General features: G+C 41.3%; 2 protein-coding genes and 4 long non-coding RNA genes across 9 annotated transcripts; 3 read left to right on the top strand and 3 right to left on the bottom strand.

Annotated features, from left to right (window-relative positions):
* The first annotated feature begins 9,786 nt into the window (after positions 1–9,786).
* LOC127001203 (uncharacterized) lies at positions 9,787–19,048 on the top strand. Its single transcript, XM_050865425.1, has 3 exons — positions 9,787–9,943; positions 16,217–16,326; positions 16,782–19,048. Exons 1-3 carry the CDS (start codon positions 9,941–9,943, stop codon positions 17,269–17,271), a joined length of 603 nt encoding a protein of 200 aa, XP_050721382.1. The 5' UTR covers positions 9,787–9,940; the 3' UTR covers positions 17,272–19,048.
* LOC127001204 (uncharacterized) lies at positions 14,350–14,821 on the bottom strand. The gene is made up of 2 exons (XR_007754893.1): positions 14,697–14,821; positions 14,350–14,583 (listed from the first exon to the last, which is right to left on the bottom strand). It is a non-coding gene; the product is annotated as an uncharacterized LOC127001204 (long non-coding RNA).
* On the bottom strand, positions 16,351–16,838 carry LOC127001205 (uncharacterized). Its single transcript, XR_007754894.1, has 2 exons — positions 16,699–16,838; positions 16,351–16,658 (listed from the first exon to the last, which is right to left on the bottom strand). It is a non-coding gene; the product is annotated as an uncharacterized LOC127001205 (long non-coding RNA).
* A 4,234-nt stretch (positions 19,049–23,282) lies between the features above and the next one.
* Positions 23,283–63,963, top strand: LOC127001200 (ADP-ribosylation factor GTPase-activating protein 2-like). Of its 4 annotated transcripts, XM_050865421.1 has the most exons (15): positions 23,283–23,445; positions 25,929–26,120; positions 28,741–28,872; positions 30,656–30,751; positions 33,578–33,712; positions 34,952–35,095; positions 37,591–37,617; positions 41,618–41,755; positions 42,677–42,807; positions 44,563–44,727; positions 51,177–51,364; positions 51,887–52,116; positions 55,667–55,768; positions 60,169–60,193; positions 62,584–63,963. In XM_050865421.1, exons 1-14 carry the CDS (start codon positions 23,371–23,373, stop codon positions 60,175–60,177), a joined length of 1,764 nt encoding a protein of 587 aa, XP_050721378.1. In that variant the 5' UTR covers positions 23,283–23,370; the 3' UTR covers positions 60,178–60,193; positions 62,584–63,963. The 4 variants fall into 4 exon arrangements, with proteins under 4 accessions (XP_050721378.1, XP_050721377.1, XP_050721380.1 ...); XM_050865420.1 differs by lacking the exon at positions 60,169–60,193; XM_050865423.1 differs by lacking the exons at positions 30,656–30,751; positions 60,169–60,193.
* LOC127001201 (uncharacterized) lies at positions 44,918–45,806 on the bottom strand. Its single transcript, XR_007754891.1, has 3 exons — positions 45,665–45,806; positions 45,619–45,632; positions 44,918–45,586 (listed from the first exon to the last, which is right to left on the bottom strand). It is a non-coding gene; the product is annotated as an uncharacterized LOC127001201 (long non-coding RNA).
* Positions 45,690–46,531, top strand: LOC127001202 (uncharacterized). The gene is made up of 2 exons (XR_007754892.1): positions 45,690–45,826; positions 45,890–46,531. It is a non-coding gene; the product is annotated as an uncharacterized LOC127001202 (long non-coding RNA).
* Positions 63,964–64,538: the final 575 nt, after the last annotated feature.

Here is a 64,538-nt window from a genome sequence, read left to right as displayed (position 1 = left end):
ACACTCAAACACATACGACAAAACACTTAACGCTTCACACACTTGGCCTCTCCTCACATAAACGTCTACACTTCTTAACTGAACTTTCTCCTCCATACATTATACTTTTTATCACACAACTCACGCATCCGGAAACGTGTCAGAGGCCAGAGGAGGAATGCAAAAAACGTCAACAGCGCTCTTAATGCCGTTGTTCATTGAGATAACGAGAGGTTGGTGGGGGAAAAAGGTTAAAGTTTGCTTCCTGTGGCCACCTGATACTTCCGTTCGCTGGAGGGTTTTCTGGTTACGTGATTTTGTGTTTATTGTTGTTTTGTTATTTAAAGAGACGAGGCAGGTAGAGAGGGAGGAGTACACATATTTGACAAGGCTTTCTTAGGAGTTTGGGGCATTTCCTCGGGTAGTTTCATGGCCCTGGTGGTAGTTTGACCCTTCCTCTGTACCATGAACCTAAAGGAGGGTTTTCTGGTTACGTGATTTTGTGTTTATTGTTGTTTTGTTATTTAAAGAGACGAAGCAGGTAGAGAGGGAGAAGTACACATATATGACAATGCTTTTGTAGGAGTTTGGGGCATTTCCTCGGGTAGTTTCATGGCCCTGGTGGTAGTTTGACCCTTCTTCTGTACCATGAACCTAAAGGAGGGTTTTCTGGTTACGTGATTTTGTGTTTATTGTTGTTTTGTTATTTAAAGAGACGAGGCATGTAGAGAGGGAGAAGTACACGTATTTGACAAGGTTTTCGTAGGAGTTTGGGTCATTTCCTACGGTAGTTTCATGGCCTTGGTGGTAGTTTGACCCTTCTTCTGTACCATGAACCTAAAGGAACATATATACTCCACTACCATTCGTGGACTTCACTACTACCATTCTTTCTACCATTTCTACTACCATTCTCATTAGAACTCGATTGATCTCCTTTTTAACCTTTAGAAATTGTTGATGTGAGAGTCGGAAGCGGCTACCAAACCGACCTATAAGCCATCCTTTCAGCAGCCCCAAAACACCTTACGAAGAGAGATCAGCAAAGAAATATAAACAGAAAGTCCAGTGTCTCCTTATATAAGTTAGGGAAAGAAAATGTGTTGTTATGACAAAGATGTGTAAAGAAAACAGTCCCAGGGTTTCTCAAACGAATTAGGGGGAAATGAAAATATGTTTATGCTAAAGAAATAAAAAGAGAGAACTGTTTAATGTCCTCTCAAACTAATTAGGGAGAGAAGAATTGTATGGAGATGACAAGTAAATATAAATGAACAATACAAGGATGTGAAAAAAAAAACAGTTCAAGAGGTTTTCACATAAATTATAGGAATAGAAATTTGTTATGTTAACCCGGTAGCAGCGAGGGGCCAAATTTGTGCCATGATATAAACCCCCCAAAATATATGATGCATAAACTGATCACTAATGCGTTGATATATATTATGAAACGGTTTGCGTGAGTGATGATTTTTTCTCATTTTTCTCGCTTAGGGGAAGGAGCCTTTAAGAAACATGATCCCCGCAGCTACCGGGTTAAAGAAATGTGAAGAAAAACAGCTCAAGAGGTTTTCAAATAAATGAGGGGAAGGGAAATTTGTTTATGTTAATGATATGTGAAGAAAAAACAGTCCAGGAGGTTTTCAAATAAATGAGGGGAAGGGAAATTTGTTTATGCTAATGATATGTGAAGAAAAAAAACAGTCCAGGAGCTTTTCAAATAAATCAGGGGAAGGAAAACTTTTTAATGTTAATGAAATGTGAAAAAAAAGTCTAAAAGGTTTTCTAGTAAATGATGGAATGAAAATTTGTTTGTGTCAAAGAAATGTGAAGAAAAACAGTTCAGGAGGTTTTCAAATAAGTTAGGGGAAGGAAATTTGTTTATATTAAAGAAATGTGAAGAAAAACAGTCCAATGGCTTTTCAGACAAATAAAAGAAAGAAAGTTAGTGTTTATGGCAAAGATATATAAAGATAAAATCAGTCTAAAACCTTTTCAAACAAATAATAATAGAAAGAAATTGTGTGTATATGTTAAAGAAATATAAAGAAAAACAGTCCAAGAGTTTTCAGACAATTCGTGAAAGAAAGTGTGTGTTCATGACGAGTATATTTATAAAGTGAAGCTTCAATGGCTTTTCACACAAATAAGAGAAAGAGAATTTGTGTTTAAGGGAAAGAAATATAAAGAGAAACTGTCCAGGAGCTTTTCAAACAAATCAGACGACGAGAAAATGTGTTTGTGACCAAGAAATAAAGAAAAATAGTTGGAGTCCAAGAATAGTGGTTGTGTATATATAAAGAATGGTAGTAAGAATGGTAGAGTGAATGGTAGTGGTGGAGCCCAAGAATGGTAGTGGAGTATATATAAAGAATGGTAGTAAGAATGGTAGAGTGAATGGTAGTGGTGGAGTCCAAGAATGGTATTGGAGTATATATAAAGAATGGTAGAGAGAATGGTAGAGTGAATGGTAGTGGTGGAGTCCAAGAATGGTAGTGGAGTATATATAAAGAATGGTAGAGTGACTGGTAGTAGTGGAGTCCAAGAATGGTAGTGGAGTATATATAAAGAATGGTAGAGTGACTGGTAGTAGTGGAGTCCAAGAATGGTAGTGGAGTATATATAAAGAATGGTAGAAAGAATGGTAGAGTGAATGGTAGTGGTAGAGTTCAAGAATGGTAGTGGAGTATATATAAAGAATGGTAGAAAGAATGGTAGAGTGAATGGTAGTGGTGGAGCCCAAGAATGGTAGTGGAGTATATATAAAGAATGGTAGTAAGAATGGTAGAGTGAATGGTAGTGGTGGAGTCCAAGAATGGTAGTGGAGTATATATAAAGAATGGTAGAGAGAATGGTAGAGTGAATGGTAGTGGTGGCGTCCAAGAATGGTAGTGGAGTATATATAAAGAATGATAGAGAGAATGGTAGAGTGAATGGTAGTAGTGGAGTCCAAGAATGGTAATGGAGTATATATAAAGAATGGTAGAGAGAATGGTAGAGAGAATGGTGGTAGTGAAGTCCAAGAATGGTAGTGGAGTATATATAAAGAATGGTAGAAAGAATGGTAGAGTGAATGGTAGTGGTGGAGCCCAAGAATGGTAGTGGAGTATATATAAAGAATGGTAGAGAGAATGGTAGAGAGAATGGTAGAGGTGGCGTCCAAGAATGCTAGTGGAGTATATATAATGAATGGTAGTAAGAATGGTAGAGAGAATGGTAGAGGTGGCGTTCAAGAATGGTAGAGGAGTATATATAAAGAATGGTAGAGAGAATGGTAGAGAGAATGGTAGAGGTGGCGTTCAAGAATGGTAGAGGAGTATATATAAAGAATGGTAGAGAGAATGGTAGAGAGAATGGTAGAGGTGGCGTTCAAGAATGGTAGAGGAGTATATATAAAGAATGGTAGAGAGAATGGTAGAGTGAATGGTAGTGGTGGAGCCCAAGAATGGTAGTGGAGTATATATAAAGAATGGTAGAGAGAATGGTAGAGTGAATGGTAGTGGTGGAGCCAAAGAATGGTAGTGGAGTATATATAAAGAATGGTAGAGAGAATGGTAGAGAGAATGGTAGTGGTGGAGCCCAAGAATGGTAGTGGAGTATATATAAAGAATGGTAGAGAGAATGGTAGAAAGAATGGTAGTGGTGGAGCCAAAGAATGGTAGTGGAGTATATATAAAGAATGGTAGAGAGAATGGTAGAGAGAATGGTAGTGGTGGAGACCAAGAATGGTAGTGGAGTTTATATACAGAATGGTAGAGTGAATGGTAGTGGTGGAGCCCAAGAATGGTAGTGGAGTATATATAAAGAATGGTAGAGAGAATGGTAGAGAGAATGGTAGTAGTGAAGTCCAAGAATTGTAGTGGAGTATATATAAAGAATGGTCGTAAGAATGGTAGAAAGAATGGTAGTGGTGGCGTCCAAGAATGGTAGTGGAGTATCTGTAAAGAATGGTAGAGAGAATGGTAGTAGTGAAGTCCAAGAATTGTAGTGGAATATATATAAAGAATGGTCGTAAGAATGGTAGAAAGAATGGTAGTGGTGGCGCCCAAGAATGGTAGTGGAGTATCTGTAAAGAATGATAGAGAGAATGGTAGAGAGAATGGTAGTAGTGAAGTCCAAGAATGGTAGTGGAATATATATAAAGAATGGTAGAGAGAATGGTAGAGTGAATGGTAGTAGTGAAGTCCATGAATGGTAGTGGAGTATATATAAAGAATGGTAGAGAGAATGGTAGAGTGAATGGTAGTAGTGAAGTCCAAGAATGGTAGTGGAGTATATATAAAGAATGGTAGAGAGAATGGTAGAGTGAATGGTAGTAGTGAAGTCCAAGAATGGTAGTGGAGTATATATAAAGAATGGTAGAGAGAATGGTAGAGTGAATGGTAGCAGTTACGTCCAAGAATGGCAGTGGAGTATATATTAAGAATGGTCGTAAGAATGGTAGTGAAAATGGTAGTGGTGAAGTCCAAGAATGGTAGTGGAGTATATATTAAGAATGGTCGTAAGAATGGTAGAGAAAATGGTAGTGGTGAAGTCCAAGAATGGTAGTGGAGTATATATTAAGAATGGTCGTAAGAATGGTAGTGAAAATGGTAGTGGTGAAGTCCAAGAATGGTAGTGGAGTATATATTAAGAATGGTCGTAAGAATGGTAGAGAAAATGGTAGCAGTTACGTCCAAGAATGGCAGTGGAGTATATATTAAGAATGGTCGTAAGAATGGTAGAAAGAATGGTAGTGGTGGCGTCCAAAAATGGTAGAGGAGTATATATAAAGAATGGTAGAGAGAATGGTAGAAAGAATGGTAGTGGTGGCGTCCAAGAATGGTAGGTGAGTCCAAAATCTTTCCAAACAAATCTGACAACGAGAAAATGTGTTGATGACCAAGAAATAAAAAAAACAATGGTAGAGTTCAAGGCCTTCTCAAATCTCAAGGAAAATATGATGCCCACACTTAGCGCTATAAAAAGGGCTGATAATTCCCTCGTCCAAAGGTTAATTACTCAGGTGAGGGGGCCAGAAAGGTGTTTACAGGTGTACTTACATAGGCCTATAACTTTTTTTTATCTCTTCCTTATTTGATCCCTAGGCCTCTGTAACCTCGCCCTCGTTGCTGTAGAAAAAAAGAATGCCGTGGCCCACTTTTCTTAGCTAAATGAGAGGGTGAGAGAGCTTACTGTAATTTGTTTCAAGGATAATTAGAGAGGAAAAGATATGTATAGGCTGACTTGTTGAGACTTTTATGCAAGATGAATAAAAAAAGAATCGAAGGAAGAGTTGGAAAAAGAGGAATTGGAAGAAGAATTGAGAAGAACAGAAGAAGCAAAAGAAGAATGGAAAGAAGAGTCGAAAGAAGAAGAATCAAAAAGAAGGAAGGAAGAATCGAAAGAAGAAGAATTAAGAAGAATGAAGGAAGAATCGAAAGAAGAAGAAACAAGAAGAATGGAAAGAAGAGTCGAAAAAAGAAGAATTAAGAAGAATGAAGGAAGAATCGAAAGAAGAAGAATGAAGAAGAATGAAGGAAGAAACGAAAGAAGAAGAATGAAGAAGAATGAAGGAAGAATCGAAAGAAGAAGAATTAAGAAGAATGAAGGAAGAATCAAAAGAAGAAGAATTAAGAAGAATGAAAGAAGAATCAAAAGAAGAAGAATTAAGAAGAATGAAGGAAGAATCGAAAGAAGAAGAATTAAGAAGAATGAAGGAAGAATCGAAAGAAGAAGAATTAAGAAGAATGGAAAGAAGAATGAAGAAGAATAGAAGCATAATTGAAAAGAATAACATACTAAGCTAACATGCCGAAACGGTTAAGCAGCTTATTAATATCTTCTTTCAAGGAATATCGAAAATTATAATAAGGCCAACTTGCTGAGAGGACCAAAAAGTTTACTAGTCTGATTAATGAAGGAGATAAATCGAAGAAACATATATCAAAGAGAATCGCAAAGAGAAGAGTAATACAACTTTCTGAGGATTGTACAAGAAAAAAATGGAATAGAATAAATAAATAGATAAAAAAGATTCACATAAGCTAACTTACAGAGTATCAGTAGTCTTCTTTACATCAGTGGCAACAGCTAAAGGAAACAATAAACAGAAAATAAAAGTCCGTCTAGCGCTGCTCCAGTAAAAGAGTAAAGATTTTGAGGACAGAAGAGAGATCAATTTCGGGTGGAGAGAAAGAGGTCAGGTCGTAGGCAGGAGGAAATACAGACGAAGGGAGGCTGTTCTAGAGTATACCGGCGAAAGGGATGAAAGATTGAAGATGCTGGTTAACTCTTGCATACGGGATTTGGACGGTAGAAGAAATACAGACGAAGGGGAAAGGGATGAAAGACTGAAGATGCTGGTTAACTCTTGCATACGGGATTTGGACGGTACAGGAAATACAGACGAAGGGAGGCTGTTCTAGAGTATACCGGGGAAAGGGATGAAAGACTGAAGATGCTGGTTAACTCTTGCATACGGGATTTGGACGGTACAGGAAATACAGACGAAGGGAGGCTGTTATAGAGATTACCGGCGGAAGCGATGAAAGACTGAAGATGCTGGTTAACTCTTGCATACGGGATTTGGACAGTACAGGGATGCCCAAGAGTAGGGGGGAGGCATGCAGTTAACAAGTTCAGAAGAGCAGTCAGCATGAAAATATCGGTAGAAGATAGACTCGGTTAGATTAAAGGATAATAACAAAAAGATCAAACATATATAACCTAACTAGCTGGGAGAACCTTTAGTCGCTATAAGGTATCAGGACACCTCTTCTCACGTAAATGACTGCTATTTCGGCCACCTCTTCGGATTCTTTACAGGAGCAGCGAGTAGCGGGCTTTTTTCTTTATTGTTTCCTTTTTTGTGTGTGCCCTTGTGCTGTCTCCTTTGCTGTAAAAAAAAAAAAATAATGAAATAAATTAATCTCCTCACTTCGGCGGCGCACAGGTAGCGAGGGCGTGACCAGAGTTCGGGCAGGTATAGGTATCCCTCAGCCGTGTACAGGTGAGCAAAAAGGGCCATAAAACACCCTTATGAGCCGGGTCTGCCCACGCGGCCACTCTTGTGCAATCCCAGGCTCTTGAATAATTACTTTGGATGTTCGAGATGTTAAGGAGCGATGTTTTAATGTTTACACAGATTACCTTGTGCGTTTCCTGTTCCGCTTTGCTTCGCTTCTGAATGTCTGTCTGTCTGTATTTGTGTGTATGTATGTATGTATGTCACTGGTTAACTGACTGACTGATTGGTTGACTGGTTGACTCACACACTTTTTCATTCACTCACTCAGTCACTCACTAAATTAGTCAGTCAGTCAGTCAGTCAATCAGTCAGTCAGTCAGTATTTGTTCCTTTATTCCTCTACTTACCCACCCATTCACTGACTCACTCACTCACTCACTCACTCACTCACCAAATTAATCAGTCAGTCAGTCAGTCAGTCAGTATTTATTCCTTTATTCCTCTACTTACCCACCCATTCACTCACTCACTCACTCACTCACGCACACGCTGACTAACTGAGGGACTGACTAATTGACTGACTGACTGAGTGACTGAGTGACTGAGTGACTGACTGACTGGCTGACTGACTGGCCTACTAACTAACTGACTGACTTACTGAGCGACTGACTTACTAGTTGACTGACTAACTGACTGACTAACTGACTTTAAGTATTTGTATCATGTTTCATTTTCTATTGATTTTTGTTCTTTCCATATTAACTTCTGTCCATCTATCTATCTATCTATCTATCTATCTATCTATCTATCTATCTATCTATCTATATGTCTATCTATCTATCTATCTATCTATCTATCTATCTATCTATCTATATGTCTATCTATCTATCTATTCCTCTATCTTTCTATCCATATATATTTGTCTGTTTGCCTATATGCCACTAAACACACACACACACACACACACACACACACACACACACACATATATTTCTCCCCCTTCGTCTGTATCCATCAATCAGCTCTTAACTTTATCCCTGCTAATTCTTTCCATATAAGTCTTTCCCATTCACTCGCGTCTCTAAACATCATCTTCAAGACACACACACACACACACACACACGCACACACACCATCTCCGTAAACACACTGACATGCACCTCGAATTCCTTCCTCTTTTTTTCAGCTTATTTTTCTCTCCCTCCCAAACAGCTCATTCATTTTCTCACACCGCTAATCCTGTCACACCCTCTTGACCACCCACTGCAAGAGCCTCAGCAAACAGTGGTTACGTGGGGTGTTACGTGGAGGGGGTGAGGGGGGGGGGTGGAGGAGGGGAGCATGTGGGTACGTCCGTGGAAGAAGAAGAAGAAGAAGAAAAAAAAATGAAAGTTACGAGTTCTCACAAATATCAACACTGTTTTTCCGCATTGCTCAACGGAAGACATGGGAAGGAAGTGTGTGTGTGTGTGTGTGTGTGTGTGTGTGTGTGTGTGTGTGTGTGTGTGTGTGTGTGTGTGTGTGTGTGTGTGTGCGTGTGTTATCCCAGGATACACCGAGGCCCTGGGAGCTCTGTACGCCGCGGTCAGATCCAATATTGACAGACAGACGGAAGATGTGTGAACAGGAGGAGAAAGAGGAGGAGGAGGAGGCGGCAGCGAAGTATGAGGCGGTCCAATCTGGCAACACTGAATCGACCTTGAGAGTGTGTGTCAGTGAAAGTGGAGTAAGAATGATGAAGAGAAGAAGCAGAAGAAGCCGTCGGTGTATCTGTAAACTAACTCTTTATTAAACTCTTCCAGGTTATCCTCAAAGGCTTTAGTCTAGTAGAAGTTGTCGTAGAGATGTCCAAGGGTGGTTTCCTGAGCCTGGCGGTAGTTTGACAAGACTTCCGCGCTGTGAACGAGGAAAACACTCATGACAAACCGACGTAGCTATTCTCTGACCTTGAAAAACGTTCGTAACAGGACCCACAAACGTTTACAACTCCCATATTAAGCCTGGCGGTGGTTTGGCAAATCTTCCGCGCTGTGAACGAGGAAAAACATTCATGATAAACCGATGTAGCTCCTCTTTGACCTTGAAAAACGTTCGTATCTAGAGCCAGGAACGTTTGCTTACACGAATACAACTCCCATACATCCTCAAATCACCCACAACACTGATTACGCCTGGCGGTGGTTTGGCAAGACTTCCGCGCTGTGAACGAGGAAAAACACTCATGACAAACGACGTAGCTATTCTCTGACCTTGAAAAACGTTCGTAAGAGGACCCACAAACGTTTACTAATACGAATACAACTCCCATATTAAGCCTGGCGGTGGTTTGGCAAATCTTCCGCGCTGTGAACGAGGAAAACACTCATGAAAAACCGATGTAGCTCCTCTTTGACCTCGAAAAACGTTCGTATCTAGAGCCAGGAACGTTTACTAATACGAATACAACTCCCATATTAAGCCTGGCGGTGGTTTGGCAAATCTTCCGCGCTGTGAACGAGGAAAAACACTCATGACAAACGACGTAGCTATTCTCTGACCTTGAAAAACGTTCGTAACAGGTGCCACAAACGTTTACTAACACGAAAACAACTCCCATACATCCTTAAATCACCCACAACACTGAGATAACGAGACATACTGCTACTCAAGGTCTTCAGTCTTGGCTAACGTGAGACGAATGCGCGGCGACCCCTCACTCTAGGACATGTTTACTTCCGACTTTGCCAGGAGGAGGGGGAAGAGGAGAAGGGGAAGACGAGTGTGGGGGGGGGAGGGGGGGGAGCTTGCCGCAGGTGTATACTCTCGACGGTGAGTTCTTCCGGTATGAGGCGGGGCTAGATACTTCCCTGTGAGCGAGAACGGAGGAGGGGGGGTCGGGGTGGGGGAGCGTGGAGTCGTAATCGCCGCTGAAGGAAAGGTCACGTGTGGGCATAAATAGGAAGGAGAAGAAGCAGCAGACATCAGTTCCATTCGAGACTTGAGACAGCTCGCACACGGGGAAAACTGAGAAACATGGTAAGCTGTAGCCACCACGCACATACACACACACACACACACACACACACACACACATACATACATACATACATACATACATACATACACATATTTCTCCCCTTTCCATTTCTATCCATCAAACAGCTTTTAACTTTATCAACGTCAATCCTTTCCATATAAGTGTTTCTCATTCACTTGTGTGTTTCAACTTTATCTTTAAGACACTCTCTCTCTCTCTCTCTCTCTCTCTCTCTCTCTCTCTCTCTCTCTCTCTCTTGACCTAACGCACACATGTAGTTGTTTAAATCGTGCATATGTAGAGAGTATAGTTTTTTGACACTTTTCTACAGTCATTAATCTCTTGCATGAATTAACTCTTTCAAAACTAGCCTTAGAAAGTATTAGTGAAAGAAGTATTCATTATTTATTTCATTAGCATCATAGATTTTTTTTTCATTTATTTAGATTTACGTCGAAAATAACCGAGAATGGAAACGCGTGTATTACCTGTGACGTTTGTGCAGGTGAAGTGAGAGCGAGAGTGAGAGTGAAAGGAAAAGTGAGTGAGGATACTTGAAAACCGAAGCCAGTCCCAAGTGACGTTTGGACGCTATAGAAGTTGTCTCGAAGAAATGTTGCCGCCACAAGCTGGGATTTTAAGTCACCTGAAGAGTATCTATCAACCCGGACTCTATATAGATTCTCCTTCTAAACATAGGATCAAAGATGAGCTCCTGGGGGGGGCGGCATGAGCCAAGCGAGATGGCGCCACTATAAATCACTTGCCTGCGCCGTAATGGGCTGGGGCCGATCATCAGGCCCCACCAAGAAAGCCTACAGGCGGAAAAAAAAATAAGAACATAAGAACATAACGAGTCTACAAGAGGCTGGTAGACCTATACAAGACAGCTCCTGTGACCCTAACCTTGCCGTCACTGCCCGATGGAATGAAGGCTTTGTGGTTGCGACGAGGCTACGAGAGTCTTAGGGCCAGTTTCACAGTTCCCCATGGTGGGTTAGTAAGCTCCCAAACCAATACCAGAGCCTTCGAAATTTCCTTGTATAGTGTCTGGTGTTTATATTTAAGTTCACAAATTTGATGAAACTATACAGGAAAAGTCTTGTTTATGTAGCGTGGCATTGAAGACCTCACCATTTTGGATTGTATGGGATTCGATAGCTTGGTTCGGGCTGTTACGAAGACACTGTGTTGGACTGCGAAATCGTCTCTTAATATTAAGGAACAGACATTAGAGTGCAGCATTGATGTACTTCTAACCCTCTGTGTCTCTTGTAGTGATATGCTGTTCCCTACTTTCTTGTTCTTGTTCTTGTTCTTCGCTGCGTCAGGAGTAAACTGAATACTGAAGCGCTGCCATCTGCTCTGCGGGCACCAAGTGACTGTCGCGCTGCAGATTAAATCACCAGAGCGGGCAACCTCGTAATGAGCCAATATGCTTTCTGTTGCCTGCATTTTCATATTTCCATGTTTCTTTTTTTTTTCTTCTTCTTCATCTACATCTACATCTTCTTCTTCTTCTTCTTCTTCTTCTTCTTCTTCTCCTCCTCCTCCTCCTCCTTCTTCTTCTTCTTCTTCTTACCCTGTTAGTAAACCCATTTTTTTTATGTGTCCCTGTTGAATCTGAATTTATCCAGTTTAAACCCGTTACTCCTTATATGAATGTCTCCTTTATTAGCCCTTTCATCCATTTATAAACTCGATCATGTCTCCACACCCCCCTGCCTTTCTAGAGAATGCAAGTTTAACTTGAATCATCTTAGTCATCCTCCTCTGCACCGATTCTCTAACATTTTGATATCCATTCTAGTAGGGTGATTCAGAACTGACCAGCAGTCAAGATGAGGTCTAACTAATGCTAAATATAGTTTGAGGAAATTAGCTTCTAGAATGAATTGTGAATGTTGTTGGACGGAGGAGGAGATCACTAACTAACCCCCAAATCTCTCTCCTCTCCCACCCTACTTATGAGAGTGTCATTTAAGCAAGTTTTTTGGAGGGGTTGTTCCTACCTACACTCAGAATACTGCACTTCCCTACATTGAACTCCATCTGCCATTTATCCGCCCAGTCATATAATCGGACCCCTAACACATCCCCAGTCAGATCTTTGCTTCCTATTGCTAAGCAGCCTGACCCAGTTCAAAACTTTACCCTCTACTCCGTGAGCCTGTAATTTAAGCAACAGTCGTTGGTGAGGAACTTTGTCAAACGCTTTACTAAAATCAAGATAGATTACAATCATAATTTTCATCTCTGTCAACCGCCTCAAATACTTTATCCTTCTTCTCCTTCTTCTTCTTCTTCTTCTCCTCCTATCTGTAAAAATATCAACAAAACCGTCCTTTCACATAAAAACCTAACCTATAGAATGCTGCAAAATTCTTCCCACGTGCCCCGCCCATCGTAATCCTTTCCTCACGATCCAAGCCGTTGCCAAATAACTCCGCCAGTGTAGATGAATGAGATACAATGATAAATATAAACCGTAAGAGTCAGCGGGAAGGAGATACAAAGAGATCGACCAAAAAACTCTTCTCACCACCTAAACCGTTGCAAAATGACCCTTAACAATGCGGATGATTAAGACGCAAAAGAGATATAATTCAACTCAGAGCGAGAGAGATACAAAGCAATAGAGAGGGAAAGATATACAAATAGATATATACAGACCGCCTCAAAGCCCTTCTCACCTCTTCAACACTTGCAAAATAACCCTAACAATGAGGATGATTAGGATACGGAGAGATACAATTCAACTCAGAGCGAGAGAGAGATACAAAGCAATAGAGAAGGAAAGATATACAAATAGATATATACAGACCGCCTCAAAGCCCTTCTCACCTCTTCAGCACTTGCAAAATAACCCTAACAATGAGGATGATTAGGATACGGAGAGATATAATTCAACTCAGAGCGAGAGAGAGATACAAAGCAATAGAGAGGGAAAGATATACAAATAGATATATACAGACCACCTCAAAGCCCTTCTCACCTCCTCAACACTTGCAAAATAACCCTAACAATGAGGATGATTAAGATACGGAGAGATATGAACCGTACGAGTGAAAGATAAAAAGATATTCCAAGAGATAAAAGAACGCAAGAAATAGAAGGAAGGAGATACAAATAGCTATATACAGACCACCTCAAAGCCCGTCTCACCTCCTCAACACTTGCAAAATAACCTTAACAATGAGGATGATTAAGATACAGAGAGATACGATTTTGTTAAGAGGTCGACGCGGCGTGAGAAGGGATTTAGTGCTCGGTCATATTCTCTCTCTCCCTCCCTCTCTCCTCTCCCTCTCTCCCTTCTCTCTCTCTCCCTGCTTCCTCTCACATTCCGCGGCTTAAGTTTACGAGTGGAGTGACTTGAAGGGCTCAAATATCTCCCTTTGTGGCTTTAGTAGAAGCTCATCAATCATATCTTTATCTATTTCTCTTCTTTTATGAGTGAAAATGATCTTGGGCTCAATTTTTTCTCCCCACAATCATAAGAGAACGATTGGACCTCTTGTAATATGGGTTCGAATCCCTTTTTCCCCTCGCCACTGTGAAGCTAATAGACGATTCAATCCTTTTTTTTATTCTTGTTTATGTTTTTCTTTGTTTTTTTTTAGTGGAAGCAATAGAGGTTCAAATCCCTTTTCCTTTTCCTCATTGTCACTGTGAAACTAATAGACGTGTAGCTTGTTTTTCATTTCTTTCTTTCTTTCTTTTGTTTCTTGCCATTTTTATCCATTTCCTACATTTTTTTCATATTCTTTTCCTACGGTCTTTTTTCCATTCTGACTTTTTTCCTTCCATTTTCCTCAATTTTCCTTCTTCTACATTATATTTTTCCTTTCTATCTATTATCTCTCTCTCTCTCTCTCTCTCTCTCTCTCTCTCTCTCTCTCTCTCTCTCTCTCTCTCTCTCTCTCTCTCTCTCTCTCTCTCTCTCTCTCTCTCTCTCTCTCTCTCTCTCTCTCTCTCTCTCTCTCTCTCTCTCTCTCTCTCTCTCTCTCTCATTTCTTTTTTTCATTTCATTTTCACCATTTTTCCTTCTCCTTCTTTTCTTTTATTTCCTTCTTCCTCGCTGTCCTTCATCTCCCTCACTTCTTTTCTCCTTCTTTTTCCCTTTCTTCTTCTATTCTTCCTCCTCTTTGCTTCTTATCCTTTCCTTCCTTCATCTTCACCTCTTTCCTCACTTCTTTTTTCCCTGTTTTTCCTTCTCCCTCTCTTCTTCTTCCTCCTCTTGTGGCTTCTTATCCTTTAGTTTATTTTCCTTTCCTTTTATTCCTAAGCAAATAATAAGTTTTTTTTTATCATCTGTCTTCTCTTACCTTTTTTTTTTTTTCTTCCTCTTTATGGACCGTCCTTCAGCGCGGCAACTTCCTCCTCCTGTTAGCTGTGTTCTTCCTCTTCCTCCTCCACCTCCTCTTCCCTTTTCCTCCTCTTCCTCCTCCCTTTCCTTTCCCTCTTCCTCTTCTGCTATGTCTCTTTTACTCCTTTTTTCTCCTCTACCTTGCTTTTCTTTCTCTGTCTTTATTTTTCTCCTTCCTCCTCTTCCTCTTCCCTTCTCTTCCTCTTCCTCCTCCCTTTCCATCCTCTTCCTCTTCTACTTCATCCATTTTACTCCTTTTTTCTCCTCTACCTTGCTTTTCTTTCTCTGTCTTCTTTATTTTTCTCCTTCCTCTTCTTCCTCCTCCCTTTCCTTTTCCTCTTCCTCTTCTACTTCATCCATTTTACTCCTTTTTTCTCCTCTACCTTCTTTCTTTTCTTTCTCTGCCTTCTTTCTTTTTCTCCTCTTCCTCCTCCCTTTCCATCCTCTTCTTCTTCTACTTTTCCTCCCTTTTACTCCTTTTTCTCCTCTTCTTCTTACATTTTCCTCGTCTTTCTTCTCTACTTCCTTCCTTTTCCTCCTCTTCCTCCTCCTTCTCTTTCCTTTTCCTCCTCTTCCTCCTCTATCTCTTTCCTTTTCCTCCTTTTCCTCTTCTACCCCTCCCCCCCTTCTTACTCCTTTTCCTCCTCTATCTCCTCCCTTTTCCTCCTTCTTTCTCTCCCTCCTTTCTTTTTCTCCTCTTCCTCCTCTACTTCCCTTCTTTTCCTCTTCTTTCTCTTCTACCTCCTTCCGTTTTCTCCTCCTCTTCCTCTGCCTTCTGTTCACTCCCTTCTTCCTCTCCCCCCCTCCTTTCCTCCTCCTCTATCTATCTCCTTCCCTCTTCCTCCTCCTCCTCCTCCTCTACCTCCCTCTTTCTCCTGCCCTTAAACCATTGCACAGTCACGGGCAGTTACGTCGCGGTTCATAACGTATCAACAAAGTCACAAAGCGCATCACAGACCTTATGGAATAGCACTGAAGACCACATTGCGGCCAGGGTCAGCGGAGCATCGATTTTGCCATAGGATTGAAGTCGGTTTTGGACCATCATCGGCATAGCGGGAAGGGCGGTCACAATAGGCGCGGAAACCCGTATTTACCGGCCATTCTGCACTCTTGGGTAACCTGTTTGGTGTGATGGAGGTTTGGTTAGTAGGTTAGTGGAATGGGTTAGTGGTGAAGAAAGAAAGAAGATGGGAGGTGAAAGAAGAGATTTAGTTAGAGGTGAAGGAAGAAAGAAAGAAGAAGGGAGGTGAAAGAAGAGATTTAGTTAGAGGTGAAGGAAGAAAGAAAGAAGAAGGGAGGTGAAAGAAGAGATTGAGTTAGAGGTGAAGGAAGAAAGAAAGAAGAAGGGAGGTGAAAGAAGAGACTGAGTTAGAGGTGAAGGAAGAAAGAAAAAAGACTACCACTACTACTACCACTACTACTACCATTACCACCTCAGAACCACAACCATTACTATACCTGGGAACCACTTCTATTACCTGTCTCTCTCTCCCCTACCGTACCTGAGAACCACTATCATTACCTCTCTCTCCCCTACCGTACCTGAGAACCACTACCATTACCTCTCTCTCCCCTACCGTACCTGAGAACCACTACCATAACTTTCTCTCTCTCCTAAGAACCACTATCATAACTTTCTCTCTCTCCCCCCTATCGCACCTAAGAACCACTACCATAACTTTCTCTCTCTCCTAAGAACCACTATCATAACTTTCTCTCCCCAATCGTACCTGAGAACCACTACCATACCTGTCTACCTAAGAACCACTACCATAACTTTCTCTCTCCTAAGAACCACTATCATAACTTTCTCTCTCTCCCCTATCGTACCTGAGAACCACTACCATTACCTGTCTACCTAAGAACCACTACCATAACTTTCTTTTTCTCCCCCCGTCAGTGGAAGGGAACATTGCTAGTTGGCTTCGCTGTGGCCCTCCAGTTGGCAGCGGCAGTAGGCGGAGCAGAGAGCTTGTCCTTCCACGGGTTCCTTCCCCTTGAAAATATAAGGTACGTGAGGCGTCCTACAATGGGTCCTTTTATTCTTCTGTTTTTTTATATTGTTTTGTTTTGTTTTTTTGTGATCTGTTTACTTTTTTTTCTTATTACTCTTGTTTTTGTTTTTTCATTTGTTTTCCTTTTTCATTTCTTTGTTTTCCTTCGTCTCCTTGTTTTTTTTTCTCCTATTCTTCCTGTTTTTTTTTTTTCATCTTGCTCTTTACTTAACTTTACCTTACCTTACCTTACCTTTCCTTTCCTTTCCTTTCCTTACCTTACTTTTCCTTACCTTACCTTACCTTACCTTACCTTACCTTACCTTACCTTACCTTACCTTACCTTTCCTTACCTTATTTTTCCTTACCTTACCTTACATTACCTTACCTTTCCTTACCTTACCTTACCTTAACTACCTTACCTATCTTTCCACCTTGCCCCCAACTTCATTCCCTTCCTTGCTCCCCCAGAGGCAAACAGCCCCGAGGCGACAACCAGCCCAATGACGTGTACAGCCACCTCCAGCCCAAGCCCTTCCTGAGACCCGACGAGGACGTATACTACCCCCCCACCCTCATCGGCTTCGGGCTGGAGTACGGACAAGACCCCGAGGAGAAGGTTTATCAGATCTACTCGAAGCAAGAACTTGAGGAGCTGCGGAGTAAGCAAATGATGAAGAAGAAACACGGCAAGAGCTTCAACAAGGGGTCCCACGACAAGGGTATTCACAGCCAAGAACAGAGCCATGGTGACCCCAATGCGGCTCCTCCTCCTCCTTCCCCAATCCACCAGGGCCAGCCTCCTCTTCCTTCTCCTCCGTCCAACCACCACCATCACCCCAACGAGCCTCATTTCCAGTCCTCTGAGAACCATCACTCCTACGGTTCCCCTCCTCCTCCTCCTCCTCCTCAGTACCTCAAGAAACCCTCCTTCCCTCCTCCCCATCCTCACTTCGGCTAAATCTCAATCCCCATCGTATCCTCCTCTGCTGTAAATACTTCTCTTCATCCCACTGACCTCTCTGATCGTGGTTCAAATCGTCCCTCCACGTCTCGAAAGCCACTCAGGGTGTTTCTTTTACCCGAGTCACCCCTTTCAAGCGTCTCCAGTCACCCAGCCGAAGCCAAACCATGACTGTGTTTATAATTCCTTCAGTCCCCCCGCGTTGTTTCCTTGCTCCGTGCTCTCATATTCGCCTCATGAGTCACCCTGTCACAACCCTCTCGTTTTCATTTTCATGTTCATTGTTTTTTGAGTCACGTTTCGGATCTCAAGTCAATCATTTCTTCAACTTGGGCGCCACAGTGAGCCGCGTATAACACCCGGATTCCTGTCTGTCGCCCCGAAGTCCCTAATCTCAGACGCATTTCGGCTCTCTTCTTTTTTGCCATCCAGTTCAAGTTCAAGTGTGGCTCAAGAAACGAGTGTAGCGCACAACTATATTTCCAAAGGCCATGATGGAGGTTAATCGGGTTCTCTTGAGTGTTTTTTCGCATTCACGGTGCAGAAGCCTTGTCAAACTATCACCAGGCTCGTAGAACTACTCATGGAGACACCCAAAACAATCTATACGAAAGCCTTAGGAATGTGCGCGTAGGTGTCTGAACCCCGAATTGGTTGGGAATACGGGTTCGGTCTGTACCCCAAAATGAACTCGTCCCTTCCCTTCCCATTCCCCGCTTCCTGAATTTAACGTCTCTAATACCTTCCACGTTGCTAATGATTCAAACCGTCCAACGCCATGAGGAAAATAAGGAAGTTAAACGAGTGAAAGAAAAGAAAAAGAGAAGTTGCAAGTATTTCAAAGTCTTCTCATTCTTTATTGTGGCATTCTACTTTCCTAAGAGTCGTGTTAGATGTTGAATACGAACTTACGATTTGTATTTCTCATCTAACCCCGCTCCGGTAGTTTAGTTTAACCTTTTGACGCTGTGTGGCGCTGATGACTCCCCGCCAAACCATTTTAACGTAGTGTGGTGACCCGCTGACTCTTGCAAGGTTAGAGAGTATTGGTTTAAAGGAAAATGGGACAACCTTACCTTCATGCCAACTCGCAGCATCCTTCCCATTCTCATCTCCGCCTCTCATCCATCTCTTCTTCCCTTTCCCTCCCCATCACCTCCTCCTCCTTTTCCCCTTTTTCCTTACCTATATCTCTTCCCATTTTCATGCTACCCTTTCCTCCCTCCCTTAATGCTTCCCTTTCCTTCCCCATTCCCTCCTCTTCCTCCTCCTCCTTCTCCTTTTTTCCCTTTTCCATAGACAAGCTTATTTACATCTCCTCCCATTTTCATGCAACCCTTCCCTTCCCTTTCCTTCCCCATCTCCTCCTCCTCCTCCTCCTCCTCCTCCATCTTCCCCAGAGGCTCAGTGACAGAAGGGCATTCGTATACGGCATTGACCATAAGCTAGGGCATTGCGCCTTCTATTTGTGATATTACATTTACGTATTTATGTATATCTGTCTTATAAGTATGGTTGTACATAAGTGAAGTGTATGATGTATAATTTATGTATCAGTAGTGTACTAATGCTAATGATACGCATATATACAGTGAAAGAAGAAGAAAAAATGGCCCCCAAAAAGATGTTCTATAATGGATGTGTGTGTGATCGTGTGTGCGAGGTCGGGATGTATTTTTCCGGTTCTTGTCACGCAAAATAAGTCTCGAAAATGTTATATAAAAATCTGCTGTCTGTCCCTTGTTCAGTATTATACTTTCTACACCGAAACGAAGTGAGATGTTTTATTTTATTTTTGTATCCTCCTCCTCCTCCTCCTCCTCCTCCTCCTCCTCCTCCAGCAACTCCTCCTCCTCCTCCTCCTATGAAGCAACGGGCGCTATTTTATATTTTTTTTGCTCCTCCTCCTCCTCCTCCTCTTCATCCTCCTCCTCCAGCAGAACCTCCTCCTCCTCCTCCTCCTCCTCTTCATCCTCCTCCTCCAGCAGAACCTCCTCCTCCTCCTCCTCCTCCTCCTCCTCCTCCTCCTCCTCTTCATCCTCCTCCTCCAGCAGAACCTCCTCCTCCTCCTCCTCCTCTTCATCCTCCTCCTCCAGCAGAACCTCCTCCTCCTTCTCCTCCTCCTCCTCTTCATCCTCCTCCTCCAGCAGCTCCTCCTCGTCCTATGAAGCAACGAGCACTATTTTATTATTTTTTATATATAGTTCATTTTTATTCTCAGTTATTTTTTTTGTCTAGGCCTATCCATCATTATTTTAGCTTATTTTTACAGATCATTTTCATTCTCATTGTTTTTTCATTATCTAGGCCTACTCATCATTGTTTTGTAGGTCATTTTAATTCTCATTTTTTTCATCATTCTTTTCCTTTCTCTTATACGTAGTTCATTTACATTTTCAGTATTTTTTTTCATTACCTAGGCCTATAGTCATCATTCTCTTATTTTCTTTTATAGTTCATCCCTTTCTGTTTTTTTTGTCATCTTTCGTCATCATCATCATCATCATCATCTACTTATCAGTCATCCTCATCATTGTATATCATTGTCATCTCTGTTGTTGTTGTTTTCTACCATTTCTAAGCTTATTTTCATCATTCTCATTATTATATTTTTATGATCATTATTGTAGTTTTTATTTCAAAGTCTTTTTTTTTCATCATTCTCATCATTATATTTCATCATCAATTGCTTTTTTTTCATCTTTTCTAATCGTATTTTTTATCATTATTATTATCATATTTTCATCATTATGTTTTTTTTTATTTCTAAGTCATTTTTTCATCATTCTCATCATTATATTTCATCATCAATTGCTTCTTTTTCATCTTTTCTAATCGTATTTTTTATCATTTTTATTTTCATATTTTTATCTTTATTGTTTTTCTTTTATCTCTAAGTATTTTTTTCATCATTCTCGTCATTATATTTCATCATCTATTCCTTTTTTTTCATCTTTTCTAATCGTATTTTTATCATTTTTATTTTCATATTTTTATCTTTATTGTTTTTCTTTTGTCTCTAAGTCATTTTTTTCATCATTCTCATCATTATATTTCATCATCAATTGCTTCTTTTTCATCTTTTCTAATCGTATTTTTTATCATTCTCATTATCATATTTTTTTTTATCTAAGACGTTTTTTTCATCATTCTCATCATTATATTTCATCATCAATTGCTTCTTGTTCATCATTTTCTAATCGTATTTTTATCATTCTCATATTTTTATCTAAGACGTTTTTTTCATCATTCTCATCATTATATTTCATTATCATTGTATTTTTTTCATCTCTTTTCCTATTTTCATTATTGTCATTATCATCATCATTATCTTCCATTTTTATCTCTATAGTTTTCATTTTTAGTCTTCTTTTAATCATCGTCATCGTATATTTCATCATCATTATTTTTGTTTTGTTTTTATATTTTCATCATTATCAACATTATATATCATCATCTTCCTTACATTGTTTTTTTATCTCTAAGTCTTGATTTCACCCTAATCATCATTGTTCCTCGTCATCATTATCATTTTTCATTATCTTTAGTCTTTTTTTCATCATTATCATCATATATCATCGTATCTTCCCTATATCTTTTTTTTTTTATCTCCGAGTCTTAATTTCATCATCCTCATCATTGTTCCTCGTCATCATTATCATTTTTCATTATCTTTAGTCTTTTTTTCATCATTATCATCATATCTCATCGCGTCTTCCCTATATCATTTTTTTATCTCCCAGTCTTAATTTCACCCTAATCATCATTGTTCCTCGTCATCATCATCGTTTTCTCCATCATCTTTAGTGTTATTTTCATCATTATATCATATCTCATCGTATCATCCCTATATCATTTTTTTTTCTCCGAGTCTTAATTTCACCCTAATCATCATTGTTCCTCGTCATCATTATCGTTTTCTCCATCATCTTTAGTGTTATTTTCATCATTATATCATATCTCATCGTATCTTCCCTATATCATTTTTTTTATCTCCGAGTCTTAATTTCACCCTAATCATCATTGTTCCTCGTCATCATTATCGTTTTCTCCATCATCTTTAGTGTTATTTTCATCATTATCATCATATCTCATCGTATCTTCCCTATATAATTTTTTTTATCTCCGAGTCTTAATTTCACCCTAATCATCATTGTTCTTCGTCATCATTATCGTTTTCTCCATCATCTTTAGTCGTATTTTCATCATTATCATCATATCTCATCGTATCATCCCTATATCTTTTTTTTTTATCTCCGAGTCTTAATTTCATCCTAATCATCATTGTTTTTTTTTCATCTTCAGTCTTATTTTCATCATATTCATCATCATATCATTATCATCATTATCAAACCTTCATCTCATCTTCTTCATCGCTACTTCCACCTCTTCGTACAACCTTCTTTTTCTACTTCATCTTCATCGTGAGTTGATTTCGATGCGTTTTTGTTTTTTTGTTTTCTTTTCCTTCATAAACCTTTTTGACACTTTATTTTTTTATGCTGAAGAACTTATTTAGGATCCAACTCCACGCTCGATCCTTCCTGTCTCCTCTCCCCCTTTTCTCTTTTTTCTCTTCTTTCTTCTATAATTTGTCTCCTCTCTCAGCTCTTCCACCTTTCTTCTCCTCCTCCTCCTCCTTCTTCTTCTCTCCTCTTCGCTTTCCTTTTCTTGCTTTCCTTCCCGATCCTTTCCTTTCCTTTCCTTTCCTTTCCTTCCTTTCCTTCCTTTCCTTCACCATCATTCCCTTTCCTTTCCTTTATTTTGTTTTATTTCCTTTCTTTCCTTTCCTTCCTTCCCTTCCTTTCCTTCCTTTTCTTTTAATTCTCTCCTTTCCTTTTCTCTTTTTCCATTTCTCATCCTGCCGTCTCAATGTTTCCTTAAGTCCCTTCTTCATCTCTCCTCCTTCCTTCCTTTATCATCCCTTTCCTTCCCCATTCTCTGCCCTTCTAACTTCACTAAAATATATGACGTTTTTCTCGATATCCTTCAGTTCTTGCTATGTAAAGTTAAGCATTCTTTACGTGTAGTTACTAATGGTTTGGTGTGACGGAGCTGAGCACTAAGACCACGCGTATCTGACTTGGCAGTATTTTGTGTATTCCTTCCTCCTTTCAATTCTCTCTCTCTCTCTCTCTCTCTCTCTCTCTCTCTCTCTCTCTCTCTCTCTCTCTCTCTCTCTCTCTGTTCCTCCTTCTTCTCCTTCTTCTTCTCTCTTTTATCTCTCTCTGTCTTTCGTCCTCTCTATTTTCTCTCCCCTTAATTTCTCTCTTCTTTTTCCTCCTCTTCATTTCTTACTAATATCTCTCCACTTCTCTCTCTCCTCTTTCTGCTCATCTTTCCTCCTTTAATCTCCCTATTATCCTCCTCCTCCCTTCTCTCTTCTCTTTCTGCTCTTCTTTCCTCCTCTAATCCCTCTCCTCTCCTCTCCTTCTCTCTCCTCTACCTATGACATAATTATAGACTATACCCAGGTGCACAGGGAAGCGCTGAAGTACGATAATTATCAAACGTGCACGGTAATGTTATCTGTATGTGTACGATAATTTTATGCTAAAGAGAGAGAGAGAGAGAGAGAGAGAGAGAGAGAGAGAGAGAGAGAGAGAGAGAGAGAGAGAGAGAGAGAGATCTATTTTGTTTTGATTTATCATTTACACTGACAAAAAAAAAAAATATAAACTTATAGAGGAGATTCACTAAGTTTGCCGAATAATAAGACAAGTACGTCATTCACCATAGTAATGTTTAATGTTTTTTTTTCCTATTATTCCTGTTGTGATATACTTATAGGAAGCGATTAATATCAAGTTGAGCATTAAATTTATGGGTTTTGGCTTGAATGATCATTTATTTATTTATTTTAACGCCTACGTGGAACAGATCGAGCTCGACTTTTTCTCTCTTATGTCACTATATAAAAGAAAATAACGAATAAGAACTGTGTGTGTGTGTGTGTGTGTGTGTGTGTGTGTGTGTGTGTGTGTGTGTGTGTGTGTGTGTGTGTGTGTGTGTGTGTGTGTGTATGTACGATAACTTACCTCCGCCGTACGACACTCTCCCTCCGGTGACGTCACAAGCCACACGTCAGTCAGCAAGATGGCAGAGGACGGGCCCTCAAAGTGTGACATCGAGGCCGTGTTTAAGCGGCTCAGAGCCATCTCCGCCAATAAAGTGAGTATACAAAAATAATACAAACCCTCTTGCACCAGCAGAGTCAGGTCACAGTTCGTGGTTCAGCGTTTAAAGCCTTGAAGTGAGGTGTTTAGTGCGGGGGGGACTCAGCCTTCCTGCCACCTGTGTGAAGGAGGAAATTTAAGGAATAAAGGAGCGAGTGATGCAGCACCCGCGGGGAGGCAGGCGCAGCACGGTGAGGGACGGCTCCAGCCTCCTGAAGATATAATGCAAAGCCATTGCGTCGTGTCGGCCGGCCAGCCTGGCCCCCACACCCCGCCGCGCCAGGCCAGGCGGGGCACATACTGGCGGGGCACGGGGGCGGCGGGGCACAGGCACCCCCGTGTGCCGACACCCACAGGGCTGGAGGGGGTGCATGAAGGGCCCTTCCCGCAGCCCTCGTCCTAAAAATTGGTGTGATCTCTGGTGGATAGTGTCCTGAGGGCAGTGCCACATGAGCCGCCAGTGCCAGGCCACACTGCAGGTGCCTGGACAACACCACCACCAGACCACGTGTCCCTCACCACCAGGGACGCCAGGGCTGGACACAGCGGTGGGTCACCATGCCTGAGGCGTGGGCCTCTAGACAAGACTAAGTAAACTACCGTAAACTGGGGTGACTTCTGACAAAAAGTGGATAAAAAGTTGACAAGTTAATAATTCGTAGCCAGTTACAACAAGCTAGATGATTTTAGTGGCAGAATTTGTCTTTTGCCTTATAGTTTTCGAATAAGAATGTTGTTTTCCTGAGAGACGTTTCTGTTTTGAAAACAAGCACAATATGTGTTTTTGAGATTTCGTAAAATTTACCCCCCTTGGAAAACTTCTTCTGGCAGGAACAATCTGTATTACACACTACATCAAAACTAGAGAAAACAATCAGAAACATGCTTAATTAGAACAGTTAGAATGATTCAGGGGTGCCTAACATATCCTACACACCTGTAAGTGTCACTTGAATGGAGGTATGTCGAAAAATGGCTCAAAATGGGGTGACTTCGGACACCTAAATATAACTACATATTGTGGGGTGACTAAGGCGGGGTTCCCACTATTCCGTTTTCACGGATCCGGCGACCGTCAGTGACGTCATCAACGGAGCCCAGGCCCCGCGTGGAGCCTGTCCAGAGATGAACTCGTTAACTTTTGGGTCCATAACGGCGGTGGTGGTGCCAGTCCAGTGATGTTGGATATTCTACATATCATGAAAATATGAAATAGAAGTACTTGGCTAAAAAATAACATATACAAGAATAAATTTCTAGTGAAATGCATCATGATAAAATCTGATAAATGAGATGTAAAATCCTGGGCACTTCAAAGAGCCCAACACACTTGAATGTTGCCCTACCATTAGAAAAACTTCTTGTGGTGATTATGTGATCATTAAGCTCCTAAAAAAAAAAGCCTGAAACTGTGCTCTACATCTTATAGTTTTTTTGTAATAACATTTTTTTTGAAATTATTGACCATTTTCTACTTCCCGGCTACTACTGACCTGAAATGTGGGAACTTCTTTCCCAAGATTTTTGCCATTTTTTTCCTGGTTCAACAGTGTCCGAAGTTACCCCCGGAATGTGCGAACAGGCTCAGATACGTAAACCCAACGAAATATAGCCACTGTCCGAAGTCCCCTCAAGGGTGTCCGAAGTCCCCCCAGACATGGGGTGACTTCGGACACCAATATTTTTTCACTTAGCACAAAAACTATTAAGTAAATGCACACTCAGTATAGATCCTAGGCCTAGAAACAAAATTTCATGAGCAAAAAACCTTGAAAACTGTCCGAAGTCACCTCAGTTTACGGTACCTGCTTCTCTTACCTGGTGGACATCTGGGAGTCTGGCCAGGCAGCCTGTGAGGGCAAAAAACCACACAGTGCTGGTGCATCGTTTGTCTATGTTTTATTACTAATGTGTTGGGCACAAATGTATACATATAATACACATTGTGCTTGGCAGGGCATATCAACAATGGTGTAGGTCGTCCATCTGTCTTCACCCCAAGAAAAATAGTAAAATTTACATTTACCAGTATAGACACACACTATTAGTCATTTCTTTTACTTTCCCCGTGCACAGCAAACTTTGGGTACCTGGTGGGAAACCAGCTTTCTTTTTCAGGGAGAGGGAGGCAAGTGAAGTGGGTGAGCAAGTATTGAAGCAAGAGAGTTGAAAGTAGCAGGATTGTGTGTGCTGAGAGGGAGTGCCAGAACAGGGAGAGATGGAGACATTTCTGCTGCGGCTATCCCATGGAGGGAAGTTCCCGTGAGGGAGCAGGGCATCAGAGATATAGTGCAGATGACGTGCAGTGACAAGTGACTTTCGGAAAGGAGAAAGAATCCAATTCAGGGACTATTTATTGTTGAAAATAGGGGAATAGGTGTTTCTTTTGAGGGGTGAAAATTCTTATTAAATACTCAACATTTTTTGGCTTGTGAACTTTCAGACAAAACACTAAAAGCAAATCCTCATCTTCCTCAGGTTTGCTTTGACTGCAGTGCAAAGAACCCCACCTGGGCCTCGGTCACCTATGGCGTGTTCATCTGCATCGACTGCTCGGCCGTTCACCGCGGGCTGGGCGTGCACCTCACATTCGTGCGCTCCACCCAGCTGGACACCAACTGGACATGGCTACAGCTGAGGAACATGCAGCTCGGAGGCAACACCAATGCTGTGAGTGGCCAGAGCAGTGACGTGAGGAGCCTGGCAGAGAAGGGCCTTTTTTTTTTTTTTTTTTTTTTTTTTTTTTACAACAAAGGAGACCGCTCAAGGGCACAAAAAAAAGGAAACAACAATAAAAAAAAAAAAGCCCACTACTTGCTGTTCCTACAAAAAGAATCAAAAGAGGCGGCCGAAAGAGAGGTCAATTTTGGGACAAAGCCAAGTTTTTCTAGTTTGAGATATAAGTTGCAAGGGAAAAGCAACCCTGGATACACCAAATACAAAGTCATTTTTCCCTTGCAACTTGTTTCTTGTTCTTCTTCGATGTGTAGTCTGCCTTTCCTAGTCAAAGTAGAAGAAATGGCTCTGTCCCTTACATACCCTCTCTGCCAGATTCTTCATATATTAGAGAAATACTGATAATAATAATAGTAATAGTTAAAGTAAATTAGTAACAACAACAATATAATCACAGTTTCAGGTAAGGCCGTTTTGATATTAGTATGAAACATTTGCAGAGGACAAAGAAAAATAGGAAAAACAGGTTCAGGAGATAAGTTAAACACAACACTTCAAGACATTTAGCAAGGGGAAGCAGCATTATTTCTCATCAGTAGTAACTCAAAACCGAAGAATAGAAGAAGGGAACGAGGAAGAGGAGGAGGAAGAGAGAGAGAGGATAAGAGGGATGAAGAAAAATGAACTAATCACCCTCCCTATATATGAAAGAGAAAAATGATGCTTGAGTTAACATCCATTCATCTCTTGTCCCTGTATCCTCCACTTCCTTCCTTTACATCTCTATTTTTACTTACCTTATTGTTATGGCTCCTGGTACTTATGATTGGTAGTATACAGTTTACCCTTAGACAGCAGCAGTATTTGAAGATTAGCTCCCCCCAAAATGAATTGTCTATACGGTACATAGTCACTGCCAACCTTAGGACCGTAGCATAAATATAGTTACGCCGCATAATAGATGTTTTAACTATTGTCTATAATTTTTAGTTCGTTCTTTCTTCTGCTTTTTTTCGTTTTTTTATGGTTTCTTTTTTTCTGTTTTGTATTCCGCAGTTTTTTTTGTCATTCTTTTTTTGTTTTTTTCTCCTTTATTTTCTTTATCTTTCTTCTCCTACAGGGTCGCTTTTTTCATGGGTTTTTTTTCTTTATATTGATTCTACAGGCTGGAAGTGTTGTTATATTTCTGGCATACAAAACTGACTGAATTTTGGACCGTCTATATATAGTTCCACCGTTGTCTAAGAGTTACCTAAGACTAAGTAAGACCTGTATTCTCAGACACTCAGCTCCCACAACAATTATTTCCAAAAGCCACTTATGACCACTTTGTTGCGCCGACTAAACGAAACCTTCCAAACTTTTCCAAAAGCCACTAAGGAGAGTAGTTGGGTTCTCACGAGTGTTTTTTCATGTTCAGGGTGCAGAAAACTTGTCACACCACCTCATGGGCTCGTAGAACTACCCATGGAAATACCCACAACCTCTACCAAAATGCACAGCTGTAGTATATGTCCCCAACTTTAATTTTACTTCTACCAAAGCCTTATTAAATGTTGATGTTTTAGCCCTGAGATTGAGAGATTGATAATATTGGGCACTTCTACCAAAGCCTTATTAAATGTTGATGTTTTAGCCCTGAGATTGAGAGATTGATAATATTGGGCACTTCTCCAAAGCCTTATCAAGTGTGGATGTTTTAGCCCTGAGATTGAGAGATTGATAATATTGGACACTTCTACCAAAGCCTTATCAAGTGTGGATGTTTTAGCCCTGAGATTGAGAGACTGATAATATTGGGCACTTCTACCAAAGCCTTATTAAATGTTGATGTTTTAGCCCTGAGATTGAGAGACTGATAATATTGGGCACTTCTACCAAAGCCTTATCAAGTGTGGATGTTTTAGCCCTGAGATTGAGAGACGGATAATATTGGGCCTCATGCTGGTATTCTTAGACGTTTTCACCTCCCATATCATCAACTATCTTCAAAGTCCAAGAAGATCAGTTGGGTTCTAATGAGGTCTTTTTAGGTTCATGGTACAGAAGAGTCAAACTACCACCAGGGCCATAAAACTACTCACGGAAATGCTCAAAACTCCTTCAAAAGTGTCAAATGTGTGGACTTGAGTGCTGAAATTTTTTAGAGTATGCCTGGAATTTGTAGATGCTTTTGCCTTTCACATCAACTATTCTCAAAGGCCAAGATCAGTCAGGTTGTGATGGGTTCTTTTTAGGCTCATGGTAGGGAAGAAGAGTCGAAGGGGCATAATACTACTCATGGAAATGCTCAAACCTCCTATGAAAATGTCAGATATGTGAGCTTGGGTGTATAAATGTTTAACCCGGTAGAAGCGACGGACCAAATTTGTGGCTTTACCGTGTAGCAGCGACAGGCCAAATCTGTGCCATGATTTAAACCCCCTAAAATAGATGATACATAAACTGATCACAAATGCTTCGATATATATTATGAAATGGTTTGTGTGAGTGATGATTTTTTCTCATTTTTCTCGCTTAGAGGGACCATTAAGAAACATGATCCTCGCTGCTACTGGGTTAAGAATATGACCCTGAGATTTATCCCCAATGCTCAAAGTCCCGCTCCTTCCAGAGAACCTTCTTCCAGCAACACAACTGCACCACCTCGGACGCGCAGCAGAAGTACAACTCCCGGGCCGCCCAGCTGTACCGGGAGAAGCTGTCACAGATGTCCCAGCAAGCCATGAGGATTCACGGGACAAGGGTAAGCCAGATGTTGAACTCCACATCTCTCGTCCTTTTTTATAGTGATGCTGCTCGTTTTATTTGTTTTCCGTCTTTCTTTTCTTTTTGTTTAGTTTGTTGTGTGTATATTTTGAGATATTTATTACCCTCCCAATCTGTCCCTCCTTCTCAATAAGCTGCTATGTTATCTAGTCTTTTTCTCCTCTTTCATTCCCTTCACTTTATTTATTTATTTTTTTCGACATCACAGTTGTTTGGGGGCGCATTCCTCCCTCTCTACATGTTTTGTCTCTTGTGATAATTGTGATAATGATGATAATAACAATTGTAGTACTTTTCTATATACAAGTGTGGTCTGAATTTGAGCTCAAGGTATATTTTTTTTGTTTAGCACCAGCATGGAAAAAAAGTGTACAGTAGTGTGCTTGGAATTTTATCTCAGTTATATGTTGTTTAATTTTATGATGAATTTCTTTTTCTTCTAAATTATTGTCGTAGAATTGGCCAGCATGGAAAAGGTTAAATATTTGGTGTTCGTTTTTGCTCTGCTATCAATGAGCAAGCTTTTTTCTTTTTATACCTAGTCTCCAAAACACAAGCAAGCATGAGGAGAAAGTGTTCCCATTCATTTTTTTATAGATGCTTATGATGACTTAAACTTTTTATTAGTAGTGTGTTCACCTAGTTTATTAGTAGTTGTGTGTTCATGTAGTCCAAGGTGCCAGGTATATTTTTCTGATGCCTCTGCCTGTGTGTGAGTTGAATGAACCGTACCACCACGCATTGGCCTGTGATGCCGTGATGACAGTAGTGAGTGCTTGGATGAACGCTGCCAGTAGTTGAAGGTCTGGGTAAGTAATGGCTTGAGAATAGACTGTATTGGCTATCAGTTAGCCTCATTGCTGCTTGAGCCCCCTTGCGCACAATGTCAGGGCAACAGTTTACAGTTTCAGTGTTGCCTACCACAGCAGTATGTGTGTAAAGCACTTATTTAATACAAGTAGTCAAAATAATCACACCTCCAGAAATAATACCCATCTTCCATCAAATAAAATTATACTAGAGATGTTATAAATCAAAATGGTCATAAGAGAAGTATCCAGGAGACGAAACATCTTGCGTTGCCTTTTGGACTGACCTTCCAAGGTTCACGAAGTGGATACCAGCCTGCATACCTATGGCACTCAGTGGTCATACCAACCAAGAATCGACACAAGCCTTAAAACTTACAAACAATGGGTGTTGTATATATTCTCCAGACCAGCAGGCACCGTGCTTAGACATTTGGCTCAAAATAGTAACTTCTATCCCAGGACCCCAAAATAGAAAAGTGAACCAAGCTCACTAGAGCATGTATCTTCTAGACAGTTCTCTGGGTGGCAGTGTGTGGTGCTGTGTGTATAGCCGATACAGTCTGTCATATAGAATCTTCCGTATATGAAGATGTCAGAAAATATGGAGAGAGGTCTTGTCTCAAAAGCAAAACTCGCCAAGGGTTTACTGGCTCTGCCTTGTTAAAACATCCTGGTGAAGTGTCATAGATAAAAGAAAACCTGTGATCTCTTTCTAGCATTCTTAGATATAAGGGAACAGAGGGAGAGAGAGAGAGAGAGAGAGAGAGAGAGAGAGAGAGAGAGAGAGAGAGAGAGAGAGAGAGAGAGAGAGAACCCCTCCCCAAAAGCTATATAGTTTAATATTCTGGAGCTCCTTGATAGCCTATAAGCAAAATGTTTTACTCACATTTTTGTGATAATTATTTCTTTCCTGGCATCAAGACAGCTTATTTTTACTCCCATGTCAAGATGAAGCTTGATTCTGCTGAAACCCAAGACCTGGCGGGTCCTGTTGGCCTGACCTCCCACGGCTTCAGTGCTTGCGGGCACCCCGGCCGCAAGGGGGTGAGAGGGGCGGAGGCCTGGGCGCTAGTGTAGTGTGTGGCACTGGTTGAGGCTCTCATGAAGGCCATAGTTATGAGGCATTACTCCTCCATGGATAATGTGACCATTGTAATGGCCTCTGGTCACTAAGGAAACAATTGGCTAAAACAAGATATGGACAACTTTGAGCTCCATGGAATACCATGTTGGTTGTTCTGTGCCTTGCATCCATAATTTTGAATTGCATGTAAATATTTGATCTGAGTGACAAACATTAGATGTCACGTAAATGTTTGACATGTTAAATAACAAGAAAAGTGACAAAATTGATACTAGAGGAATACCAGAGGTGAAAAATTACAAATTGAATAAGAATTCCTTATCACATACCAATTTCTTTGTGCAAGCCTACCCTGTGGGAGGCTGTCTCGTGGGTGACCAGCCCCAGCCTGTTGGTGGCACAAGACTTCTCTTCCCTCATATCACGTGAAATTGAATAAAATACTATTTTTTATTGATTAAAGTTGATATAGCATTAAGATTCCTTTGATGGAGTAACACATGCTTGCATGTGCATCCATTGTCAAAGTTATTGTGCTTGATCAAAACCCACAAGCATTATAGCCTGAATCCAGACCGGCAGCAGCACAAAGCTTTTCAAGTTGCCCATCCTCCGCAGCAGGTTAGGCTGACAACTTATTTAATGGAAAAAATAAAAAAAAGAATGCCAAAGGGCTGTGCTCCCACAAAATATGACACAAGCAAATTTTTATCATCATTAGTGGCTAGTCTTCATTGCTATGGCCTTCATTCCCCACGGTGTGCTGGCTTACAGGGCCCAGCTCCTCCTCCTAGACACTTATCATGCCACAGTAAAGTTCACCAATAACTTGTGCCACCGTGATGCTTCCCTGTAACACTCTCGTAGCCTAAGGGACCTTTGTGCCTGCCTCTGTTCCTCTGTGTGGGACCTCCTCTGTGTGTGTTGTGTGTGTGTGGGCCAAAGATTGAACTCCACTTTGTTAAGGCAAATGTAATGCTAGGAAAACACCTCAGCAACGCACTCATTTTTATTGCATGATTTGGAGAGAGAGAGAGAGAGAGAGAGAGAGAGAGAGAGAGAGAGAGAGAGAGAGAGAATTTATATAAACATACATAGATAATCAGATCTTATAGCCCCTATGTTTTTTTGGCTAGGTGGTCAGAGAGAGAGAGAAAGAGAAGTGACATAGGAAGACCCTGTTTACTTTACTGATGTATTTACAGCTTGTGTGTGTGTGTGTGTGTGTGTGTGTGTGTGTGTGTGTGTGTGTGTGTGCTTGCATGCTTGTGTCTGTGCGTGTCATCCCACTTGTATGTCTGTCAGAGCCCACGCATGTTTTATGTGTGCATTTATAATACAGTAGACCCCCCATTTAGCACTTTTTTTTAATGATTTCTTTATAATAAGGCCTAAATATTGGACACATTTTGTATATATCATGGTTACCTGCCATATAAGGCAAATCAAATTATGGGCCTAATAATAAAACACTGTGGAATTGAGGCCAATCAGTCACACAAAGAACAGAAAAATGTAGAATAAACACAGTAACACATGGAAGGCCACTAATAAGCATGTCAGGTTAGAGAAGTCCTTCTGAACCCTCATTGCTGCAGGGCAAAAGGAACACAAAAGCTAATTGGTTGATTTTATTTTTTGATCATATAGACTCACACATGGAGTAGTTAAATTAATGTTCAAATTTGATGATAGTTTTGATTTATGTGCACCAAATACAACTCCTAACTTCACTCATAACAAGCTTTCCTGACGCACATGGTTTGCCTCATTTCTACACTCCTCGCCACCCTGTTGCACAAGGCTTTGCTCCAGAGTTGTATAGGTTTATATTTATATGGCTCTATTCATCTCCAGCTCCCCTGTGGTGGGGGGCTTCGTGGTGCAGTGGTCGGCTCACAACCGAGAGAGCCCGGGTTCGATTCCCGGGCGGAGTGGAAAAATTTGGGTGGTTTTTCCAATACCCTACGCCCCTGTCCACCGAACAGTGAATGGGTACCAGGTATTAATCGGGGGTTGTATCCCATCTCCTAGGATCTGTTCCCTCCTCCTGTAATTCCTTCCCCTTCTGTCTCTCTCCGGCATATGACCACAGGTGTTGCGCCAACTAAACGAAACTTCAAACTTTTCCCCTGTGGTGTCTTAATCTTTCATGCAATAATTAATCAAAGTTGCTGGTACACTCTGCAACAGCTTTTCTTTGTCTGTATCACCTCCATCCAACGACATGAACACTTTCAAGAAGGTGTATCACGACACCTAAACATAATTGACAATCTCTTTTGGCTACCTTTACTGTTCTCTACTTGCAGGAACAGCACTATTGCAATTTATTTTGTTTCTTTAATATACGCCTCGATGGTCTAATGGTCAGGGAGCCTGGTAACTTGGATGTCACACTGTCCCTGTGTTTCCAGGTGATGGGCTACCCCCCACCACAGGCTCAAAGGTCAATGTGAAGGAGATGAGCACAGAGGCCATGCGCAGCTATAGCGTGTGTCCCCAACTTTACCTTTACCTTTGATATTGCTATAGCTGACCCCATTGAAAAAAGAAAGCCATACCAGTCCCATAAATCCCATTGGAATAACACCTTCATTTAGCGTGAATATCATTAAACACAAATTTCTTCAGTACCTGTCGTGTCAAAAAGAGGGTCTACTGTATATTTATATGATTGATTCTGTCTAGCCATGCATGAGAAAAGAGAAAGAGTGTGTGTGTGTGTGTGTGTGTGTGTGTGTGTGTGTATATCAGGACTCTGAAATTGACACCTTTCCTTGCAGGTGAACATTGACGGACACACTGAGCCGCAGGAGGAGAAGAAGGAGGTGGACTTCTTCGAGGACCACGCCAACCTTGCTGTCCCTCCCTCCCCCGACGTCCTCTCCCCTCCGGCTTCACTCTACTCCACTCCCAAGGTCAGATTCTGTTTTCGTCATGGTAAACTAATGAGCTTGCACGGGTGGGAGACTCAACAATCAAGGTGCTGTTTGTTGACTTAAATTAAAGGCAGTGATTGAATTCATTAACCCGGTAGCAGCGACGGGCCAAATTTGTGGCTTCACCGTGTAGCAGCGATGGGCCAAATTTGTGCCATGATATTTACCCCCCAAAATAGATGATACACAATCTGATCAGAAATGCTTTGATATATATTATGAAATGGTTTGTGCGAGGGGTGATTTTTTCTCATTTTTCTTGCTTGGAGGGACCATTAACCATGACGCAGTATAAGTATATGAGTCATTTCTGAATCTCGACCATATAGAGAGAAGGCTGTGATAAGGCCCATGGTCATTGGACTTATATAGAGTCTGTAAAACCAGGATATGGCATAGAGGTTATGTTTTGTCTGCTTGTATTGAAGGGGTTAAGAAACATGATCCCTGCTTCTACCAGGTTAAGGCTTGTAGCTCAGATGCTTTCGACTCCCACAACAAGTATTTCTAAAGGTCGCAAATCAAATTAGTCTGGTTCTCATGAGTGTTTTTCTTTCCATGGTGCAGAAGCCTTGTCATATATGAGTCCCCTAACAACATAAAGTACCAAGCGTCTTTCTATACGTGGTGCTTGGTACACTATGTTACTAAGTGTCTCATATCGCCACACTCATAATTTTTAACTACTCCTGGAAATACCCATAACCTCTACAAAAGCCGTATTGGATATGGGTGTAGTGAAATGTTTGAGAATAAATGCCACTGGTCTCAAAACTGGTTGTTGAGAAATCATGAGAGACAATACAGAGGAGGGTTCGTATGCAGTAAGTCAGAATTCATATAAAAAAATGCTGTGAGAAATGGAGTTTAGGCATAGAATTTGAAGAGTAGGACAAATGATGAGGACAAGAAACTGCAAGGGAAACAACCATTGAGTTTAATTTACCATAGAGTACAGAACGCCTTGACTCAATGGTCGGTATAATAAGGCACTTTCGGTTCTCACATCAGCCATTTCTAAAGGTCAAAGAGGGGATCAGTCAGGTTCTTATGAGTGTTTCTTTAGGTTCATGGTACAGTAGAAGGGCCAGACTACCACCAGGGCCATAAAACTACTCCTGGAAATGCCCAAAACTCATACGAAAACCTTGTCAAATATGTGAACTTGGGCGACGAAATGTTTAGCAATACGGCCCAATGCCTTCCCTCTCCAATCAGAGTGCCAACCTGAACAATGGGACGGAGGACAGTGGGGGGGCACCCAACGTGGAGGCAGCGCTCAACATGACCCCTGGTGAGGCACAAAGGCTTGCCGCTGAGCCCCGCAAGTCCACCATCGGCCAGCGCAAACCTGCCTCCAAGGTGAGAACTCTGCTTTCTTGTCTTGTTCCCTCACTAGGCTTGGAGACCAGCCTTTACATGATTTACATTTTCCCGATGTTTTCTTAACCTGTTTTTATTTTCCTTCGCTTTTCCTTCCTTAATTTCTTCTCCCTACATCCTCCATTTTTTCATATAGTTCTTTAACCTGTTTATATATATTTTTTGCTTTTCCTTTCCCCAAATTCTCCTCCTCATTTTCTCCATTGTTTAGTCTGTTTTTATTTTCCTTCGCTTTTCCTTCCTTAATTTCTTCTCCCTACGTTCTCCATTTTTTCATATAGTTCTTTAACCTGTTTATATATATTTTTTGCTTTTCCTTTCCCCAAATTCTCCTCCTCATTTTCTCCATTGTTTAGTCTGTTGATATTTTCTTTCACTTTTCTTTCCTTAATTTCTTCTCCCTACGTTCTCCATTTTTTCATATAGTTCTTCAACCTGTTTATATATATTTTTTGCTTTTCCTTTCCCCAAATTCTCCTCCTCATTTTCTCCATTGTCTGCTGTAAGAAGGCAATGTTTGGTTGTCTCGTTCTACACCAAAAGTTATTAAATTGCTAGTGATTTGAGACCATCTTATTAATAGTTTCTGATTTTAAGAGAGTGGAATAGAGTACTTACGATGTGTTGGCTCACTTCCCTGCCATCGTATTATTAGCGTGCGTTTTGAATCATCTTTTAATAGTTTCTGATTTTAAGAGAGTGGAATAGAGTACTTACGATGTGTTGACTCACTTCCCTGCCATCGTATTATTAGCGTGCGTTTTGAATCATCTTTTAATAGTGTCTAATTTTAAGATAGTGGAATAGAGTAGTTACGATGTGTTGACTTGTTTCCCTGCCATCATATTATTAGTGTGCGTTTTGGATGTTGGCGCCTCTGTGGGTTAGTTATCGGCATGTCTAGCTATGAATCACTGGGTCCAGATTTAGTCTTGGCCCAAAGAGGATGGGTCAGTGAGAGAGAGATGAACACTGATGCTTATATGTCCCCAACTTTACCTTTATGGATGTCAGTATGTTCATTGTCTAACTCTAGTGCATTCATTATTTTTTTCTCTATTTTTTTTTCTCTACAACACTTTGGATGCATTTTTTATTTTTTTCCTCTGAATCTCATATATTTTTAGTAGTATATGTTGATTAATTCCCTTGTTAAGAATTGTGCAGCATCATATATAGGAGCAGTGAGTAGTGGGCTTTTCTTTTCACATTTGTTACCTTTTTTTATGCCCTTGAAAAAATAAATAAAATAAAAAATAAAGAAAGAAATATTTCCTACCACCTTGTAATGGCAGCGACGACTAAGATGTAAACTGCAAGGTGATTTGACTGAAGTTTTTAAATGAGTCAAGGGAATTAAAGGCTAATGGCAATGGTCAACAGTAGTGTATGGCATTGTTGATTTCTGTGCAGGAAAAAAAATATATATGACTGAGACATGAACATAAATAGAAACTTAATGAGATAAATAGATCCCTTTGTAGAATCATGGAAGTACCACTAGAATGTCTGTATCAAATTACCCCATTACCCCATGTGACTGACTATAGGCGTGTTACCTGCATAGTCTGTGAACACCTACTTTGGCTGTATATTACCCTGCTCATTGGGTTGTCTCTATAAAAGGTAGTTCTGTATAGAGGAGCCAAAGGGGTGCCCACAAAGATCATGGTTTAAGTCAGCTGATAGATTCTGCCGTGACGTACTTGGTATGGGAAATGTGTGTTCCATCCACCCGTAATTGACCTTCTTTCTGACCTCGTTCTTTTTTTCTTTTGTTGGAGTAGTGTTTAGGGGTGTTTCTGTTTATTTGCCTTTGAGCTGCCTCCTTTGCTGTGAAAGAAGAAAATCAAACCACCTCATCATAATGTTATATCCAATCCCAACCACATTCATTCTCTTTGGTCCTGATTCTTGCTCATTGTGACCCCTTCAAGAGATTGGTCATGGCAGAAGGGCCTAATCTTGCTACTCTTTATGTATTCCATCTTAACCCGGTAGCAGCGACAGGACAAATTTGTGGCTTTACCATGTAGCAGTGACAGGCCAAATTTGTGGCTTTACAGTGTAGCAGCAACGGGCCAAATTTGTGGCTTTACAGTGTAGCAGCGACGGGCCAAATTTGTGGCTTTACAGTGTAGCAGCGACGGGCCAAATTTGTGCCATGATCTAACCCCCCAAAATAGATGATACATAAACTGATCACAAATGCTTCAATATGTATCATGAAATGGCTTGTGTGAGTGATGATTTTTTCCTCATTTTTCTCGCTTAGAGGAACCATTAAGAAACATGATCCCTGCTGCTACCCGGTTAACATTACACTTGTTGCTTCTTCCTTTCGTTCCCCTCAAGACTCTAAAACACACACAGATACACACGCTGATCCCATGTCCTGGTAGTGTGCTGTAGATAAGGGTGTCCTATTATTGTCCCATCTCATACTCTAACTTACACCATAATTTTACGCACAGGTGGACAGCAGTGGGTCATCCCTCAAGGTATTGGTGACAAGGGAGTATGTATGGATGTGGATGTGGATGTGGGTGTGGAAAAAGATCTGCATTGGTTATATCATTGTGTGTGTGTGTGTGTCTTTGTTTGTGTGGATGTGCTCATAAGCTCCTTCTTGTTATAGGTTGTGTGTGCCTTTAGAACTTATGGTTTGGGGCTTTGTGTTCGTGTGGGTTTGTGGGTGTGTTTAAAATTTATTCAGTGGTTACTTTCAGGTATTCAAGGACATAAGATGTGGGCTTTTTTTTATTATTGTTTCCTTTTTTTGTGCCCTTGTGCTGTCTCCTTTGCTGTAAAAAAAAAATTATCCAGTGTTTTACCTTTTGTTTTGATGCTGTGTTCTGATGTGGGTTTGGGTGTGGGGTTAAAACTTATTCAGTGGTTGTTTCTAGGTATTCAGGGACATATTATTCAGTGTTTTACCATTTGTTTCAGTGCTGTGTTCCGATGTGGGTTTGGGTGTTTTTAAAACTTATTCAGTGGTTGCTTTTAGGTATTCAGGGACATATATTCAGCATTTTACCATTTGTTTTGATGCTGTGTACTGAAGTGGGTTTGGGTGTGGGGTTAAAACTTATTCAGTGGTTGCTTTTAGGTATTCAGGGACATTTTATCCAGTGTTTTACCATTTGTTTTGATGCTGTGTTCTGATGTGGGTTTGGGTGTGGGGTTAAAACTTATTCAGTGGTTACTTTTAGGTATTCAGGGACATTTTATCCAGTGTTTTACCATTTGTTTTGATGCCTGAGTTGGAAAGTACTAAAGTATCCCACGCTTAGGGCCGCTTTCACAGTCACTTTGATTGTTTTGATCGTTACCAATGGCGGCGATCGACGCTATAGTTTTCCACGTGAAACTGGCCTATGGGGTAGTGGCGGCTGCAGAGGAAGTGAGAGGTATTGAGAGTGTGTGGTAAGGTGCGGGGCTAGGCTCACCCCGCAGCCGCCACTACCCCATCGGCCAGTTTTACGTGGAAATACTATAGTGGCGATCGCTGCCATTGGTAACGATCAAAAGAAACAAAGTGACTGTGAAAGTGGCCCTTAGTCATGTTCTTTGGAGTGACTTTCATGCAGCACCTCAGCACTGATATAATTAGTCAATCTGCTTTTTATTTTGCACTTTTTTGAGTTGTTTGACACTTCCCAGCACCACCAACACCTTCACAATGGCAGTTACAGGGATGGTATGTGTATTAGGTTTCACACTCATTCATCCTCATTTTTTCTGTGTGATTTTTTTTCCTACTGTGCAAAACTATAATGGGTATTCATTGGAAGCTTCCTGTTTTGTTGAGTAATTTTTTGTAAGCTTCATTTGATACACCAGAAAAGTATTGGGTACTCCATAACACGTCCTATCTGAACTACATTAGTGTTTTTGTTTTGTTTTTCTTATGATGCTATGATTGCTGTCAGTGTCCACATAATCAGGTCATAGACTTCACAATCTCTTGACGGGAAACGGGGCGCGGGGCCGATTCGCAGGGGGCCGATTTTCAAAAATTTAAAATTTAAATATTTTCAAAACCAAAGCAGCTAGCGACCTGAAACTAAAACAGGCACCTCCCTTAGGCATATATGAGTCTCCATGAGCAGCGGTATCAAAAAATTCAAAGTCGTTCCCTAATAAAATCCCGATTAATTGTTTTTTATATAAGTATAACAAAACTTAAAAAGGCTATAAAATCCTCAGATTTTACGCTAGATGCACAAACATCACCAAATGCAGAGATAATCACTTATATTTTCAGAATCAATAGCAATATTTAGCATATCTTATAAGTTTTTGCCCGAAATAGCTACTTTTTTTTTTATTTAGTGCAATTTTTTACGTAAGTTTTTAACATCTAGTAAATCACTTAATTTTCACATTAGAAACTTAATACTTGAGGAAAGCATGCAGAAACATCTTAATTTTACTCAACAAAAGCAAAATATTCAATTTTCTATATACAATCACAACTTATTTTGGTTGAATTCGATGTCACTATTGCCGCAGCACGTCTTGCCGGCTATCTGGCCCTCGTCCCTGAACAATCACTTTAGCCTTTTGGCCTATGACTTGTGGGCCCCGGTCAGTTTCCTGGACTTGTACACGTCCCTGTTCCTCGCCGTCTCCTTCCTGCCCTCCTCGATACTGCTCCTCTTCCTGCCGGTCGGCTGCTTCAAGGCCTTGTTCTTCCTCGCTTCTGAGGTCACGTCCTTGGAGAAATTAGCACCGAAACAGTTGAAGAGGGACCTGCTGATGTGCGGCAAGATGGTGTTGGCCAGGTTGTGCCCCTCCTGGCACCTGTACCCCTGCAAGGTCGGGTCTGAGGCCGCAGGAACTCCAGGAGGTGCCTGAACCCGTCCCTGTGGCGCATGGCAAGGAGAGGAACCTCAACCTGCGCTCCTTCTTGTCCTCCCTGCACATCAGGGAGTCCCACAGCGACATCCCGAAGGACGCCATGTGGGCCATTGGGAGAGATGGCCGCTTCAGGACCGCCTGCCCGTCTCCAGCTCTCCCTGTCGACCAGCTCGACCAGGGCGTCGAACATCACAGAGGCGGGTGCCCCTCTCGAGCTCCACGGTAATCTTCATCTCCTCCTGCTGGGCAAGCTCCTGCTTGCAGCACTCGGCCACAGAGGAGTTGGCCTGGACCTTCCTGGCCAGGTAGCAGGCGTGGTTGCCGACCCGGCGAGGAGCAACTCGTCCGTCGGCGGGTCCGGCTGGTCGTCGGCCAGCTCCCTGGCAAGCTGGGCCAAGATCACCTCGTCGTCCTCCTTCTCCTCTGCCTTGGCCCGGTCCAGGTCGGCCTGCACGTCCCGGGAAGAACCCGACGAAGCTTCAGCAAATGCAGGCGCTGGGCCAACCTGTTGCTCACCATGAAGTTCTGCACGCCGTCCAGTAGTTGGCGCCGCTCACGGTGCGGCGCTTGCCGAAAGAGTGCTCAGTCGGGTCAGAGTTGGCCTTCCCCATGCACACATACTGACCTCGTAGGACGTAGTGAACAGCCCCTCACTACCACACTGCACTGAACACACCACTGCACTGCACACAACACTGAGTCACTGCACTGATGGCGTAGTACGGCTCCTCCACAGTTTACTCCACGGGTCGTGGCGTCCTCATATCTTGTGTCTCCTCCGTCACTTCCACTCGATCCACTGCCTTCTGTGTCTTCTTGTATCGTCCTCTGGATCCTTGCAGTTGTGGGGAAGGGTACAGAGACGATGAATAACTGTAGGTCCTTTACTTGGAGAGTAAACAGAGGCAGGACAGCGATCATCCTTTACAGAGGGAAGTGCCCAGCTGACTGCGTGCCTAAGGCGAGTTAGGCGACGCTGAACTGAGCTGAGTTGCCATGTAGGCACTAACTAAACGTACATTTCTTGTTTCCTAATACGTAAAACTGTGGACTTCACTATCCTACAGTTATCATTCATTTTACGTAAAGATTTCAACCTAAAGTTACGCAAATTTGCCATTTTTTACACAACGTTTTCAAAGTGCACGCATGGTGCTATTTTATATAAGTTACCTTGAATCCTCGACCAAATCACTCTAGAGACACTCCTGCCTGCTTGTATGCACTAAAACTTGAAGATTTCGTCCTGTTTCCACTTAAATTCGGAGTAAGAACGCAGAGTGTGTTTGAGTTGTCGCAGTGAAAGTCGCCATAACAATCGGCCCCTTACGCGAAGCCAGCGTGCCAAGACTGAAGAGATTTCCCGTCAACTAGTTGTGAAGTCTATGATCAGGTATTCAGAAACGTGTAGCTGTGAACTGTACCCTGAAAATACATAAGGGAAATTGAGGATTGTTGTGATGTACAAGTGAGTCAGGAAAGTCACTGGGCTGCCTCAGGACGGCACCAGTTTCCAGAGGATTGTCCATCAAATACGTTAGTATTGCACCAGAAAAAATCAAGAACATTCAATTTTTAGAATAATAACTTTTTTACACATGACTATTAACAACTTGTGTATTCATTTTTTCCCCTTAGCTTGGTGCCAAGAAGATGGGAGGACTTGGTGCCCAGCGCGTCAAAAAAGACTTCAGTGCAATAGAAAAAGAGGCAGCTCGCAATGACCAGCTAAAACAGGAGGCCAAGCAGTTGTCCAAAGAAGAGCAGCAACAGTCCGTAAGTATTGCCTGCTGCTTTGCTCGATACAGCTGACGCCAGTGCCCAGTGTCATCCCATATCTGAAGTCACTCTAATTTACGGTACTTACCTGTTTATTCCCTCTTATGAACCTCCCTCTTGGCCTATCATTGGGCTATCTTCCCCCTTAACGTCGGTATGCTTGAACGCTACCACCTCTCACATCAACTATTACCAAAAGCCAAAAAGGTAATCAATCGGGTTCTAAGGAGTGGTTTCTTTGATTCACGGTACAGAGGAAGAGTTAAACTAGCACCAGGGTCATTCAACTACCCCTGAAAATGCTCACAACTCCTACGAAAGCCTTGCCAAATATGTGAGCTTGGGGGCAGAAATGTTTAAGAATATGGCCCTAACCCCCATTACCTGCTTAGGGTGACATGTTATGGGATTGCTTGCTTGGAGTGTTCTGGCATCATTGTTTATATATATTTTCTTATAAGAAACATATTATTTTCAGTCCCTAGCTTACTGTGCTTATGGAGGTAAGGAATATGAACAAACTATTGGTCACTGAAGGAGCTGGACATGTTAAAGACTAGCCTAATTTAAATCTCCCCACTTAACCCGTCCGCTGTGATTGGCACAGATTTGGCCTTCACTGGTAGCCTGGTAACATATACTCCTAGGTCTTTCTCTGCCTCTGTGGTGGATAGTGGAGTGTTTCCCATGTGGTATTGGTATGCTGGATTTCCCCTCCCAAGGTGAATGACTTTACATTTTTCTTCATTGAATTGTAGCAGCCACTTTTTGTTCCATTCCTGTAGCTTGGTGAGGTCTTCTTGTAGGAAATCTGCAGTCAAGTGGTTAATAGTGTTAGTTATGGAAAACAGGAATCCTAAAACTATGCAATGATCTTCGTTTTCTTGACCCATAATTCATGTCTTCCTCTCGCTACAGTTACAGAGTCTGGAGCGAGCCTACGAGGACATGAGCCTAGCTGGGAAGCGCGAGGAGGAGAGGATGAAGAGAACTGACCCCAAGAAGGCACAGCAGGCGGAGAGGCTGGGCATGGGGCTGGGCATACGGAGGTGAGTTTGGGAGGCTAACTAACACTTGTCTAGGGGACACAGTAGGCAGAGAGCAGCGGTGTCAGATTATCGCATTCACCACATTGTATTTACCGTTTTTTGACACTTAACTCTTGCAAAAAAGACATCAATAATTAACCATTTCAACGAGAACTATAAATGAATCTAGTTATTGGGGTGGAAGAGACAGTTTTTTGGGGTCGGAAGTCGGCAAACATAAGAGGCTGAGTATGACAGTCTGGCAAAGCTGGCAGAGAGACTGGGCATGGGACAAGGCATATGGAGGTGAGGTGAGGAGGCTGACTAACACTATCTAGGGTGCACAGCAGACAGAAAGGCCGGGCATAGGACGAGGCATTTGAAGGTGAGGTGGGAGGCTGACTAACACTATTTAGGGTGCACAGCAGACAGAGAGGCTGGGCATAGGACGAGGCATTTGAAGGTGAGGTGGGAGGCTTACCAACGCTACCTATCTATCTCTATTCGTCTCTGGCTATCTATCTCGCTGTCTATGTTCTGGCTAGCGATCTAATTGCCTATTTATCTCTGTGTTTGTGTGTGGGTGTGGGTCTATTTATCCCTGGCTATCTATCTTTCTATGACTATCTATGATGGTCACATTTTTTTTAGTCTTTCCCTCTCCTCCTCCTTTTCTATGCTAAGTCTTGCCTCAGTCATTAGAAGGAGACAGCAGTGGGACATGTTTATATTTTTTGTCAACTCTGGAGTGGGCAATAGACCCTAGTTTCTGAAGTTTGGTTGGCGGTGTGGAAGAAAGCAGTGGTTAGTGACTGAATAAGGATGGAAAGGAGAGTCTCTGTTTGCAGGGTTGCCTCTTATGACATGGGAGAGCTGAAGGGTACTAATCAATATTTTTTCCATTAACAAGTCCATGTATGTTTAAAGGGACCACTATATTTAGGTACCATTACTGAAAGTCTCACTCCCTTATGTGACTGTCTAGCTGATGTGCTATAAAGTTGTAACGCTTGTATGGCTTTAGCAGAAGAGGACGACCTGGGAAGTGTGATGTTGAATGCGGGAAGTAATGTTTGTATCCCTTACGTTGCTTCTCTTCCTCCCCAGTGGCACCTCTCAGAGTAATGTTTATGCCTCTTAACTTTACTCCTGTCCCTCGGTGATGCTTCTCAGAGTCGTTCGGAGAGATGAAGACAGAGTGAAAGTAATTCTCTATTCCTAACTTTGCTCCTCTTCCCCCCCCCCCATTCCCCCCAGTGGCACTTATCACAGTAATGTTTACGAGTATATCTCTAACTTTACTCCTGTCCCTCATTGGTGCTTCTCAGAGTCGTTCGGAGAGATGAAGACAGTAAAGTGATGCTGAATTGTGAAAGTAATGTCTCTATCCTTAACTTTGCTCCCCCCCCCCCCCCCCCCCCAGTAGCACTTCTTGCGGGAATGTTTATATCTTTAATTTCACTCGTGTCCCCAGTGGTGCTGTTCACAGTTGTTCGGAGAGAAGACAGAGCAATGTGACGCTGAATTGTGAAAGTAATGTCTCTATCCCTAACCTTGCTCCTCTTCCCCTCTCTCATTGTTTCCTCTTCCCCCTTCTCAATGTTGTGGTGTATGTGGAAAGCAATGTTTATACTCTAACTTTTCTTCTCTTCCCCCCAGTGGCTATCTTTGTACTTTGCTCCTCTTCCCCCCTCTCATAGTTTCCTCTTCCCCTCTCTCAATGTTGTGTATGTGGTAAGTAATGTTTATACTCTAACTTTTCTTCTCTTCCCCCAGTGGCGCGTCTCACAGTATGTTCGGGGAGATGAAAACGATTAACCAGGAGAGCCCCTCAGGTGTGAAGTCGTCCACCCTGGGCAACAACAACACCACCAGCTTCAGGGACGAGGAGATTGAGGACGACTTTGAGACTATCATTAGGTTTTCCTCGGGCCCCCCAAAGTAAGGACTGGCTTGCTTAGGGTGTTTTTGACCTTGTTGTTGAAATGCTCGTTGGAGGTGTTGCCGTTTTCTTGTTTTGTTTTTGCTTCTGTATCATATTGGGTCAACTTTTTTTTACTTATTTTGTCTTTTGAATTCCAACTTTTACTGGAGATTCTTTAAAGTGATGCAGTTTTGTTTTCATTTGATCGTGTAAAGAAACGTATTGTCTTATTCATTTTTTTATTTCTGTTTGTCTTATTTTGTTCTGTTTTTCATTTTTTCTTTTTTCTTTTCCGAGTGCTGCAGTTTTGTTTTCTTTTGTTTGTGTGTTAAAAAACGTTTCTCATTTTATTCATTTTTTATTTCTATGTGTCTGATTTTGTTCTGTTTTCCATTTTTTCTTTTTTCTGTTCCGAGTTCCAACTTCCACTGGGCACCGTGTTCGAGGTTTTGGTTTTCACGAATAATTAGCAAGAGAGCGAGATCAGAAATACTTTAGTGACTATTTTATTTTTCACAGTTTTTGATTATGATTTGGAGGAGTTTGCTTGAGACCCATGACCTTAGAATGCATGCCCTTGTGTTCCTCTGCCTGTTGTGTGTGTCACTTTACATGGACGTTGCTCCTATGATGCAGAAGGTTGAGGTTTGGAATTGAATACCGCCTCAACTATTTTTCCATTTCACTTTTGTCAAATTAAATGTCCCCTTAACTATTTTCTCTCATAGCAACCTTGTCAAATTAGCTAGTTTTCCATGGCAGCCTTGTCAAATTAAGTCCCCTCAACTATTTTTCTTTAGCATCCTTGTCAAATCACCTGTTTTCGTCATAGCACCCTTGCCAATTTAAATGTCTCCAAGTATTTTTCCATTGCACCTTTGTCAAATCAACCTAGTTTTCCATGGCACCCTTGTCAAATCAACTAGTTTTCCATTGCACCTTTGCCAAATCAACCTAGTTTTCCATGGCACCCTTGTCAAATCAACTAGTTTTCCATTGCACCTTTGCCAAATCAACCTAGTTTTCCATGACACCCTTGTCAAATCAACCTAGTTTTCCATGACACCCTTGTCAAATCAACCTAGTTTTCCATGACACCCTTGTCAAATCAACCTAGTTTTCCATGACACCCTTGTCAAATCAACTAGTTTTTCATGACACCCTTGTCAAATCAACTAGTTTTTCATAGCTTCTTCATCAAATTGAATACCCCATCAACTATTTTTCCATTGAACCTTTGTCAAATTGGTCAAATAGCCCATTTCAACTCCCTGCCTGGACTCGGGGAAACGGGGGTTGTTATGATTATGTAATTTTAAAGTTTAGTAATATGCCAGTTATATATAATAATTAATTAGATACTGGTTCATATTTTTCTAGTGAGGTAACTGATTTTTTGCAGTTACAAGTGCGTGAAGTATATTGACCACTTAACAAGAACAATAACTTAGTGTGGCTGCCAGTATTTCTTCAGCCCTGTAACGTCCCTCCTGCTTAGTGAATTATTTTTGCACCTTGGCACCAGTATTTGTAGGCTAGGAATGGCTCTGCACTGCTGTTGGGTTTCCTCTGTAGCACATTGTAAGGCAGTTGTTGTTTGGACTTGGGAGACATTCTGATTCTTAAGAGGAAAATATGATAAAAAGGGGAAAAGAATCCATTTTTTATATAGTTTCTTAGTTTTGGACAAAAAATGTATTATTTGTCAAACACAAGAGTGGATTTTTTCTTAAAAGTTAATTTGCCATGTATCCATATATTCTTTGATTTCCGTTCTCTGATGCAAGTGTTGCAGGTGGCCATTAAATTTTTTTAAGTTTGTGTTCTCTATAATATCACCTTGAAATTACTTTAATATCATAAATGATCTAAACTAGGCCTACATAGACATTTATATCTGTGTTAATCACTTTCCCTTACATGGGTTTATGTCTCCTACTGAATGATTAAGAACATATTAACTAAAGAGGTAAAGTTGGGGGCATAGCTATGCGTGACCTCGGCGCTCGTTTCTATGGCATTGACCCTTGAGCCTGTGGTGGGAAGAGCCCATTACTCTGTGACACACAGCCAGTGTGACATCTGGGTTACCACAGTTTACCTTCCCCAGGTGTTCCCAGGTATCCATTTATTGACCAGCCCGAAAGGGAGGATGAAGAGCTGGGTGAGTTGCATACCAGTTGCCCGGGCCGGGACTCGAACCCTGGCCCACAGATTTGTAGCTTGGCATGCTAATCACTGCACCATGGAGGTGTGAGTAACTAATGAATGTCAAGTATCCTACTGCTGTATCATACATATTTACTAATCTTCATTTACATGTACAAAGGATATTGCTCTTCATTTGCAAAAGATGATTACCACAGATATTAAAGTATGGAATTTTAATTAAGCCAGATTATGATTATTTGTTTTAGTTAGTTGTCTTTATTCCTTTGGTCCTTTATTTAAAGTCTGTGCCCTTCAGCTCTTCCTGTTGCACTGTGTTTAACGACAATATTTTCTTGACGGAGGAGCTGTTCTATGGAGTAGAAATAAAGAAAATTTAGTAGTCACCCGTGATGGCCATCAGAGGACAAAAATCAAAATATATAAGTACCTAGCAACTGGATAACTGGGTTAAAAAGATTCTTGTTCTGATGTGGGGAAAATATCCTCAGCATGAAAACTGAGTCACTATTTGTTGAGTTTGATGTAAGGTAAGTTTTACATAAACAAAATTCACGGGTACATGAACTCTTGGTATTTAATTCAAGTAAATGAAGTACAGACTATAATGAAGTCCTTGTAAATGTAAAGGAACCACAATATTTAGATGCCATTACTGAAAAGGAGACTCCCTGATGTGATCTTACTGACACTGCTGTATGAACATTAAACCACCTGTGTGGCATAAACAGGAGAGGTTGACCAGAAATCAGTTAGAAAGGCAAACTCACCAGTAGAAGGTCCTTTGCTGAATTCATACTGGTTATCTTAAAGAAGGGTGGAATTTGATAGATGCTGGTTATGTATAAGCATACGTCCAGCAGGAAGAAAAGATAAATATTGAAAAGGCAGAGGTGAAAGAGTTAGACCAGGCAATATGTCAGAGTAGCTATGCAGTTCTTAAGAACAATAGAAGGAGCTCCTGGTCCATAAGCCTTCTGAGGGTTCTGGTCAGCAAGGGCTTTGAAATCATTATTAAGAACTCCAATATCAGGCATGGTGGAGTCAGAGGGGAGATGAGTAAAAGATATATGCCCTGAATCACCCAAATTGAAATTTTCAGAGGAGCTGAGCAGAGAGTTCAGCTTTGAGGGCATCAGGGTTGAGGAGAGATGAGGAAGATGAAGTAAAACTGTTTGAGATATGTTTGGCCAAGTGTCAGAAATCTATAAGAACTAGATTTACCTACATTTGTACTTTTTCTAATGATGAAAGTGTGCCTTTTAGTAAATTGAAGATGAGATTAGGTCTGAGCAGAAATGAAGAGCATGATTAGCGGGAACTTGGAGACTCGTGTACCTTTTATGAGCTGCCTTTAAATCCTTTTATAAGCCCTACACTTGATATGGCCTGCCCCAAGTCCATTTCTTATCTTTGACAGTCATTAACCCTGTAGCAGCGACGGGCCAAATTTATGGCTTTACTGTGTAGCAGCGACGGGCCAAATTTGTGCCATGATATAAACCCCCCAAAATAGATGATACATAATCTGATCGCAAATGCTTTGATATATATTATGAAATGGTTTGTGTGAGGAGTGATTTTTTCTCATTTTTCTCGCTTGGAGGGACCATTAACCCTCTCGCGCACAGTAAGTTTCCAGTAAGTTTCTCTTCCACTCACCATGCATCTCTCAGGCCCGACCAGCCTTTTTTTGCCGCCGCGAAACTCTATTTTCCAGTACGTATTTTACCATCACAGATATATCGTACCCCAATAAATTTGGTATCATTGGCTTCATAAAGACTTATACTAGAACATGCGCAAATAAAAATAGAGGAAAAAATATACATAAACAATAGAAACTCGTTTCAAGTCTCCGTATAGAGTATTGTAGACAATAAATCCTAAGTACCAACTCTTCCCCACTTGCTATCTTGAAATTTTGTGGGCCAACTTTTTTAGCTGAATATATGTTTCAAAGCAGAATTTAGTGAGAATTCTTATGGTATTCTCAAAATCTTCATACGCCTATCAGTTCCTGAGTTACACCAAGAAAACTGTATTTTTTCCTCTCCCGTCAGAGTAGGCTAACAATTAAAAATCGCTCCACGCTCCTCATTTACGCTCCTTAGAAAGGATGCATATGTTATCATTAAGAAACTTATCCCAACAAATGACGCTCCAAATTTGACGCACTTCCACTGAAAACTTAATTTTTAATCAATTTTTTAACTTTTATGACGCTTGTCGCGTCATCGTGCGCCAGGACCTTTTACCTTCGATGACGCGAAACACGTCATCGTGCGCGAGAGGGTTAAGAAACATGATCCCCGCTGCTACTGGGTTAAAATATCTTCAACCTTTGTCTGTTTTCTTAACCATGATGTTCACTTCACTTCCTGCAGTTTTCTTTCCAATTCTCTTTGTGTACTTTGAAGCTTTCTCTCTTGAATATTTTGTGAGACCAAGTTTCTGAAATGCATAGTGTGACTGGCAGGATATGTATCATCGTCATCATTTCCTGTGGCTGCCCAGACTGAGAACTACACTAATGTATGTCTTGATATGAGAGAGAGAGAGAGAGAGAGAGAGAGAGAGAGAGAGAGAGAGAGAGAGAGAGAGAGAGAGAGAGAAATAATAGAAGGAGGGAGGAAGATAAAACAGGAGAATAATGTAAGTGTACTAAAATTGCAATACAGAGTCAAACTTGTGAAAGGAACAATAGGAACTGAATAGTAACCCGGTAGCAGCGAGGATCACGTTCCTTAATGGTCCCTCGAAGCGTGAAAAATGAGAAAAAATCACCCCCCACACAAGCCATTTCATAATACATATCAAAGCATTTGTGATCAGATTATGTATCATCTATTTTCGGGGGTTTATATCAAGGCATAAATCTGGCCTGTCGCTGCTACCGGGTTAAAATTGTTTATCATGATAAGACCAGGATAGGAGAGACTTAGCAAGATAAGGATGGAGAGGAGAACATGAGAGAAAGAGGCATCAGACGTTGAGGAAGAGAATAGGGAAAGTAAAAAGAAGAAGAAATGGGAGTAATACATTTAGACAAGAGAAAGACGGATGAAGATGATGAATGATAGGTATAGGGAATATGAATATTGATAATCTTGAACTATCCCTTAACCCGTTCACTACGATTAGCACGGATTTGGCCTTCACTGGTAGCCTGGTAACATATACTCCCAGGTCTTTCTCTGCCTCTGTGGTGGATAGTGGAGTGTTTCCCATGTGGTATTGGTATGCTGGATTTCCCCTCCCAAGGTGCATGACTTTACATTTTTCTTCATTGAATTGTAGCAGCCACTTTTTGTTCCATTCCTGTAGCTTGGTGATGTCTTCTTGTGGGAAATCTGCACTCAAGGGATTAATAAAAAAGAAGAGAGGAAGGGACATTATAAGGCAACATATACTGATGGTTAAAAGATAGAAAAAAAATTAAGTTAGTAAATTAACGACTGAAAATGGTAATTAATCTTTTAAAAATGACTGTTTTCACTATACTGATTCTCTACTATAGATAAATATATGTGCCAGTAGCAATATATCAGTACTCTTGATCATCCTTATTCTATACAAATCCCTTATGCAAGAGTTAACCAGCATCATCATTCTTTTATCCCATCCGCTGGTAAACTCTAGATCAGCCTTCCTTCGTCTGTATATCCTCCTTTCTATGATTTGAACGCTTCTAAGAGGATCATCCTTATTCTATACAAATCCTTTATGCAAGAGTTAACCAGCATCATCATTCTTTTATCCCATCCGCTGGTAAACTCTTGATCAGCCTTCCTTCGTCTGTATATCCTCCTTTCTATGATTTGAACGCTTCTAAGAGGATCATCCTTATTCTATACAAATCCCTTATGCAAGAGTTAACCAGCATCTTCATTCTTTTATCCCTTCCGCTGGTAAACTCTAGATCAGCCTTCCTTCGTCTGTTTATCCTCCTTTCTATGATTTGAATGTTTCTAAGAGGATTATCTTTATTCTATACAAATCCCTTATGCAAGAGTTAACCAGCATCATTCTTTTATCCCTTCCGCTGGTAAACTCTAGATCAGCCTTCCTTCGTCTGTATATCCTTTCTATGATTTGAATGCTTCTTAGAGGAGAGTATCAAGACACCTCCACCTGAAACTGACCTCTCTTCTGGCGTCTCAATCTTTATTTCTTCTGTCAGACCAACGTAATACGAACTTTTTTATTTCTGTTTTTGTTTTTTGCCCTTGATTGCCTCCCTTGCTGTAGAAAATAAACATAATATTCTTAGACTTACCCGAATCTTTACAACCAGGTACCGGGACAGCCCCTTCGAAGACCAGGGTAACTTTGGGTTCTCAAGTGGCAAGGGTCCGGGGATCGACGACCTGCTCAACAACAAGCCTTCTCTCGCCTCCTCCTGGGATAACGAGTTTGACAAGACCAACAACTCCTCCTCCACCACCACATCCACGAACCTGAGCAACCTCTCCACCAGTAAAGGTAAGGACGGGGCAGTCTTGTGGGCGTGGGATAGGAAGCTTGAGGATGAAAGAAATGAGATGAATTGGAAAGTGCATTGAGATATAGTAGACGCTCCATTTCGTGAGTGAGTGGCCGTGGTGCTGAGCGGATGTGTGCTGCGTCCGGCCTCTTATTCTTTTTTGTTTTACTGAAATAGCACCCAGTGAGCTCTTTTTGTCGTCGTTTTTTTGCCTCCCTTGCTGCAAAAAAACGATATTGCTCAGTATGGAACGTGTGGTGTTCTCGCTTCTTATTGTTCAGAAGTTGTGGATAAGATGCAAATAAAATAGTAATGTAGACATATTGTTTTTAGAATTTCTGTTCTGCACTTAAACTTTTCATAATATTACGATTTTCAACTTTTTATAATTCTATGATTTTATACGAGGTCATTTTATTCAGTGCCATTATGCCATATGACCAGTGCAGTTGCGGCGCCATGATTTTAGCCCAATCAATCAATCACAACCCCGAAGCAAGTGATCAGAAAGCTCCCCTCAGTTTCAGCCTCGGCCAACTACAAGTACACCCCCGTCGAGGACAACCAGGCGCAGCAGAAGTTCGGCAATGCTAAGGCCATCTCGTCCGATATGTTCTTCCACGACCGAGACCCCAACAGTGAAGTCCGCTCCACCCTGTCCCGGTATGAAGGCTCGACCTCCATCTCCTCGGCAGAGCTCTTTGGGAACGGCCAGACTCAGAGACAGAACTACAGCGGTGGATCCCTGCAGGTAGTGTGAGAAAATGTTGTGTTATGTGATGTTTTTTGACTCTACTTTTATTTCTGCTTCTTCTTCTTCCTCATCTTCTTCTTCTTCTTCTTCTTCTTCTTCTTCTTCTTCTTCTACTCTTTCACTTGTTTTATGCTTCTTTTTCTTCCTCTTCTTTTTCTTCGTCTTCTTTTTCTGTTCTATTCTTTGACTATCCTTTTATGTTTCTTCTTCTTTGTCTTCTTCTTCTTCATCTCTTCTTATACTTTTGAAGAGGTGTGAGAGTTTCTTCATGCTCCTATTCTTCATTTTCACATACTCCCATTCCTTCCCTCTACCACCCTCCTCTGTCTTACATATTCTGACACTTCCCTTCCAAGTTACAAGTTCTTCATCTACTCTCAATGACCTGCAGTATAAGATATCAGTGCTGGCTAGACCTTATTGCATCATCCATAAGTGCCATCAGTTTGTAGCAGTCTGTATATTCCCTGCTTTTTGAGAACTAAAGAGGCAGTAGATAGGATGTATATTTCTTGATTTATGACTTGATTTATGGTAGCTCACAAGTTAATATTAAACGTTTCTTTGCATTTATAGTTGGAATGTTCCTTTGGTTGCTCGTTCAAGACTATTTTTTGTGTGGAATGTCTCATGCTATGTTTTTACTGCCTAATGGTTCACCTGCAAGGGATGGGTCACACCTTGTCAAGCAGCACAGTTCATAAATTTAGGGGCATTACATAGGTGGCATATGTTAAGTGAAGCTATGCACTGTACTGGCCCACTGTAAGAATGAGGAAATTGTACCTTTATTTACATTATTCTTTACTAATTTTCAAATGTCGAGAGGCAGGAAGCTTGTATAAGTTAGTAGCAGTCAGCTGAAAGAAAGGACAAAGTGAAACTACATCTGCACAGAGTTAATTGGGGTTTACTGGATGCTGGAGGGGTTGGGAGGTTGTTCAAGAGGTGGTCAAGTATGGACTTTGGTTTATCATCATTTATTCATAATTTGCATAAACGCTGACTTAAGCTGAACACCTGTCTTAGCCCGGCAGCAGCGGGGATCATGTTTCTTAATGGTCCCTCTATGTGAGAAAAATTTGAAAAAAATCATCCCTCACACAAACCATTTCATAATATATATATCAAAGCATTTGTGATCAGATTATTTATCATCTAATTTTGAGGGGGTTATTTCATGGCACAAATTTGGCCTGTTGCTGCTACATGGTTAAGCCACAAATTTGGCCCGTCGCTGCTACATGGTTTAGCCAAAAATTTGGCCCGTTGCTGCTACCGGGTTAAATATTCTCACACTTCCCTTCCAAATTATAAGTTCTTTTTGGTTTACTTTTAATGTCCTGTGATGTAAGATTTTGGTGTTGGCTAGAGCTTCACCTCAAAGTATATGGTCATCCAAAAGGTTGAATATACACACATCAGTTATGTTTACTCCCATTTTAGGATAGTGTTCTCTTTAGAGCCAAGGTTAATTGACTCATATAGTAATCCAACATGCTTGAATATATACACAATTTATCAGTCATGTTTGCTCCCATTTCAGCATAGTGTTCTCTTTAAAGCCAAGGATAAGTATTGCTGGGTGCAGTAGAGCCAGGGGAGGAGTCTTGTAAGGGACGTATAGCCAGCCAGGGAGTGTAAAGTGAGAGGTGTGGGAATCAGTGCTCGGTGTAGGCTGGGAAATGTGTTACAACAAAGGTGATATTCTCCATTCCAAACTACACTCATAATCATAGGAAAGAACATAAGCAAATAAAGAGTACAGTGAAGTTAGTACACAGCGCAGGATGCAAAAGATGTAGGAACTAGTAGGAAATAGTGCTTGTTGTAGGGTTGGGAATTGTGAGACGACACAATATTTTTCACTCCAAACTAAACTCATAAGAAAGAATATGAGCAAATAAAGAGTACAGTGATGTTAGTACACAGCGCAGGATGCAAAAGATGTAGGAAATAATAGGAAATAGTGCTTGGTATAGGGTTGGGAATTGCAAGACGACACGATATTTTTCACTCCAAACTACACTCTTAAGAAAGAACATAAGCATATAAAGAGTACAGTGACGTTAGTACTCAACGCAGGATGCAAAAGATGTAGGAACTAGTGGGAAATAGTGCTTGGTGTAGGGTTGGGAATTGCAAGACGACACAATATTTTTCACTCCAAACAACACTCATAAGAAAGAACATGAGAATATAAAGAGTACAGTGACGTTAGTACACAGCGCAGGATGCAAAAGATGTAGGAAATAATAGGAAATAGTGCTTGGTGTAGGGTTGGGAATTGCAAGACAACACAATATTTTTCACTCCAAACTACAGTTCCTATTTGCCAAACAATTTTACGGCGATGGTGAACTCTTAAAACACCACCACAAATTCGTACGGGAATTCGAAACCGTACTCATGAAAATAAACCTTAACATTCTCCTATATTGATTTTTGTATGTGTGGTTCCTATTTGCCGAACAATTTTGCAGCGGTGGTGAACTCTTAAAACGCCACTGCAAAATCGTACGGCAAATCGAAACCATACGTCTGAAAATAAACCATAAACCATACCATCAAGACACCTCTCCTCCCAAAATTGACCTCTCTTTTGGCCGCTCATTACTTTTGTCTTTGTGGGAACAGCGATTAGTGGGCTTTTTTCTACACCTATTTTTGTTGCCCTTGAGCTGTTTCTTTAGCTGTATATATAAAAAAAAAAAAATAAATAAATGCTCATAAGAAAGAACATGAGCAAATAAAGAGTACAGTGAAGTTAGTACATTCCATAGGATGCAAAAGATGTAGGAATGAGGGCTTGACATAGGCTGGGGAATGGTGTTACGATAGAGGTGATATTATCCATTCTAAACTACACTCATAGGAAAGAACATGAGCAAATAAAGAGTACAGTGAAGTTAGTACACCCCATAGGATGCAAAAAATGTAGGAATCAGGGCTTGACATAGGCTGGGGAATGGTGTTACAATAGAGGTGATATTATCCATTCTAAACTACACTCATAGGAAAGAACATGGGCAAATAAAGAGCACAAAAATGTTAGTACTCTGTTAGCTCAGGCCCTGTATACTATGACTTGGTGAATCCAGTGTAGGATGCAAAGGATACTAGTAAGACACCAGATATAGAGGCAGAGAAGAGTCGATGAAGGGACAACAGGCAAGCAAAGAGTGACCATCTGAAATTGACCTCTCTTTTATCGAGGAAGGGTCCCATTCTATACTAGTTAGATACCAGATTTAGAAGCAGAGGAGAGTTCATGAAGGGACAACAGGCAAGCAAAGAGTGACCATCTGAAATTGACCTCTCTTTTGGCCACTCTTCCCCACTTTCTCTCATAGGAGCAGTGATTAGTGGGCTTTTTGTTTATATTTTTTTCCCTTGAGCTGCTTCCTGTGCTGTAGAAAGAAGAGCACCCAAGCAAGAAGTGTGGAAATCAGCTTCACCCTGTGGCAAGCTATGACCCCAGCCCTTCCTTCTTCCTCATTCACCCTCCCTCCAGTGACCCCAGTCCATCCTCCTTCCCCTCCCCCAGGCCCCAGACTTGGACGAGGTGCGTGAGTCCGTGCGGCAAGGGGTGACCAAGGTGGCCGGTCGCCTGGGCAGCCTGGCAAACAACGTCATGTCCTCCCTTCAGGTACTGGAGTAGGGGAGCTGCAAGGCCACTATGCTTAAGTCACTGCTCCCATTAAGTCCCTGTCCAGGCTTGTACTAACATCTTCACGTGTCTTGTGTGTCTCGCTTGCACAGTGGTGGTGGTGGTGGTGGTGGTGAGTGGCAGGTAGTGGTGGTGGTGGCATGTTGAGGTGTTTGGTGGAGTGGAACAATGTCTGCAGTTTGTGTGAGAGGTAAATGTATTATATCCTTGATTCATGTATTTATATTTACTCTCTTGTTACCTGACATAAACCTGTAGGTTTCTAACTTATTAGTGATATATGGGTATGGTAGTAGTTTTCATGAGTATTCCTCGTGTTTTGTACCAAAAATAATTGTAGCAGCTGCTGTATACTCTGGGTCATATGATATGTAGTGTCAATATCAGAATGTCACCTTCAAGGTATATTGTTTCTAAATTTAGAGTAAGTTCAGCGAAACTATTATTGGGAAATAACTGAAGGAATGTTTCCAAGTCCTGCCACTTTCTTCACCATTCAAACTCTTCTGCATGAGGGTAGGAGCAGAGGCCAAAACACATTTCTTTGGTAATTTTGCTGTAGTAACAATCCCTCTCACTCATCTTTGAAAGGCACACTAGGTAACACAGCCTGTGGTGTGCGAGGTGTAGTTGGGTGCTGTGTCTGAGTGGCCTTCAGAGAAACTGAACACCGCAGATAAATAATCTTTCCCATCTTTAATATGAAGTGGCTCTTCACACACAGTATGAATATCATGGATTCAAAGCCATGTAAATAGTATGATTATTATTTATTTAGTGTTGGTTTTAAGAAATTCGTTTTCAGACAAGCCACAAAAAAATTAAGTAGTGATAGGTAACCTTTTCACACTCCTCATGTAAATCACTTGAGTAGTTAATGTCTTTAAGAACTTGTTCAAATGGACCGTATTGGCTATACAGGCAGCGCCACGCGTGGCCATTCACTGAACTGTCAAAACAGTACTTTCCATAGAACTCAAGTTATGTAGTAGAGTGCGTCCGAGGCTGCCTCCAGGATACAAGGCCTTGGTGCCGCCACCGCTCCGAGCCAACGACTGCACACACTTTACTCCTACCCGATTTCCTGACTCTACTATTTGGCATCGAGAAAAATTGAAATCGGGTAGGAGTGTAGTGTGTGCAATCATCGGCTTGGGCTGACGGCGGCATCATGGCCATGTATCCCTGAGACAGCCTCAGACGCACTCTAGTCTATAACTTGAACTCTATGAAAAATACAGATTAGAGTTGAGTGGCCACATGTGGCGCTGCCTGCATGGCCAATACGGTCCATTTATCAGTATTCATTCAAATAAGTTTAATTGGTGATCTCTAATCTTCATTTCAGTATCTTTTAACTAAATTAACACACTTAAACAGACAGTGTGGAGAGTACTGGTCTTTAAATGGTTGCGGCATCATATCTCTCAAATGTTTTATCGGCATTGTGTTGAGCCATGGTTTTGGGGCACGGCCGTGGTGGTGTGCTAGCCTTGCTGGGGTGTGTCCTGGGGGGCGCAGACTGAGACTAACCGTGTATAGCCCGAGACAAGCAAGACAATCCCCTTCATGTTGGCTTGATGTTTTATATCATTAAAAGAGATAAACACATGTTGTATTGAATTTTAAGCCATTCCTGAGGTCCATAATAGTGAGCACCTGATGTGTGAGTGTGTGTGTGTGTGTGTGTGTGTGTGTGTGTGTGTGTGTGTTCCTGGGCTTGAGGCTGATGACATCCACTTTATCTGCATGGCCATTTTTTTAGCCTGGTAGTCTTGCTTGTTTTCTGGTTTATTTTTTATTATCTTTCACATTCCCTTGATATTCTGTGACTGACACATCTTTATTTTATGGTACCGTTGTTAGTTTACTAATATCTCTATTTTACACTGTATTGCACTTGCTTCCCCTTAGCTGTTATTTTCCTCACCCATGAAACTGAAACACTGGAAGTTGCACGGCTTTATCATGTTTTGCTTTCATATATTTCTTCTGGTGCACCTGTGTGTTTTAAGTTCAATTATATTCCAGGTTATTTTCAGGGATTCTCAGCGTATCTTTATTCACATTACCAGAGAAGTAGTGTTAACCTGGTAGCTGCGGGGATCATGTTTGTTAAAGGCCTTCTAAGCGAGAAAAAGGAGAAAAAAATCATCACTCACGCAAACCATTTATTAAAACACATTAACGCATTTGTGATCAGTTTATGCATCATCTAATTTTTTTGGGGGGGTTATATCATGGCAAAAATTTGGCCCGTCGCTGGTACACGGTAAAGCCACAAATTTGGCCCGTCGCTGCTACACGGTAAAGCCACAAATTTGGCCCATCGCTGCTACACGGTAAAGCCACAAATTTGGCCCATCGCTGCTACACGGTAAAGCCACAAATTTGGCCCGTCGCTGGTACACGGTAAAGCCACAAATTTGGCCTGTCGCTGCTACTGGGTTAACATTATACTTCTGATAGTCATGCCAGATATAGTAAAACCTCTAGTGGGAAAATAATACTCGTTTCTTTTTAACATTGATTGCTACTTAGAATGTCCCCTGAGAAGCTGCACAGAAGACATCATTATGGCAATGCCTTGGACCCTTAGATTATTCACTGTCACTGGCTTGATTAACCTCGTGTGCTTAGTGAACACATGGTCATGAACTCCACCGTCAGCTGGCACCAATTTTACCCATCCAGCATATTTCCCTGGCTTGTCTCCGTGAAGGGAATAGCATAGTTTACATCTTTCCCTCTTATTTGCTGGAGTTGGGGACATGGACCCCCATGAACACAGGGGCTCAGGTGTACACAGCTGCAAGAGTCATACATCACGGCAGCCACTATAAATAAAATTCGCCTTTGCCACAAATGGACTGGTCATCTAAGAGGCCCCTCAAGAGCGCCCACTAGCCGTATAGGCAGCACAAAACAATAATAATGGGTGAGCTGGATAAATATGTAATAATCTGTTTTGACTAAATTGCTTGCACTGGTTCATGTTTTTCTTTCAGGCTGTTGTATGCTCTGCCACATACAGCCAGCAACACTATTAGCTCAGTACATCTTAAATCACTATTAGGCAAACAAGAAACTGCTATAAAATTTAACAGAATCTTGCTCTTTTTTTTCTTCTTTTTTTCCCCCCCCCCGTTTTGCCGTCAGCACCAGTAGGCTTTTTTGGTGGGGCGTGGTGGATGGCCCCAATCTGTTATGGCACAGGCAAGTGCTTTTAGTGGTGCCATCTTGCTTGGTGATGGTGACTTAGTTGGTTGATGTGTGGTATTTTGCTGAGGGTGGAGTGTTTCTTTGTGAGGAATTACTATCTGTTCTAATTCTGTACAGAAGTATCTCTTGTGATAAGGGAAAGTGAAATATCTTTGGTGGTGAGTTTAACCCCTAAAGGACAGGGATGCTTTGATATTTTCCGGGATATTGCTCATTCTCCATTATAAATTTTTCAGCTCTGCCTGGCTCTGTAGATTTAATTTTAACTGCATTGCACTAATCCATCCTTCCTGTTTAATCTGCAATAAAACCAAAGTCTCAAGGTCAAGTGGTATTGTTGTGGTGAAGCGATGAAGTGGAGTAACTTTTCGCCCATGGCAGGCCCACGGTCAGAGTGTTGTGTGAGGTGGCGTGGCAGGCAGGTTTGGCGAGTTGATGACTGTGCCTACAAGCTCCATATTTTCCACATCCTCTTGAGAAGAATAGATGCATGAGATATTAAAGGCACATGCAACTGTTTCTTCTGTCAAGGGAAGACTGAAGACTGAGGGGGTGGATTGTGTTCTTGCCCGGGAAGCGCATTGACATACAAATCCCCGCGACAAGTTCAAATTACTCCCAGGAACGGCAGTCTGGAAAAACCTATCACCCGTCCTTTAGGGGTTAGAGGCAGTTTCAATGGATGGCTTAACATTATGGTTTTATATTATCTTTACTGTTTACTGTGCCCTTTGATTCCTCTCATATGTTCATATATTAATATGAAGGGCAACATGTAGATGTTATTTATTCTAAAGTGTAATATAAGCATGTATTATTATCTCTCAGTAAGAGAGAGAGAGAGAGAGAGAGAGAGAGAGAGAGAGAGAGAGAGAGAGAGAGTTAGTTAGTTAGTTAGTTAGTTAGTTATAGTTCATGGCATGCGTTGGTGTGTGTGTATCCTCGTGCATTTGTATGTAGTGTGCATGAGCGTATTTGTTACCCAGTGTGCACATCTTTGCCTGTGCATGTTTGGCTAGCCAGAGCTGAGTGTCCCCAGGGAAGCTGTTGTGTGTGCGAGGACAGAGTGAAGTGTAGTGCTTCGTTCACTAACTGCAATATTTTTTTTTCTTTGCTAGGATGATTACTAACTCGTGCAATTTCTTTCTGCTCTTCAGAGAAAATGATGACACGGTTAGACTAGTAAGTATATGCGTTCTTGACGTGCATGACGACTCACTCGCCTGGTGTGTGCCTCTGCACTGCATGCTGATTTTTTGCTTAAAATGATTATTTCAAGCATTGTGTTTACCAATTACACAATTTGCTGCATATGAAAATCATTTGATCTTCAGATTACCTCATTTACTCTTTTCCTAACTGGTTGTGTAAGTAACCCGGCGGCTGATGTTTTATGATTTTCTGACCGAAAACTAAGATTGTTTTCTAATTACAAACATACTTGATCAATTTTGTGCTATGCTGCCTTTTTGTGTGGGTTGGATGTTGTTCAGTCATCCAAAGAGGGCCGTCAAGATGATTACCAGCAGTAAATTATAATTATACATATTAATAGAGGGACAGGTTTTATTATTTTTGTAATATTGTAATTGATAAGAACTTCCTTTGTCTTGTAAACGTACTCAATCTAGGAAATGATTACCAGCCGGAGTTCAGGTAGTAGTGGAGGCGGTGGGTGAGTGAAGCGACGAGTCCCCGGGCGTATGCTCCCCGCTAGTTAGTTGTTTGTCCAAGTAGAATGGCTTGCCACGTGTTTCTGGATAATCATTCCGGCATCTGGAAGAGTAAACACAAATCTAATTTTGATATAGTTTAAAATTTCTTGCACCAGCTTTGCTCAAGACACAGAGGGCCTCTTTTCCATATTAGAATTCAAAGTGTGAACAGTGGAAATTGAAACTAATAATGAAGTTTTTACACTGGCAAAAAATGGAAATATGTGGTTATTAAGTCAAAGTTTCCTATGCTTTGATCATCCAATCTAAAAATGCCTCATCACTTCTGCAGTAGTTAACCCGTCTGCTGCAGTTGGCACGGATTTGGCTTTCACTGGTAGCCTGGTAACATATACTCCCAGGTCTTTCTCTGCCTCTGTTGTGGATAGTGGAGTGTTTCCCATGTGGTATTGGTATGCTCCCAAGGTGCAGGACTATACATTTTTCTTCACTGAATTGTAGCAGCCACTTTTTGTTCCATTCCGGTAGCTTGGTGATGTCTTCTTGTAGGAAATCCGCAGCCAAGGGGAATAAGCTTCAGTGATTACAGACTTGCAGGGTAGTGGATATTTTGTTTTCTGAATTCAAGAACAGAACGTGTTGCAAAGCGAGTTCTGAGACTTAAGTAAACGTAGCTCATGTCAACCTATTTAGTTTGTTGGATGCATGCCTCCGAAGACCACCTCAAGGTAAAGTAAAGCTTCTGTTCCTACTCAAAATAATCTTAAAATTCTCCTACAATATATTTTACTCTTTATTTCAGCTTCCCCTTCTTGTTCATTTCACTGCAGTAAAGAAGAATTGATGTTTTGAAATGCACTTGACCCTTGATTTCTCAGGTATCAGAATTCCCAGGCAAAATCTGGGCTCCAGCAAATTGAGGGGCGGGTGTATTTTACGTTTGAATTGTCACATCTTTGCACTTGATTTGGATATGAATGGGATCCTCTTTGGGCTAATCTCTGCTCCATATCAATTATCATGCATTTGGTTGATTATTTCACTATTATTTTTCAATGCACTTCCCCAGTTTGTTAAATTTTCAGGAAAGCAAAAAATTATGTGCACAGTGTTGTTCTGTAATGTCTTTGTCACTTCATCTGTACGGCTTACACCTTCTTGAGGGGAGAGTAAACACACCTTTCAAGCTAAACATGACCATTCTTTTGGGCATCCTCTTTCTCCGCTTTGTGTAGCAGCGTACAGGAGGGCCTTTTTTATTTTGTTTTTCCTTTGGCCGGCTTCCTCTGCTGTCAAAAAAGAAGAAACTACTTACAGACATTCTAGTGATGGGTTGATACCGATTCTCATCACGTGTCCAAACCATTTCAATGCACCACGCTTCACCCACTCCACACTCCGCTCCTTTCACTGTCGCACCCATACCAAACCGCTCATACACGCTTTCATTATTTTCTCCATCCCATTCTGACACACCACATGCACATCTTATATAACTCATAATGATGTGCATACAAAAATAGATTTCTAAATGAATATATACAGAAATGCTGGAAAGTAAACAGTTTTGTAATAATTTGTAGTATTGAGGATCTCATGGATTATACAAACACATGGAATTTCAAAGTAAGGAAAGCTTTCATTTACGTTTATATGTATTAATTTATGCTTTTGTGTCGCAGTAGAGAATTGTTCAAGTGCCGCATACTTCCATTCGCCAATAGGGCTTGATAGTTATGATGGATACATACATACATACAAACACACACATACAGGTTTTATTTCTCATAAGTAACAATCACCTTTCTCCCTTTTTTTTTTTTTTTTTTTATTTATTTATTTATTTATTTTTTTTTGTTGCTATGTGAACTAATTTGTTGTTCTTCCTCCCTCCAGGACCGCTACCTCTAACGCCCTTGGACCATGCAGTGATGTGGGGATGTGGCGCCTCTTCCTCTCATCACCTGTTTCATTCCTTCATTATTAGTTGTCTTAGAGAGAAAAAAAAATCTGAGTATATTATCCAAAGAGAATCACAGCACCTGACTGAAATTATTTTATTGTTTTCTCCGTACTTAAGAAATTTACCGATATACAAGCTTTCCGTATCACTGCTTTTCTCTGTTTTGTCTACCGTTGTTTTGTTGTGATATAGCACACATCTGAGTTTACTATTTATAGTGCAGTTGAGGATTTGTATTATATATTTTATTTGATTTTTATTTCCTTTAATCCTTGTTGTTAGTGTTTGTACAGAGGATTATGACTGTAGGTAAGACTGTTAGGTATTTATATCCGGGGGAGGGGGAGGAAGATAAATTACCAAGGGGAGAAAGAGAGTAAACTGTTGATGGCTTTAAGCACTTACCACTTTCCTGGTGATGAGGTCTGGTCTTGTGTGTGGCAGAGGGTCGTGGCTCTTTGATGCAGAGGAGGCACTGGAGTGGATGCATTGATATTACCAGCATCATGGACCTAGGCTCAGGGTTTACATCTGGACATATTAACTTAGCCTACCTGCCATCCTTCGCTTACTAGCCGTCAGGGAACACAGCAATCGCCTCTGTGTTCTCTGGTGTCTATTGGGTGGCCAGTGATGTCAGTCTTGGAGCTTTCATTTATCACCGTCATGCATTTCCCATTGTCGATGTTAGACATTTTATAATTTCCCGAAGTCTTTGTATCAATCAGAGTTTTCTCCGCTCACCCCTCAGCGTGTAGGGCCGTGATTGTCAAATGCCTTTATTTTTTTAGACTGAAAATTAAAGTTTGAAGGGCGTCAGTATTTTATGTAGTGTTTCATTTGGCGTGTGATGAGTTAATGGGATGTAAATATTGGCCTTTGCTTAAACATTGAAATTTGATTTATTATGAGTATGTGTACAGTTATAAGTCTTTCATGTTTTCCATTCCTGTGGTTGATGAGTAATGAGCCTTAGCAGCTTGCACCTCTGGGCCAGACAGACTGTGTGAATCATTCCTTGGTGGCCAGCAGCACACAGCCTCCTGGCCCAGCATGTGTGTGTTGAGAGGCAGCCCTTGCAGCGCCTCGGAGAAAGAAGTGTTTCTACGTTAAGGATGGTATTAACCTACTTGTTACTTTGCCTTTATATTAATTGAAAATTGGAAAGGGTTATACTGATCAAAATTCTGTGCCATCTCTATAAAGTTTGTACGTTGAGGATATAATGTTTTTAGTCAAGCTCATTTTAGTATTAGTCATTTTCCGGTATTTATCTGGTAATCAGAGGGATTGGGAATAAAAGGAAATTTTGATGAGTTCCCTTTGATTTTCACATGCAAACCAGTGTGTCTGGAATGTGAAGAAATATAACACAGCTTATAAGTGTGAGAGTGGGATTAAATCCTTGGTCAAGCAAAAACAATGTGTTTTGGTCTGATTTTTGTGCTGCAGCCACAGCTGTTTGCCTGACAGAGTATGTACTAATGCTAATTGAGTTGTAAACTCGCTTATTGGCAAAATGGAGCACGTTACAATAGTTAAAGCCTCTGTGGTCCCTCCACGGTATACTGGTTAGCATGCTTGGCTATAAATGCAGGCCTGGACTTGCTCCCAGCTCAGGGCAGCTGGTGTGCAGCCCAGCCGGCTGTTCATCCTTCCATTTGGGCAGGTCCGTAAATAGATACCTGGAGAAACCTGGGGAAGGAAAACAGTAATCACTTTCCATGCATGTGTCTCAGGATAATGGGTTCTTTCCCACCACACATCCAGTGGCCAGTGAAATGGAGATGAGCACCAAGACTACATGCAGCTTAGTGTTTGCTGCCAACTTTCCCTCTAGCTTTACTTCTGTTGGGAACTGACTATCTTGGTCAAGGTTCAGACTAAA

Source organism: Eriocheir sinensis, chromosome 20 (assembly GCF_024679095.1).
Source record: "Eriocheir sinensis breed Jianghai 21 chromosome 20, ASM2467909v1, whole genome shotgun sequence".
Lineage (NCBI taxonomy): Eukaryota > Metazoa > Arthropoda > Malacostraca > Decapoda > Varunidae > Eriocheir > Eriocheir sinensis.
Note: the sequence above shows the minus strand (reverse complement) of the source record. Positions and strands in the feature narration are given on the sequence as shown.

Excerpts from the sequence above, each read along its gene's own strand:
- LOC127001200 (XM_050865420.1), top strand. The coding sequence starts at position 23,371 with ATGGCAGAGGACGGGCCCTCAAAGTGTGACATCGAGGCCGTGTTTAAG. Across the intron at positions 42,808-44,562 it reads ATGGGGCTGGGCATACGGAG|TGGCGCGTCTCACAGTATGT; the intron begins GTGAGTTTGGGA and ends CTCTTCCCCCAG. Across the intron at positions 52,117-55,666 it reads ACAGCGGTGGATCCCTGCAG|GCCCCAGACTTGGACGAGGT; the intron begins GTAGTGTGAGAA and ends CCCCTCCCCCAG.
- LOC127001203 (XM_050865425.1), top strand. Across the intron at positions 16,327-16,781 it reads CTTCCCCTTGAAAATATAAG|AGGCAAACAGCCCCGAGGCG; the intron begins GTACGTGAGGCG and ends TTGCTCCCCCAG.